We start from the raw sequence: 72,089 nt of genomic DNA, 5'->3' as shown, positions 1-72,089 counted from the left end.
ATAGAAGGGGTAGAAATTTGAAAGAAAACTTGATATACTAGACGAATAAACAACCTATCATAAAAATATTGAAAAGTATATTATAAAAAGTTGTGACTATACAAATTTAATCAATTCTAAGCTTCATAAGTAGACTATTTTATATTGTATTAAGTATGTTTAAAATGAAACAATTAAATTGATAAATTTACAAAATATAATATGTAGACGATTTAATATTTTAAAATTTCTTTGATAGGGCATAGTAGCATGCATTTGAATAGTTTACTATGATAATATTTATTGATATTTCAAATCTATTTCAAGACCACTCCTCAAGAATATTTTTTTTATGAGGCATCCATGTGACCACTACAACATTTGGGGTCAAATTGCGATGGCAATTTGTGACGAGAGTGTAATTTGTGGTCATTTTCATGTTCTTTTTTTGCAATTGTCCCCAACGACATTGTAATACCAACATTGGCATCATAACTGCAACGGCCTCACGAGGATAAAACAAAAAAAAAGAAACATGGCAATCATTTTCTATTTGTTTTGATTTTGGAGAGAGTTGCACGTGAAAGAGGTGGAGAGGTATGAAGGTTATCGTAGCATCCTTGTGATTAGTGCATTTGGTTGATGTGCCCTCTCAATCTTTGTATTTCATTGTCATTCCCTTGCTCTATTATTTCATTATTGTGTTGTGCCCTTGCTTTGTGATTTCATTGTTGTGTCATGCCCTTGCTTTGCAATTTCATTTCTATGCCGTGCCTTTGTTATCTACATGCCCTAGCTTTGTGAATTTTTTCAAGGTTGAGAAGGGGTATGTATGTAAATGTTTTTTTCTTTTCCTTGTAAACATGCATGTCTTTATATTTCCTTCTAAACATGTATCTCTTTATATATTCAGACAGATCTTTTTCAAGGTTCTTATTACGTATATGATCTAGCTACATACATATTCTAGAATCCAAATAATAAAACAAGATATTTCACAAAATACTATCATAGCAGATATTTTAGAAAGAAATAATCCATAACCAATTAAATGGGTCTAGTTGCTGATTAGTTAGGTTGATATATACATATATTTAACTGGGTTAGGGCATTTGCAAGGGAATGAGCCTCGTGATTATGCATATGTGTTTGGTGCATTTCTTTCCTATGATATATCTTTGCATTTCATTGTTGTGCCCTTGCTCTACAATTTGGTTGACATGCCCTTGTGATCTTTGTGTTTTGTTATCATGCCCTTTTTCTACGATTTTAATTCCATGTCCTTGCTCTGTGATTTTGTTGCCATGCCATGCCCTTGCTCTACGATTTTGTTACCATGTTGTGCCCTTTCTCTATGGTTTTGTTTCCATGCCCTAGCTCTATGGTTTTCTTCAAGGGTATGTAAATGTTGGTTTCTTTTCCTTCTAAATAGGTATCTGTTTATATCTCCTTTTGAACATGTATATCTAGATATCTTATTTAAGGTGCTTATTACATATTAGTCGCACAACAAAAAAATTGTTCTAGCTGCAAACACGTTCCAAAATCCAAATAATAAAAAAGTAAAACTCACTCAACCAGTGCTAAGTGACTTATGTCAAGATCCTCCACAATAATAATGCAAACTAGGAAAAATGGGCAGAGTTCGCAAGAAATTTTACAAAAACATATCATAGCAAATATTTTTAGAAAGAAACTAGCCATAATCATGAGGCTTATTCCCTTGCAGAAGCCTCTGCCACAATGAGATTACCTATAAACCTTGCAAAGGATATTGAAGTGGTTCCCAACCTTGAAACACTCTTATAAGCATTTGATACTTGGGATCATCGCAAGGAGGTTGTGCTAATACTTGAAACACTCTTATAAGCATTTTATATTTGGACTACAAATTCTCAAAGACACTTACAAGTGATTTCAATGTCATAGTACCTATCATAACACTTTTATGGATTCTATCTAGTGGCTCCTATAATATACTCTATGTTTTCTAGTTGTTGTTTCTATCATCGAGTCTCTTTGTAAAGTTGCTCCTTCTCATTCTATTTCTAAACTTGCTCCTTCTCCTTTCCTCTTGTGCCTTAAATTTTGATTATCAAACTTCTAAATATCTTCCTCTACCTTATCTAAAATCAACTTTACAATGTGTTGTAACTCTGGCATAGGTGTTTGATCATCGATAGCTTTCATTTCAACAAATTCAAGTTTTCAACACTGATCAACACCCTCACTTGCAGACCTCTCATGTCAAGCACTTTTTGTACTATTTCAAACCCATGTTCTTGCTTATGAGCTAACAGTTCTTTAGATGCATTTTCTTGTAAAACATTAATTTTGTTGAACAATTGTAAACTCTTAGAAAGTGCATTGTTATTTTCATGTGTGTGTGTGTGTGTATGTATATATGTATGTATGTGTGCATCTATATATATGTATGTATGTATGTATGTATGTATGTATGTATGTATGTATATATAGAGAGAGATCTTGTGGATTGTGGATTAGGGATTATAAACAAAAAAGAAAAGAAAACACTACATTAATCATTCCCCATTTTTTTTATTGACTCTAGAGAGCTGCATGGGAAAGAGGGTGGAAAGCTCTGAACGAGGGTGGAGAGCTCTGAACATTGGTGGAGATCAGTGGAGATCTAGGATTTTGTTGTAGTTCCCTTGTGATCTTTGTATCGTTACTCTGCAATTTTATTCAAGGGGAGAAGAGATACCTATGTAAATGTTCTTTTCTTTTCCTTCTAAACATGTATCTCTTGCTCATATATAATAGCTTTGGTTAGATTCAAGGATAACTGATTATGATGATTGTATACATATGTGCATGCATGTATGTAAATCAATTCACTATGTGAACTGCTTTACATGTATACACACACTTGCATAGTACTTATGCTAAATTAAATTAATAATTCATGTCTTCAATTCACACAAACCATTATCCTTGCATTTAATTGAATTTATTCATACCAAATTAAGTAGGTAGAAACATGTACTTACAAATTATATTATCTCTTAGTGATTGAGTAAAAATCTCATGCATAATATCATCTAGGTAATGATTGGATGCATTCACATTAAGTCATAATATGGTTGAGAAGATGCTTTATATATGTTACTTCATACTTATTTTATTGAACATTTTGTTTAACATACTTAGTAATACTAGAATTATACAGCTACAACTAATACTCTTATTTATTTTATTTTATTATATACATTTAAGACTACTATTTTTATTAAAATTAGACTATATATTTGTTATCACTAAAACAAAAATATAGATCTCTAATAGTTATCTTTTTTAATTCCAAGATCTTCATATTTAACATGAAGAGTTTCCACTACTAGATAGTGGAATAGCCACAATGAAGAGCCACATAACTGATGCCTTTTTCCACCAAATCATATTTTTATTCTATTTTTGTCCTTCAAAAATATTATAGGTGAATGTTCTTCTGATTTTCCATATGTTTAATAGTTTGTTGCTTGTTATTTGAGGTAAGTTTCTATTATGAGACAGAGACATCTATCATAAGGATGGACACACCAATTTTGATCATCCTACTTTCAAAGTTGATTCCCTTATCAAATTAATGAAACTAATTGGAACTGACACCCTGATTTTTTGCAACTTGCCCGATCAGCCATTTACACAACCATCTTCCTCCTACCCCACCATCTAATCTTCTGTAAGTCTCTCTCCTCTAAAGAACCAATACATGGAGTCATTATCATCATGAGTAGACTTACTCTCCTTTGCTAAATTCAATTGAAACTATTCATACCAAACTAAGTACGTAGAAATTCGTACATATAAATTATATTATCTCTTGATGATTGAATAAAGATCAAATATAGTTTTCCAAGGTGATAAAATTGCATATGTATGCATGCATGCATGCATGCATGTATGTGTATATGTATGTCTATACGTATGTATCTCTGCATCATGTTGCCATGCCCTTGTGATCATCTGGTGGGAGAAATATAAAGAGATACATGTTTAGAAGGAAAAACAACAACATTTACATAGGCACCTCTTCTCCCCTTGAAGAAAATCATAGAGCAACAACTACTACATGTGGGCCTAAACACCACAAATTACATTGCCATCAGAAATTGCTATCACAATTTGACCCCAAATGTTGTAGTGAGTTGCAAAGGGCACAAAGATCACAAGGGCACAACATGAAAAAAAAATCATAGAGCAAGGGCAAGGAGATCACAAGGGCATGATAATGAAATCTTAGATCTCCACTACTCTCCACCAAGGGTACGACAAAAAAATGCAAAGATCATAAGGGCACAAAAACCAAATGCAGTGATCACAAGGGCACAACAATGAAATATCCACCAACATTTAGAGCTCTCCATCCTCTTTTGTATGAAGCTCTATTATATTGTGGTGACTAATTAGGGAAGTACTATACATACTCCATAATTCCTTGGCAATTTTTAGGGCGGGGGTTTGAGGGCATTAGCCCCCAATACAACTGAGGCTGCTAGGCCATGGCTATCAAGGGTTCGGGAGTGGAGCCCCTAAGATTTGCTTTTGGGGCTACTATATCAACATTTTATGGCTGACATGTTGTAACTAATTTAACCCTAAAGCAAAAAAAAGTACTTGTATAAAAGGGCTTAGGGTTAGAGATTGTTTCATTGTGGGTGATACAAAAATTGTTTCTTATGGCAATATTGAGTTGTAAGGGATTACAAATTGTAATCAACCTGTAATCATTGGATTATAATAATATTGGACTTCTTGTTTGGTGGACATAGCCCAGGGTTTGGATGAACCATGTTAAATCTTGGTGTCTTGTGCTCTCTTTTATGCAATTCAAAAAAATTTGATACTGTTTATATTTGCATGTAATTGATATTTCTATCTGAGGTTTATTCTTTTCAAGCTCTCCACAATCAAAACAAATAGGGAATTATTTATGTCATGTTTTTTTGTTTATATCTAAAATCAACTTTACATTGTGTTGTAACTCTACCATAGGTGTCTGAATCTTGATAGCTTTCATTTCAACATTCAAGTTTTCAAGTTTCCTCTTCATTATATAGTCTTTTCCACCCTGAAAACCACTTTGTTACTTCCTTAAAATTAGGACTTGAACAAAGCCAATGACAAAACAAAGCCCATATCCCAAAATTCAAATAATAAAACAATAAAACTCACTCAACCTGTGCTAAGTGACTTAGCTCAAGATCCTGCACAAAAATAATGCAAACCATGAAAAATGAGTAGAGTTCACAAGAAATTTTAGAAAAAAATATCACAACAGATATTTTTAGAAAGAAATAAGCCATAACCTAGTTAAATTGGTCTAGTTTCTTATTAGCTAGGTTGATTACAAATTCCTGTAGAACTGTCATCAAATTAGGTACAATAAAATGAACAATTAGTTATTTCCAGCTAGCAGGATCAAATACAGTATTCCAAGGTGATAAAATTGCATATGCAGATGTATGTATGTGTATATATATGCATGTATATATATATATATATATGTATATACGTATATATGTATGTATGTATATATATGTATGTATATTTATAGAGAGATTTTGTAGATTGTGGTGATTAATGGAGATCTAAGATTTCAATGACGTGCCTTTGTGATTGCTTCATTTTGTTTTCATGCCCTTTATGATCTTTGCATCTCGTTGTTGTGCCATTGTGATCTATGTATATGTATGTATGTAAGTATATATATATATATATATATATATATATATATATATATATATATATATATATATATACATACATACATATACATATATACATATACATACATACATATATATATATATACATATATATATACATATATATATATATATATACGTGTATATGTATGTATGCATGTGTATATATATATGTATGTATATATATATATGTACATATATATATACATACATACATACATACATATATATATGTATGTATGTATGTATGTATATATATATGGACATATATATATACATACATATATATACACATGCATACATACATATACACGTATATATATATATATATATGTATATATATATGTATATATATATGTGTATATATATATGTGTGTGTATACATACATACATACATACATACATACATATATATATATATGTATGTATGTATGTATGTATGTATGTATGTATATGTATGTATGTATGTATATAAACAAAGAGATCTTGGCACAATAAAAATAATAATAAAACTCACTCAATAGGTAGCATGGCCATGGGTATTGTCACCAGTGGTTTGAGTAAAGTCCTTTGGCTCCTAGGAATTTTTAGCATAGGTTCAGGGTAGTAACTCCTTACACTCAACTCTTCACTAAAGTTATTGTCACTGCCACAATGACATTACGCTCTAAACCATGCAAATTACCTCTAAACCAAAATGGCATTACCTTTAAACATGACATTACCTAGCGTACCTAGCTATAGAAGATAGAAGGCTAAACTCTATGTTTCACCATTAACTTGACTAGTCTAATTAGACCCATTGACTATTGTCACAAGCTATTAAACATAACTATATAAGGAGTGAGTTAAGACATATATAGGTCAACCTTACATTAACTGTAAACTACAACACAAAGGTTGCACTAGGGTATTATGGTATTGTAATTATAGAAAATTGCACAATTTTCTTGAGTGGGTGTATGATGGTGAAGAGTTGTATTAGGTGAGTAAAGATCACTAGTGGTTATAGGAATACAACTACATCAAAACAGTTAGAAACAAGAACTATATATTCATTAGAGTGAGTAGTTTAAGGGTCTTGATCTCATGGCTATATATATGTAGGTAGCCTAGTAGGTAGAGTATGCCTCTAGTGTGCAAATGCCTTAGACATAGTTAGGTAGTTGAACTTGCATCTTCTACAATACTTCATTCAACATGTACAACTAATCTTGATAATAGACCAAATTCTTAGATTTACCACTTTGAAAAAGATATATATGAAAGAGATTAATAGGATATTCTTTGACATTTGAGGATATTATTTCTGATTTTGTTGTTATACATATATGATTATTCATGAATCATGTGTGACTTTGATTATATATTTTTTTAATTAATAATATCTATTTTTATTCAATACTCTTTTTATTCCTTTTTTTCACTAATGTTTGTATATCCTCACTCATTGGCTAAGTAGATATAGTTTTACTGACATGAACTCATTATTTGGTGACTACATTCTCTTTGAATCAAATTGGCTATAAAAATCATGTTCACTATATATAAAATTCTAATGGTTGTCTGTTGCAATCCCTAAGAGTCTTTTCCCTATTTTCTCTTATGAATAAATTTTGATATGTCTTCAATACTCTATGCTCTTATTTTTATTGTTTTCAACTCTTCTAATATCTTCACTTAAAATGTCGCATTTGAGTTGATATTTAACCTTCACTTATTGATTCTTACAAACTCTTTAACTAGAGGCTTTGTGTGCAGTGAGTTGGAATTGAATATGTCTTTTATTTGATATTTGAATTTGATTATAATACTTATTTATTATTATTGTTATTTATTAAATTTAGTCTTAGAAACACATATTATTTTTTCTTTAACTTTATCGAATGCAATTAGTATTAAATCAAAATATATTTATTTATTCCTTATAGTAACTCTATTATTAAAATCAAGCTTGGAAATGGGGACATTACAGTCTGCCCTTCCCAAAATTGCTTGTTCTCAAGTAATTCAATAATATCTCCTTATGAATTGGTCAAAAATCTTGCAGCAACAATTTAAGTTTTGGATTAGATAGTTGAAAAATATAAATTTTAATATCACAAGAGTAGATTTTAAATTACTAAGATAAATTTTAAAAGAGGAATTTATCTTTATATACTTTTTGATCCATCCTTTTCCTCTCTTTGATCCATGACAAGTATTGATTAGTAATCCTCATAAGTATTGGTAGAGACTTTATCTCGAATCACCTTCGATCTTTTGACAATTTATAGATCTAGCATATTTTTTGAGAGGGTAATAGGTCTGCTGACTTCCTGGAAAATGTGGGGATTGAATGAAATGATGACATGGATTTGATGAGTGGAGATCGCATTCCATAGAGTTTACTAGATATTTTGTAAGAAGATATGTGGGCATTTGTCAATAAAGGCATTGGTTAGAATCTAAAAGAATCCCCTTGTATATGGTCAATGGTGTTCTCATGAATTTTTGGTGTTGTTTCTATCATCCTTAGATTTGAATAATCTTTCTCTCAGATCTTATATAGTATTCTAGTAGTACTACTTGGACTAATAGGAGATTGTGATGGTTTTTTCTATTTATTTGGGCCTCTATTTTTTTTTAAATCTCAAATCAAATGGAATTCTTGGGAATTAAATGTAGGTGTGTGCAAGTTGTGGTGGTGGGGGAGTTGCCAGAAGCTCAAGCGGCCAAGATCTTCAAGTAGGTCAATGAGTAGGAGAAGGATACAATAGTCATGCTACTAGGAGTAAATTATTGGACCGATAGTCATGTTCAAGATGATAGGGTGGTCTTCGACCTATTCTAGCCTATAATACAAATTTTGGGCCATCCCATTTCTACATATGGTGTGGCTAGGATGATGATTGTTGAAAATATCTATTTGGAGGTGATGAATGCTCTAGATCTAATAGATAGAAACTTGGATGGATGGGGTCTTTTGAGTGTTTTCTTTCTTTAAGTTGAGGGAAAGAAGAAAAAAATGCAGAAAGCTTGGTCACTTTTCAAATCTGGGGTTGCAAAAGAATATGATTTGAGTAAGTTTGAAATATGTTGCCAAGAAAATGATGATCATTTCCCTGCTGAAGTCTCTGCTAGGTTGATTTTAGTCAGCAATGGGATTGGATACCTAGTTCATTAATTTAGTAGGTTTGGCATATTAGGATGATATGTAGTGGAGTGTTAGCTCCTTGATATTATGCATTTTCTTTCTTTAGTAATTGTACAAGTGATTAATGTGGATAGAAATGATGGCATTCAGGTTTTAAAAAACTACAGCTTCAAACTAGATCCTACAAGTTCAAATACATTATTAAGTAGGCATTTGTGAGCACTAGGTGTGTGAAGGCTCCATGGAAAAATATGTAGAAGCAAAAAAGGTCACGATGAATATTTTTGATGACATGTCTTCCAAGAACATACACAAGTTCCTCAAGGTGACTTGGCATTACTAAATTTTCATGTTTTCCAACACCACTGCTCTTCCTCCATATCCTACACAAATAAAAAATGTTGCCTCCAACATTGGAAGCATATGATAAATGGGAATAACACATGCTTGAACCATAATCTAGTTAAATTGGTCTATTGTTGATTACTGGGTTGATTACAAATTCTTGTAGAACTCTCATTAGATTAGGTAAAATAAATGAATAATCAGATGTTCCCGACTAGAGGATCAAATATAGTTTTCCAAGGTGATAAAATTGCATATGCAGATGCATCAATTGAATGTTAGGAATGAAGTGCATTCCCCAATTTATAATGAATGGTTGGATATAAAGGCTACATACACTGGCCCAACAATGGAAGCCAAGGACGTAACCATGCATGTATTGGCAAAGTTAATGCCATTGTTAATGGGCATTACATTTTCCCTACATACATTATATGTATGTATGTATGTATGTATATACATAAATACATACATATTGCCCATTAACTTTGCATTATTTTTGTGCAGTATCTTGAGCTAAGTCACTTATCATGGGTTGTGTGAGTTTAATTGTTTAATTATTTAAATTCTGGAATATGTATGCAGTTGGATCAATTTTTCTATTGTGCTAAGATATAATAAGCACCTTCGAAAATATCTCTATATATACATACATACATATATACATGTATATGTATGCATGTATATATGTATGTATGTATGTATGTATGTATATGTATGTATGTATATGCATGTATATATATATGTATGTATGTATGTATGTATGTATGCATTTATCATATGGAGATCTAAGATTTAGTTGATGTACTCTTGTGATTGCTACATTTTGTTGTCCTACCCTTGTGATTTGTGCACCTTGTTGTCATGTCCTTTTGATCTCTGCATCTTGTTCATTTTATTGTACCTAATATGATGACAGTTCTATATGAGTTTTTTGTCATGCCCTTGATTTCTACATTCCAAATATCTATTGATGTTGTTAATTTGGGCATCACTATATGATATATAATGTTATGAAGTACTAAAGGCTGTAGTAACTTCTCCCATGTCTCCAAAAAACATAGCATAGGATCAGGGTCTAGCAGCTATTCTTATTGCTGGAATGGCTTGTTTCTTTCTAAAAAAATTTGGTATGATATGTTTTTGTAAAATTTCTCACGAACTCTGCCCATTTTTCCTATTTACATTATTTTTGTGAAGGATCTTGAGGTAAGTCATCACTTAGCACCTTAAAAATGATCTCTCTCTATATATGTTTACATGCATGTATGTATGTATGTATCATGTGGAGATCTAGTTTTTTGTTCCCATGCCCTTGTGATCACTACATTTCATTGTCATGCCCTTGTGATCTCTGCATCTTGTTCATTGTCGTGCCCTTGTGATCTATGTATATGTATATGTATGTGTGTGTGTGTGTGTGTGTGTGTGTGTGTGTGTGTGTGTGTGTGTGTAAATAGAGAGATATTGGCACAAGAGGAAAACAATAAAACTCACTCAACAAGTAGCATGGCCTTAGATGCAATGGAAACGCCTATTGGTAAGTAGATTCCTCTTTCTCTCTCTCATTTTTCATGTATTTATTTCACTTGAACTATTATTTCTTAGGGGGAATTTTCTAATATTGGATTGATTTTATGTAGGAGGCAATGAGGACATTCCTAGATGTACCCATGTGATGAATTACTCGTGAGCAATGAAGATGTTCAAATGCATGGACAACAAGTGGAGCTGAAAAACATAATAGGTTTGCATTTTTGTTTGAGATCTTTAATTGGGTATTAAATAAATGTAATTGTGTTGTGTTTTATCAGCTCTAGCTATTGTCCATGTATTTGAATGTAGCATGCACTCTCAATTCAGAGTGGCAAAATCTTATTTTGGATGCGATTGAAAAATGACATGCAGTAAAAGATGGGAAAATGATATCACTTTTGTAGATATGGAACCATTTTTGTACTTTGAACATTGATCCTTTCTTTAAAAAATTAGATTTTAATAGGGAATTTAGATGTTAGGGGGTGGGGGGGGGGGGGGGGGGGGAAGGTGTTGGTGGGGCCAAATGAGCTTCCACCTTCACGTGGTTGGTCATAATTAGTAGAGAATAATAAACTATTCTCAAAACCAAGTGAAGCTCAATATTAACCTTGGAGAGAGTTCTTTTCTAACAAATCTATTTCTAAAATTCAACTTTGGTTATTGTAAGAAATGAATAATGTTGAGCAAGGAACGAGAAACAATCCAAGTAAGTTAAGTGTGAAACAATGTTACCATGAGATAAGCAACTCCAAGAGCATACACCAAGATGGTTCAACAATGGAGACAAGGATTTATAAGGGGAAAGCAAAGAAAACCCCTTGTGAGTTATTATGAATGAAGGCAAATGCCTAAAGAAGAGAGAGAGAGAGTGTTGGAGCAAAGGTAGCTCAATACAATAACATCAAGTGCTTAGAGTGGTGTGTAGTTGTGAAGAAAGAAGGAGGAGCATCTCTTATATAGAGATGAGAGAGGAGTTGCATTTGTAACTCCCATTTCTATGAATGCCACATTCATAATAGGTGTGTGCAAAGTGTCACAATCCTCTTAAGGAGGATAAACTAAATAAAGAAATAAACAAGAGTTGTCCTTACATGTGGAATAATGGACAAATAATGACATGTCCTCCACATGTGTACAAGTGGACAAATTACATGTAGGGACCCTTGGAATATCCTAATTAAAATATATCCAAGGAAAGATTAACCTTTCTAACACCCCCCCTTAAGCTTTACTTGGGGAGTGTACTTTAACGGGTTGCAAACCCAAATTTTTACAATGGAACTGAAATCTCTCTTTAGAAAGTGGTTTGGTTAAGATATCAGCCACTTGATCTTCTCCTTTACAATAAAGAAGAATAATTTGATTGTCTTCAACTTGTTGTCGAATGAAGTGATGTTGAAGTGAAATATGTTTAGTGCGAGCATGATATACTGGATTCTTTGCCAAGGCAATAGCACTTTGATTGTCACAATGTATAGGTGTAGGTGATTGTTGAAGTAGACCAAAATCATCAAGAAGTCTTCGAATCCACAAAGCTTCTTTAGCTGCATTGGTACAACCTTTGTATTCAGCTTCCGTTGAGCATAGTGAAATAGAGTGTTCCTTTTTGCTTTTCCAAGAAATTGGACCTGAACCAACAAAGAAAACATAACCACAAGTGGATTTCCCATCATTGGGATCTCCACCTAGATCGGAATCAGTATAGCCATGTAAAATGAATTCAGAGGTTGGATCATAAAATAAGCCTATATTAATAGTTCCTTTAATATATCTTAAGATGCGTTTAGCAACTTTAAAATTAGTTTGTTGAGGTTTAGACATAAAATGAGACACTAAACCAACACTATAAGCAATATCAGGTCTAGTAAGAGTTAAATAATTTAAACTTCCTACTAATTGTCTATACAAAGTTTCATCAACAAAAGGAGTATTCATATCATTTATTAATTTAGTTCCTAATTCACATGGAATTGAAACATGGTTAGAGTCATTCATCTTAAATTTTTCTAAAAGATCATAAGCATACTTGCTTTGAGAAACAAAGATACCATTAGGAGTTTGAAAAATTTGCATACCTAAGAAGTAATGTAAGATACCTAAGTCGGTCATTTGAAATTTTTGTTTAAGTTGGAATTTAATATCAGAAATCAAAATGTCTAAACTAGAAGTGAGAATTAAATCATCTACATAAACAATAACAATGATAATATCATCGGTAGTATGTTTAATAAACAAATTAGGATCATTTTTGCTTCTAGTAAAACCTTGAGAAATGAAGAAAGAATTAATTTGAGAATACCATTCTCTAGGTGATTGTTTAAGACCATAAATAGATTTGTTCAATTTGCAAACTAGATTTTCACTACCTTTCTTAAAAAATCCAGGAGGTTGAGCCATATAGATTTCTTCATGTAACTCACCATTTAAAAAAGCACTTTTAACATCCATTTGATGAATGGGCCAATTCAGTTTAGATGCTAAAGCAAGAACTAATTGGATAGTAGGCATTTTAGCAACAGGTGCAAAGGTTTCATTATAGTCTAAGCCTTCAATTTGGGAAAAGCCTCTAGCAACTAGTCTAGCTTTAAATTTACTAATTTCATTATTAGTATTCAATTTTGTTTTATATAACCATTTACATGAAACTAGGTTTTTGCCAGGAGGTAATGTGACTAAATCCCAAGTGTGATTAGCAAGTAACGAATCATATTCCTCTTGCATGGCTTTCTGCCAATGAGGTTGAGAGTTAGCTTGATCAAAAGACTTAGGATCATTAGAATTCATAATAGTAGTCATCAAAGCATAATTACAATAATTAATCCTTCTATGTTTAATTCCACCAGATTTAGAAATATAATCATCAGCTTCATTGATGAGATTTTGAGCCCATTTAGGTTTACGTTTTGTTGTAATGGAATTATCACTAGAGGAAGAATCATGAGTAAGAATGGTATCATTAGTATCTATTTGAGTATCATGAGATGGAGGAGTAGAAATAACCTGTGGTACTTGATTAAAAGAAAGAGTAGGGTTAAGAGAGGGAGGTTGGTCCTCCACTAGCACAATTTTAGTGCCACTGAATTCTTCATCCGTTGTAGTAGAGCACTCATGAACTCCAGTTTCTGCAATACAGACATCTCTAGCAACTTGAACTTTGTTAGTAGTGGAATCATAAACTCGATAACCCTTAGTGTGTTCATCATAGCCAACAAACATATAAGGAGATGACTTAGCATCTAATTTATGCCTTTTCTATTTAGGCGTATGGACATAAGCAGTAGAACCAAATATCCGTAAATGATGTAAATTTGGTTTCCTACTAGACCAAGCCTCTTCTGGAGTGATAGCTTTGAGAGCTTTGGTAGGAGTCCGATTAAGAATATAAGTTGCACAAAACATGGCTTCAGCCCAAAATTTATAATGCAAATTCTTAGCATGTAACATGCTTCGAGCCATTTCAACAATGGTTCGATGCTTTATTTCCGCTACACCATTTTGTTGTGGTGTATAAGGAATAGTAAGCTCGTGCTTAATTCCACATGATTTCAAATAAGAATGAAAAGCATTATTCACATATTCTTTCCTATTATCAGTTCTAAGAATTTTAAGTTTATACCCAGATTGTCTTTCCACATATAACTGAAATTCAATAAATATATCAAGAACTTGATCCTTGCTATGCAAAAAATAGATCCAAGTTCGTCTAGAAAAATCATCAACAAAGGTAAGTGCATACCGAGAACCTTGGATGGAGGTATTCTCCATGGGACCCAAAAGATCACTATGGACAAGATGCAACTTATGAGTTGCTCGCCATGATTTTCCACTTGGAAAGGGCTCCCTATGCATCTTACCACTCATACAACCTGTACAGGTAATCTTGGAAGGAATAATGTTAGGCAAGCCATCAACCATATTATGCTTTTGCATGAAAGTAATATAATCAGAATTTAAATGACCAAGTCTTTCATGCCATATATTGAAATCAATAGAAGTATGTAAAGAATATCGTGAACTAGCAAATTCATGGAATTTAAACAAATTGTCATTATCCATTTTAGCATAAGCAATTACTTTGAGAGTTTGAGGATCTATAATATAACATGTATCTTTGTAGAATTCAACTTTATAGTTCTGACATAGCTGTGAAACAGAAATTAGATTAGTTTTCAAGTCAGGGACATATAGAACATTATGCAATTTACCATTAGGAATAGTAACATCACCTAGTCCTTCAACTTTACAAGTCTGATTATTAGCTAACTGAATAGGAATGTTAGCAATATCAGGTTGTAAGGAATCAAAAATTTCTTTATGAGAGGTGACATGTTGGGATGCACCACTATCAACAATCCACTCTAGAGGTTTACAAAGATTAAAGCTACAAGTAAAAGCTTGAGGAGAATTAGAATAAGTTGAATTACCTTTTCTATGGTATGAGGTTTGATGATTGGTACTATGATTCATAGGTTTTTTATCATTTTGTTTTTTAAAACAATTATTAACAAGGTGACCATCTTTGCCACAATAAGAACAATGAGGTTTGGGATTGGAATGGTTCCTCTGATTAGGATTACGAGTATTATTAGGGTGATGGGTATTATTATATTTGGGATGAAATTTATTGTTAGTGTTATTTGAATTAGATGGCTTGTAATTATGATTATTAGAACGAGAATTATTAGTTGAATTTCTAGAGACAAATGCATGTTCAGTTGATTTGAGAGTACCAAACTGGATTAGCTTAGCTTCTTCTTGTCTCAATAAAGTTTGGAAAATAACATAAGTTAACTAAGAAGATAAAGTAGGAATAGCAAGTTGTGCATGAATATTGGTTATAAACTATTGAAACTGTCTTGGAAGACATTTTTTAAGAATAAGATGGATTAAACGAATATCCTCTAATTGAATGCCTAAAGCCATAATTTGACTTTTAAGAGAATCAAATTTTAAGAGGAATTCATCCATACCTTTAAAATCTGTATACCTAAGATCTTCGAGTTGATCTTGCAATTGTATTTTGCGATATTCATCGCTACTGTCATACTTGGTCTTCAAGATGGACCACACATCATGAGCTTTAGAACAGTGAGCAATTAAGACACATAAATCTGGAATAATAGAAATAGCAATTAACCCTAAAGCTTCTTCATTTTTAGCTTTCCAGGTATCTTTCTCATCTTGAGTAGCTGCTGAACCAGGCTCAAGAGAAGGGTCAGTGGCTATTTCAAAGAGATGTTTAAAACGAAAAATAAATGAGATATGGGTTTTCCAAGAATGATAATTTGAATAATTAAGTTTGATTTCTGGAATTAATGTTGACATGATTAAAAAAAATTCTTTCCTTCTTTTTTTGAAAAAAAAATGCCCTTAATTTGAGAATCAAATGATTTGGAAGAAAAAAAATTAAAATTAAAATTTTTATGAATTGAACAAAATTGTTTGTTTTTTTAATTTTATATTTTATGTTACTATTATTATTTTTTTTTTTAAGAATATTTGATTTTTTTTAAATTATTTTAATTATAATTAATAGTGATAGTGGAATTTAAAAATAATTAAAGTTTAATTAAAATGAAAAAAGAAGGAGGGGGAAACGGATTTAAATCAAAAATTGAGGGAAGCGAGCGGTGGCTGCCACGTGGCAAGAGAAAGCGGCGGTCGGTGGTCGCCGCGTGTGTGGAGCGGCGAGCCGCGGGCGGTGGTTGCCACGTGGCGGGAGCGGCCAACGTCGGTGGTCACCGCGTGTGTGGAGCAGCGAGCCACGGGCGGTGGTGGGGGGTTTTAAAAATGCAGAGTGCGCGGTAAAGGTGTAGAGGTGGCGGCGGCGGAATGTAACCGTCGGCGAGGATGTTGGCACAGCGGCGCAAATGTTTGCGCGGCGGCGAGATTTTTGGTGCGGCGGCGGGATTGTTGGCGCGGCGGCATGATTTGTTTGCGCGGCGGCGTGATTTGCGCGGCCGAAAATGCTGCAGCGAGCTCGGGCCGAAATATGTAACAGTGCCTTCGGCGGGTGGCTGAGGCACGAGGTGGTGCGCGGGTGGCGCGGCCGCCTTAAAAAATAAAAGAAGTTTTTTTTTTTATTTGTTTTTATATATATAAAAACTTTATAATATATTTTTTGTTGTTTTTTTTGTTTAAAAAACAAAAAGAAGTAAAATATATATTTTTTTAAAATAGTAAAATATATTATTTTTCCTAAAAAAATTTTGATAAATAAAGTGAGAGGAAAAATAAAGAGATAAAAAGCTTCACTATTGTAATATGTTTTGTTTTGGCGGCATGCCGTCCAAAACAAACCAAAAAAAAAACTACTAAGAAAACTCTTTGGCGGCAAGCCGTCCAAAGAGGGTTAGAAAAGAATAAGAAGCTTTATAAGAAAACCCTTTGGCGGCAAGCCTTCCAAAGAGGGTTAGTAAAAAAAACTTGCATGCACAACATTAGTTAAAACGAGCTAAGATCACAACACAATCTTCTTCTCTCAATAACGTCTCCAAATAAGGTGTGCTCCAATGAATGGCAACCTTCACCACAAAACTTAAAACAAGGATTAGATAACCAAGCTCTGATACCATGTAAGAAATGAATAATGTTGAGCAAGGAACGAGAAACAATCCAAGTAAGTTAAGTGTGAAACAATGTTACCATGAGATAAGCAACTCCAAGAGCATACACCAAGATGGTTCAACAATGGAGACAAGGATTTATAAGGGGAAAGCAAAGAAAATCCCTTGTGAGTTATTATGAATGAAGGCAAATGCCTAAAGAAGAGAGAGAGAGAGTGTTGGAGCAAAGGTAGCTCAATACAATAACATCAAGTGCTTAGAGTGGTGTGTAGTTGTGAAGAAAGAAGGAGGAGCATCTCTTATATAGAGATGAGAGAGGAGTTGCATTTGTAACTCCCATTTCTATGAATGCCACATTCATAATAGGTGTGTGCAAAGTGTCACAATCCTCTTAAGGAGGATAAACTAAATAAAGAAATAAACAAGAGTTGTCCTTACATGTGGAATAATGGACAAATAATGACATGTCCTCCACATGTGTACAAGTGGAAAAATTACATGTAGGGACCCTTGGAATATCCTAATTAAAATATATCCAAGGAAAGATTAACCTTTCTAACAGTTATGAACATTATCAGGAGACTGCAATGCTCTTACCCCTATAACTGGTTTTTTCCTGTTATTTTTATCTTTTGAGAGAGATTGGATGATTCTTGTAACTGTATAGTCATAAGAATCATCTAGTTACAGTCACAAGAATCATCCAGTCTCTCCCAAAAGATAAAAATAATAGGAAAACTGATTATAAGGGTAAGGGCATTGTAGTCTCTTGATAATGTTCATAACCAAAGTTGAATTTTAGAAATTTGACAGTCACAAGAATCATCCAGTGTCTCCCAAAAGATAAAAATAATAGAAAAACTAGTTATAGGAGTAAGAGCATTGTAGTCTCCTCATAATTTTCATAACAAAAGTTGAATTTTAGAAATAGATTTGTTAGGAATATTCACTCTCCAATGTCGCACATTCTATATTTTTTTCCTGCCATGTAGTCATCGCAACTTTGACCACTGGTCATTAGGTCCACAGCATTGCTGCCACATATACGTCACTATTATGATAGACAAGTACAATGGCTAGTCATTAGATCTACAACATTTCTACCACCTGAACATCGCACATGAGACAAGGCCTCCAAAAATGTATTTCCCCCTATGGATTCAATTTACAAAAGCTTGGGGTGTTTTAATTGTGACGAGAGACCTTTCTGTCATAACTTTTGACAAAAAAAATCTAACACCTATCCAACAGGAGACAATTCCTATCAGAGTCACTTGGGCAATGGGTGGTCATCACCATTGTGATGTCTTGCTATTGCAATTCAAGCCCAAATGTAGTAGTGGACCTTTTCTAGCGGCCTGCAACATGTGCAAGAAAGGATGAGATTAGTCCCCTCCAAGTGAGATCCTTCATGTGTTAGTCATCCCACCTCTTTAACTTGAAATTAGTTTCAAACCCAAGCCCATGGGAAACTACCCACAACCTCAAGCCGATTGTGCTACTTGTGCGGGCTCCCTCCTCAAGAATCTTACTAGACCAATAATAAGTAGACAATTTGATCTAAAACCAAAGTGATATTAAAATGAAAGAATCATAGAAACATGATACATCTTATAAAAAAAATAATGTTGCAAACTCAAAGCATCCTAGTATGTGATTTAGTGATAAATCATTACTTAAAATGAAAATAACCAAACAAGAGATGAAAACCCATATAATCTTTTAATGGAGTTACATCATTACAACTTTTCTTTAAGAACCTTTCTAGCAATTCATTACTTCTACAACTTGGAAAAATATTGCTTTCTTCCTACTTCAAGCTCTAATATATAGTGAAATGTAATACAAGAAACCATAAATTTTCTAAATCTATGGACTAAAATGATGATCTAAGTATTTTTAGCATTGTAAACTACATCCCTATATAAATTCTTGTTCAATTAGGCACTATTTTAGTGTCTCGAGCCTTCTATGGCCCTATTTTTGTGTGAAACTTAAAATTAATATATAAAAGGGAGCATTATCTTTTGAGGAAAAGTGACTTCCTTTGAAGAGTTGTGGTGAAGTTGAAGTCCAACAAGATTTCATTTTCAAGATTTAAGAAGAAATCAAAAAAATTATTTCATGTTTAATTGAATCCAATGATGAACTTAGAAGATTATATATTTGGATTTTGGACATTGAAACATATGCAATTAAAATTTGAAAAACAACATTTAATGAAATACATTATTTTAAAACAAATTACATGAACCTATAATTTGGTATAGAAGTCATATTAGATATGTTTCTTTAGCTTCTTTCAACACTACACTTATTTGACAAAGAATTGATTGTTTTTTAATTAAAAATTTGCATCTAGCATGTTTAAGCTCTTAATATGTTATGCATTTCATCTTATTATTGGTGAAAATGCATGGACTTGCTAAAGTAACCTCTCAACTTGGATTTTATTCCAAGTTCTCAAAGAGTTTCAATGCATTTATCAACACAAATCCACTACATCAACCTAGAGTAACTTGATATATATAGTAAATAGAGCTTTTCCCCTTCTTTGATAATAGATTTGGAAAACATCTACTCTTCCTTTCTACTATTTTTTTTTCCAATTGCATTTGGAAGATTTTTTTGGTATACAATATATCTAGATAAAGGATAATAACAAATAACATTTATAGATTAAGTAACCATTGTAGCTGACATAATAAACTAAAGGGCCCCAAATCAATTGAATAATAAAAGAATAGAGTTTTAATAATGTCCACACAACTAGGAATCTTAAGGGATCAAGGAATCAAAAAATCAACACATATTCATGTTCCTCTTGATGTAAACTCTTCTATTAAGAATCTTTATTAGGAAATTTTCTATTTAATGAATCATTGCCTTCTAAAAAAATTCATTTAAACAAATCAATATCAAAATACCTGTTAGTAAACACATTGTCCTTTGAGAAAACATGTGCAAATCTGACCCTGAGTGCCCAAGTGAAAGGAAAAATCAACAACAACAGTTGGATAGGTTATCATGAGATTGATAACCTTCCTCTAAATTTTATCAAGTATAGCTCCTCGTGTGATATATTCAATGAATTAATTGTGAATGCTTTTAACCAGAAAGCACAAAAGGATTTCAAACACCTATCCATAAATATAACATAGATGCATAAACTTTAATGATTGAAAAGAAAGAAAACAAAATACAACAGATTACTCAAAGTTCATTTGTTGTATACTACGTCACAAAAGACACAGATTAAAGGAACCATTTCCATTCTCCTGAGAAAGAAGAATCAAAGCTTCAAAGAGATCTTGATATCAAAACATGTTCAAAAAATGGCAACATTAGATGCACTTAAATAAAACTAAAAGTCATGGAAAGTTTACCATCAGTGGAAAGTAAACTACCTAAATACAAAGTTTTAGTTGCAGTCATCTTTCAAATCTCCCTTCTTTAAGATGTTAAAGATAGCATAGTTCTTATTACACACTGCATCATATTTACTATTTAGAAGAAAATGAAAACCCTCTCCCATACATTATATTTTGAAATCAAATTTCCCTCTAATAACCAACACAAAGTTTAGCCAAATAAAGCTCTATTCTGCTACAAGTCAAAGTCTGCCTTCTTCTCCTAGAGAACTGGAAAATCTCCCCCCTATAGTATCATAAAATCTCCTACTTGGAAAGGAAATATGGAACCCCTTTTTGGTTTGAAAATGCCTTCATAAATAGCCAGTTGATGTGTATTTTCAGTTTACATAATTGATTCTTGGAATCACATAACGCTTATTTGACTATCCACCTTCCTCTTCTTATGTTCTTTCATTCATATTTTGATAACCTTATAAAGAATTGATGTCAATGGTTTATAAGATTAATTTGACATATTAAATGAGACTTGGACAAGTGGCACATTATTACATTATTCCAATATAAAAATATTCTTGATGCTGGGCAGATTTAAAATAACTCTTTCAGCAAAAATATGTCTCAATACGGGAGGCATAACTAATTATCACAATGTAGAATCTTACTGAATTTTGGATATGTTGTCAAAATTCTAATTCTCCACATTCTCACCAAAGCGATTTTGTAAATAATGTCTGAGCCAAAAGTTACAGGTCACTGTTTGAGGGTCTATATGACTGTGCTAAAATTAGAATTATAAAGTTGACAGCAAGAGTCTTATATTTTTCATTCTTTGTTTGTATCAATTTGGTAGATTTATAATGCATTCCAGCCATCTTCAAATCAATAGGCTCTTCATTATTATTTTATATGGCATATTCAAGACTTGCACTTTTGAAACAATGAATGTGGCATATATCCTTTGGCATAGAACCCATAGACTTATGTGATTAGTTGGATGCTTGCTGATATAATTAAGTCCCACCATGAATTGGTTGAACCCAATGATTATATGGTCATTACTATTCCATTTCTTTTCCTTCTCGGTATCTATATGCATGTGTCGATGATTACAATCATCAAGATATTTGGAACTTTCCTGTTGTACGAAGAATCTCATTCAATCGAATAATTTGCATATATTCCATGAATACTCCATTTGCCTTCCTCTTTTTATCACAAAATCCCCCTATCAAATGTTCTCAAGTTGAGGAAGAATATCTAAAACACATAGTCATCAAGCTCATACCAATGCTTGGCCTGAACTATGAAAGTTAAACTCATAATCATCCAACTAGTGCACACCACATATGTATTAGAACATATATACATTTTCCTTAATGAGTTTGACTTTTCTATGGGATATATGCATATCAAAGGTAAAAATAGTGACCAATAAGTTTCTTAATCTGACATATAGACGGCTTTTACATGCTCCATGATGTATTGGGTTTGACAAGATGTCTTGAACTGGGCTAGCATCTTCTAGACATACCCATGATGTTACATAGAACCACTAAATTTAATTGAAATGCAGAATGAACCTTTGAAATTGCTAAACTAATAGAATATGAGCATGAATTATGAACCTTTCTGAGTCCACTAGTCTATATTTTGGAACATAAATTTAAACTTTTCTTGAACCAACCAATCTGCATTTCGAACCCATTTGAACCATTTCGAACTCGAATTTTGAACTTTGAACTGTTGAACTACTTTGAACTATTTTGAAACAAGTTTGAAGTAGTTTGAAGAGGTTCAAGACCTAAAATTGAAAATTAAAAATTCATGCCCATATCAGGTACTAACAGGGGCTCTAACTGAGGGACTATATTTATGCAAAAATAGAGAACTCCAACAATCTCTAGATAAAGACGAGTGTCTTGTCCATTGGGAAAATAGAGTCCGCCATGAAAATTGGGAGTTGCTTGTAGAGAGGGTGGAGGGCAGCAGGGAAAAACGAACAAACACAAACAAAAGCAAACACCTAAACTACTAGCAAGCATGAGGCTTGCACATTATTCAAACTACCACTACACACAACAAAAACTTATTTACAAAAGATAGGCTAGTAGCCTATACCTCTTAGAATGCATTCATTTTCTCATGGAAACCCATTGATTGGTTCCGAGAAGTACATTTTTGTGCAAAAGAGAGACTAATATGTAGAACACACCAGCATTAGCAAACATCTTGTGGCAACTGTAAGGATGAATTTAACAACCACATGCTGCAGGAACTCTTACTCTTTGGGAATACCAACTTCATCATAAAAATAGCATGACCCCAATTCCATTTGTGTTTGTTGCGACATAATAGAAATGAAAAGCTTTACCATAGTTTGCAATTCCACTCCATCAAGATTCATGGATATTCTAACTTGTGAAGTTTCTTTACCATTATATCCTCTGATAGCTCTCCTTGCTCCATCACTACCTCAGATTGCAAGCCTCCCTCTAGCTATGATATATATTCAAATGAGAAAGATTTAGAGAGAGGAATGCCATACCTTTCTTCACTATCTATCAATTTTTGTTCTTGCTAATACACCATATCATGCTGATCTGAATCAATAATAGAGAGGGTATTAGCAACTTAAGAAGAAAAGCTTTCATGCCCTAGAGAAAGGATAGCCATTGATGACTCTTTATTTGAATCATATGCAGCAAATTCTTCCTTCACAACTGGTACATTCAAGCTGGTCATTAGCTCATCTAATCAAGAAACACACTCCTCATCATTTTCAATATGTGGGTAGCAGAATCCTGTCAACTTTACAACATTATCTTCAGGGAATAAGGGTTCTTGAAAATCTTCATCATTAAAAATAGTTATATTCTGACAAGGAAAAACATTGGGAGTAGATTTGGCTTCTTCTAGAACATGCTTCTTCTTTGTAGCTTCTTCATCAATGTAGTATTGTTGTCCACATAGGTGTTCTTTCATTGGTGTTGTCTTTATAGATTTCATACCATTAAGAATTAAGGCATCATCTAACCTGATTGCTTCCTTTCACACATCCACCAAATTTTGCACTTCAAGGAATTGTAACCAAAACTTGACTTCAAAATCCATAGCAGCAATAAAGAAGCATACCTAATTTCTTTCTTTTGGTTGGTGGGCTAGAGAGATTTTACCAACATTCCAATTAAATCTATCAATGAAATCCCTTATAGATTCCTCTTCTTTCATCTGAATTTGAATAAGACTTACCAACAATTGATAGGGGTAAATTGTGGGTTGAAATCTCTCTAGGAATCTCTTCTTAAGAACATCCCAATTTGTGATACATCCATCATGTAGATGTTGAAACCATTCCATGAAATTTCCCACAAGGCTTTGAACAAACAACCTAATGAACACATCTTCTTCCAGCACACCAAGAATCCCACATGCAATAGTAACTGCTTTGATGTGATCAGTCTGATCTTATGTTTTGTCTCCATGAAACTTGGGAAGATATTCCCATGATCTCTTTGGTAAGGCTGAATACCAGGCCAAGGAAAATGGTCTGATCTAAGCCCCCCATGGCTGAGTTGCAACCACAACCATAACACACACTGGAACTCCAAAAACAAAGATTCAACAATTTTGTAATGTAGAGTTGCCAATCTCCTACATACAAAGACAACTATAAAACTGAGGAAACAAATGTTAGGCAATGATCTTTGTTTTGATTCCCCAGTAGAGTCGCCAAAAATTTGTTAGTGAATAGATTTTCGTTTGAGAAAATGTGTGCAAATTTGACCCTGAGTGCCCAAATGAAAGGACAAATCAACACCAATAGTTTGATAGGTTATCATGAGATTGATAACCTTCCTTTGAATTTTATCGGGTACAACTCCCCGTGTAAGATATTCAATGAATTAATTACGAATGCTTTGAACTAAAAAGCACAAAAGGATTTCAAACACCTATCCATAAATACAACATAGATGTGCAAACTTTAATGATTGAAAAGAAAGAAAACAGAATACAATAGATTACACAAAGTTCATTTGTTGTATGCTGCATTACAAAAGACAAAGATCAAAGGAACCATTTCCATTCTCCTGAGAACAGAAGAACGAAAGCTTCAAAGACTTCTTGATATCAAAAGATGGAACCCCTTTTTGGTTTGAAAATGCCTTCATAAATAGCCAATTGATGTGTATTTTCAGTTTACATAACTGATTCTTGGAATCACGTAACTCTTATTTGACTATCCACCTTCCTCTTCTTATGTTCTCTCATTCATATTCTGATAACCTTATAAAACATTGATGTAAAAAATTTATAAGAATAATTTGACATATTAAATGAGACTTGGACAAGTGGCACATTATTACATTATTCCAATATAAAAATATTCTTGATGCTGGGTGGATTTAAAATACTCTGTCAGCAAAAATGGGTCTCGGTACTGGAGGCATAACTAATTATCCCACCATTGGCTCTTGCTGAATTTTGGATATGTTGTCACAATCCCAATTCTCCACATTCTCATTGAAGTGATTTTAATAATGTCTGAGTCAAAAGTTACAGGTCACTGTTTGAGGGTCTATATGACTGTCCGAAAATTAGAATTATAAAGTTGACAACAAGAGTCTTATATTTTTCATTCTTTGCTTGTATCAATTTGGTGGATTTATAATGCATTCCAGCTATCTTCAAATCACTAGGCTCTTCATCATTATTTTGTATGGCATTTTCAAGACCTACACTTTTGAAACAATGAATGTGGCTTATATCCTTTGGCATACAACCCATAGACTTATATGATTAGTTGGATGCTTGCTGATATAATTAAGTCCCACCATGAATTGGTTGAACCCAATGATTATATGGTCATTACTATTCTAGATCTTTTCCTTCTTGGTATCTATATGCATGTGTCGATGATTACAATCATCAAGATATTTGAAACTTTCCTACTATACCAAGAATCTCATTTAATTGAACAGTTTGCATGTATTCCATGAATACTCCATTTGCCTTCTTTTTTTAATCACAAAATCTGCCTATCAAATGTTCTCAAGTTGAGGAAGAATATCTCAAACACATAGTCATCAAGCTCATACTAATGCTTGGCCCAAACTATGTTAAACTCGTAATCATCCAACTAGTGTAGATCGCATATGTATTAGAACATATATACATTTTCCTTAATGAGTTTGACTTTGCTGTGATATATGCATATCAAAGGTAAAAATAGTTGCCAATAAGTTTCTCAATCTAACATATAGATGGATTCTACATGCTCCATGATGTATTGGGTTTGACAAGATGTCTTGAACTAGGCTAGCATCTTCTAGACATACCCATGGTGTTACATAGAACCACTAACTTTAACTGAAATGCAAAATGAACCTTTGAAACTCCTGAATTGATAGAATCTAAACATGAATTATGAACCTCTCTGAGTCCACTAATCTACATTTTGGAACATAAATTTGAACTTTTCGTAAACTAACCAATCTGCATTTTGAACCCATTTGAACCATCGAACTATTTTGAACCATTTCGAACCTAAATTATAAACTCTGAATCGTTGAACTTCTTTGAACCAATTTGAACCAAGTTCGAAGTAGTTCAAAGAGGTTCAATACCTAAAATTGAAAATTGAAAATTCATGCCCATATTAGGTACTAACAATACCTTTGGATGAACTTCTTCATATGTAGAGCATGAAGGATTTGAGCAAATATGCAAATCAAATCCACAAAGCCCTCAACTACCTACATGTAGAAAACCTGTCACAGAGAAGAAAAAGACAAAAAAGAGGCAAGGGTTTGCTTTGAAACATGCAAATTGTATATTCAGATGAAGAAGAGATAATAAAATACAAAGAGATCAATCCTTATAAAAGGAGATTGAAATCCGAAAAGTGTAACCTAATAAGTTACAAAGGGTAACCTAAAGGTGAAAGCTTTTTAATAATTACTAATTAATTATAAATATTGAAAGCTAAAAAATGCATAAAGTGAAATCTGAAGAAGGGAGAAAAGGTATTTTAATAAATGAAATTAAATTAACCTTTTTCTCTAACACCCCCCTTAAGATGAGTGAAATTTTGTTACAAACAATGCACAAAGTGCGAGGAAACTACAATGCAATGCTAAAACAAAATCTGGCTCCCAGCAACAAGGTCTGCTGAGTTGCCCAATCACAAAAAAATACATCCGTATTCTCAACTTACAGTGAAATAACTGACAGGGCCGTTGGAAATGCATAAAAATTTATTTTTTTAAATAAATAATAATAATAATAATTTAAACAACCACCCCCACAACAGTAGCTGGGTGGTAGGAGGCAGGAGGGAGGTGGTCTTCTATGGCAGAGCTGCTAAGCGGACCACTAGCGGTGACCGCTACGGTAACCACAAAAGAGCCACTAGTGTTAGCTAACTGTGATGGCCTAAAACCATCGAAAACTAATTTTTTTGCAATTTTTTTAGCCAATTTTCCATCTCAAACTATGTGTAGAGGCTGTATGGCACTGTCAAACATAATATTTTTGTCTCTCAAATCAACATTTTCCAAAACGGACAAACTTTATATGGAAATAGGGGTTTTGATGCCTTCTAGATCCATCCATGAGGTCTATTTAGCCTCAAGTAGCTCCAAAAATAAGTAACCCCCTTGTTTTCTTAGGAAATACCCAGAAAACTCTAGGTCTCATTCATCAAACCCTTGTTCTTTCTTTTTCTTCAAATACTGAACAAGCTACAATAGATCTGGCTCTAATACCATGAAATATTTCAGAAAATATGCAAATCAAATCCATGAAGCCCTCGAATACCTGCATGTGGAAAACTTGTCACAAAGAAGAAAAAGACAAGAAGAGGCAAGGGTTTGCACTAAAATAGGAAAATTGTATATTTAGATGAAAAAGAGATAATAAAATTCAAAGTGATCAATCCTTATAAAAGGAGATTGAAACCCAAAAAAGGGTAACCTAATAAGTTACAAAGGGTAACCTAAAGGTGAAAGCTATTTAATAATTACTAATTAATTATTAAATAGAAAAAGCTAAAAAATATATAAAGTGAAATCTTAAGAAGGGAGAAAAGGTAATTTAATAAATGAAATGAAATTAACCTTTTTCTCTAATAGAGCATTCAAATATGAATTAGTGTTCCATTTCAACAACCCTTTTACTGTAGAAAGTGCAAGTTCTTTATCCCACTCTTCATTAGGGATTATCCACCCACTTATCTCACATGTATTTAAGATGATGAGATTCAATCCTCAAGTATATAACTAAGATTTTAACCTTTCTCAAAATTGCAACTCTAAGATAAGTTTTTTTATTGTGCTATAACATAAGGTTGAACTCTTTGATACAATCATGTATTTTTTTATAACATTTTATTTAGTCCTCACAATAGTCATGGCTTTTTTTTCTAACATTGACTTTTTCCCCTCGTCATTAGTGCTAAGGAAATCACGAAAAGTAATGTCCCACTTGTTCATTCACTTGTTGTTTTATTTCATCCAAGTCATTTTCCCATGGCATAATTCTTCTTCAACAACCATTTTGGGCAAGGGATTCTCATCCATGTTTTCCACTTTCTTTAAGTATCTTAGGAAATGAATTACTGATAATACTACCATTGGAAGTATTTGCACCTTAGAAAAAAGGATCCTGTATGGGACCATTCGTTTAACTTCAAGATAACTAGTGATTACATGTTATTGGATTATTTCTACTTGCCTCCACTCATGGTATTCCATTCTCTTACCCCAAATATCATAACCATATAGGACAACTGACGCAAACATCAAACAAAAAATATTTTTCTTGTTTTTCTAAATTCATAACTCCACTTTCATACATCTTTACTAAAACAAGAATGGATCTCTTCATCTATCTGGTATTCTCCTAGTTCTACAAGTCTCCCAACTAAGTTTGTACTATTGGAAATCAATTCATGGGTATTTGTATCTCAAATGAGCTTCCATAAAGATAAATTCTTGAACTATTACATTTCTTCCTTTTTAAAGAGAAAATCATAACGTATGTGTTATCAATGTTTAGTTTCATTATTACCACTCGGGAAAAAGAGCTCTAAAGACTTTATATAATTTCCATAGAAAAATAGCTCATAAAATAATTGATGGAAATGACTTAGAGGAAAATCTAGGAGAGGAGGATATATAGGGAGAGAAACATGGAATGCGTATATATGTGTATGATAGAGAAAAAATAAATATAGGGATGTAGAAGATCAAAAGATATAAATATACAGAAATCCATAGAGATAGAGAGATGTAAATATTCAAATCAAAGAATAAGAGATGTAGAGATAGAGTGATAGAGACATGTAAGTATACAAAGGAACAAAGATAAAGGAAGAGGGATTAAAAGATAGTGAAATAAACAAAGATAATTAGATAAGATAAATATAGAGTGTGAGATAGAGAGAGTGAGGTAAAATGAGGAAGACACAAATATATGAAGATAACTTGACAAAGTAAAATATATATGTGAAGAGAATGGGATAATGAGTTTAATATGTAGAGATGGGTAGGGTCATAAAGCAATATGGGATATGCAGATGAAGGATGAAAAAGGGAGAGATATAGGTAGAGGTGCAAAAGAATGTGGACAGATAAACCTAAATCAAATTAAACCCTAATTATATAAGTACACAAATTTTATCCCTTGACCCTTTCAATAATGGATGGTAAACCATAAATCATATATATATAGATGGATGTATGTATATGTAGAGAGAGAGAGAAGGGGGGGGCAGAAGGAGTTGATGGAGACCAACTAATAGATAAATAGAAAGGAGGATATATATATATATATAGGGGGGGGCAGAAGGAGTTGATGGAGACCAACTAATAGATAAATAGAAAGGAGGATATATATATATATATATATATATATATATATATATAGAGAGAGAGAGAGAGAGAGAGAGAAGCATATAGAATGTGTATATATATGATACAAAGGAATAAATAGAGAGATGGAGAAAATAAAAAATGATAAATATAGGAAGAGGGATAGAGAAATATAAAGATTGAAATAGATAGAAATTAGACATATCCATTTAGATAATAACATAAGTGGTAGGGACATATAAGTACATGTAGAGAGAGGGACAAGGAGAAAAATATAGTGAAACAAAATAATATAATTATATATTAATACATATAGAGGGGAGATAGAGATAGTGGCCTTGAATAAGGGAGAGACAAAGATACATGACATGAGTGAACTCGAGAGAGATATATAAATTTATGGGAAGATAATGAGATGATGAGGTTAATGTAGAGAAATTGATAGGGGGGTAAAGAGGGAAATCAAGATATGAGATATTGAAATGGGGGACATGAAAGGGAGAGAGATAGGTAGAGGGGAAGAGGAGAGTTTATATATAAGCCTAAATAAAATTAAGTCTTGATTATATATCTATACCAAATTGAACCCTTGGACTTTTACATAATAAATAGTAAACCCTAAATCATATAAAAAGTAACCCTGAACATATCTTAACCTTGTTACTAAACCTACTTCAACATTAAATTAAATTAAATGTCATCTTAAACAATATTGGAATTGTTTAGACTAAACAAAATTGAATACTAAATGTAAATTCATGGAGTCTAACTTAATCCATAAAAGAAAGAAAGAAAAAACCAAACGCTAATAACAAATTTAATTTAATCTTAATCTACACCAAATAGTTACCTAACACTAACACTAAACTCAAATGAACCTTGTCCCAAACAACACTTAAGTAAACTTTAAGCTTAAGGCTAATTGAACATTATATATCAAATTAAAACCTAATCATCAACTATTACCTTTCTAATTAGGCATTGAAGCATATATACTTGAAAACTCTAGCAAAGAACCTAAGCATAAAATCAAACCATTTCAACTCAAATCATAAGCCTTATAAAATCATTGTATCCCTCCCCTTAGCCACTAGTTATATATACATTATATAATATATATAGATAAATTCTAATATATCAAGACTCTATTATTTTACAAAAGAATTCACATTTTAAAATTAAAACATAGATATCTAATGTATATATAGTATATATTGTATATATCTAATATATTTGAAAGACATCTATTAATCATATATAATATATTATAGTCTTTAAAATCTAACCTTAATATACATTTTCAATTATTCTCCTAAAAATGTTGTAAATAATTTCTATCTATAAATTATCTACACAAATTAGAGGAATCTATCTTTAAATCAAATTGTAAATTAACATGTCATAATTGGTCTACTAACCAACCAGAAAATGGTATTAATGAAATATCTAACTATTAATTTAGATTAGAACATTCTTACCATTCCACATTAACGATTAATTATCTTTTTGTTCGATTTCATTCGAGTGCATTCATTCTCGCATTGGAATTTAATTTGGGTTTTATAATGGTGGGGAATGCGAATGGTGTTTTATTCCAACGGAATGTGGACTGGAATGGAATGGAATGTGATGTGAAAAAGTTTTTCATCGTTTATTTATTGCTGTATCGTGGATACAGTTTCTTTATTTCATGCTGTGGAAAAAATCTATGAGAATGGACTGAAGGAATCTAAAGAAATCTCCCTCACTTGCAGATGATCTTGAAGAGGAATATGATCATATTATATTCCTTCTCGAGAATCATCTTCCCCTTCAAGATCATCTGCAGGTGAAGGAGATTGGAAGTGGTCTTTCATGCTTCTGTGGGAGATTTGTTATACAATGATTTTCTAACAAAACAGTGTTATTGACAAATTGTTTTATTGGTAAGAGGGTAAAGTCAAGATTAATTTTTATTAGGTGTTTAAATTATTTTCACTTTTATTTATTAATCTTAAGTATATTCTAATTCAAGACTTTTCATAGAAGAAATTCACAATTTACCATTGTATTGTAGGCTCTTGCCTAAATCTAAAAGCACTCTTATTCACTACCAGTGAAAATATTATTTATTTCTCTTATGTACCCATTCATATGTTTAGGAATCTAACCATAAACTAAAATCAAAAGGGTTTTGCTAAGCATTATATGCAGCAATTTGTATTGTATGTTCATTTTTGTGCGAAGGCCAAGGGAAAAGCCAAAATGCCAAAGAAAAAGCATGAACCTACCACCATAAATAGGACCTGACAATATCAGGAAAATCCACAGCTCACGGTTCATGTATTTGTGGGAAAATGTAGAAATTGTAACTATCATAGGAGTCCTAGGTCCCCAGGCCAAGCCTGGGTAGCACCAATGTGTAAATTGTGAGTCTCTTATCGAAAAGGTCTTGGGTTCGAAAACTATCATAAGAGTCCAGATATGAGAGAGAATATTGACTTCTTTGTAAATGCTAGCACTAATTAGTACTATGGACAAGATTGTTGCACTTAAGCAGATAATACATAGGTCATATTATATGTGATTATTTTTCACTTTTTTGCAATAGTAATAATAATATGAGGCACAGTTACACATTCAACAAAATAGAACTATAACTCATTCTTCTATAGTTTGGGCTACAACCTATCCATCTATACATTATAAGAGGAAGATCACTCTTTTATCAACATCACAAAAAAGCAATATACAACAGCAATATCCTTCCAATTGTGATGTGAATCTGAAACAACTTCTGTTTGTGAGAACTATATTTACTGTACGAATCGGACCAACATTTAGACTTCAAACCCTTTGAAGAGTTGTTTTAGACTTCAAACCCAGCAAAATTTATTTCCAAGATTTGAGAAGGTGTGAATGAAGTCATTTCACGAGTAACTGAATTCAAAGAAGAGCATAAAAGACCATGCATTTGATTTTTGGAAATCCAGCAATAAAAGTTCTATAAAATTACATTTAATGAAATTTTTAATTTTTGTGAGTTTTCAATATTTCAAGAATTGCAGTTTGATATGAAAGACAAATTTGGATCTGTTTCCAAGCTATGTTCAACACTACATTTTTTTTAGATAGAGAACTAACTCTTTTAAAAGTGCATCTTGCATGTTTTGGCTTTCATTGTGTTGTGCATTTCATCTTATTGTTGATTAAAAAAAAGAGTGAACTTGCTATAACAATCTCTCAATGCTCAACTTCACTACATCAAGCCAGAGCTGATTACTTGGCATTCATAGTAAATAGAGTTGTTTCCTTGCTTTGATAATGGATTTGGTGAATGCATTTGGCAGCTTTGTTGGTAGACAATATCTCAACAATGGAGAAGAATAAACAACATTTAAAAAACAGCCATTCCAGCTGCCATAAGCAATGAAATAATCAAACATCCAGTGAAGAACAAATGAATTGAAGAAGTTTAATGAAATCACCAAGTAATATAGAAATTGACACATTTTCAATTTCCATTTGATGTCAACTCTTGTATCGTGAATCACCAAGTAATACAGAAATTGACACATTTTCAATTTCCTTTTGATGTCAACTCTTGCATTCAAGTAACTCATTTAAATTGTTCACCTTCACAATGTTTTCTCCATTGAATCAAATATCTGCATACGCTGAGTATTTAGATGAAGTAGCATTCTATTTCAAGCGCCCCTTTCCCGCAGTAAAAGTAGTTCCCACTCTTCTTTGGGGGATTATCTTCATTTTTGGCTAATTTATTTAGTAAATATGGTAGTCCAAAAGTTTTGAAACTTCCAACTTATTTTTTCCCTCTTAGTAGTTTTGTTTCTTCCAAGCCTTTTTCCCGTGGTTTAATTCCTCTTCACCAACCAGTTTGGACCAGCTATGTTCATATATTCTATTAACTTTCTTTTAAGTAGCTTTAGCAAAAAAATTACTGACAATGCTTTCATCAGGAACATTCCCACCTTAGCCAAAAGGATCCCATATGGTATCATTGATTTGACTTCAAGGCAGCTAGTAATTAAATTCTTTTAGATACTTTCTTCTTGCCTTAACTTACGGTTTGACATTCTACTCTTCATAACCTCACAATTATATAGGATAATCGAAACAACCAACAAATCAAAAAGAGTTTACTTTCCCATTCCATGATTCCACTTTCTTGTGTCTATTATAAAGTAAGAACAAATCTCTTTAGTCAATTTGTATTCTTTTAGCTCTATTAGTACCCCAATTGCATTGTTTGTGGAAATAAATTCCTAGGTATTTGTATTCCTCTACTGTCTCCAATGATATTTTCTCAAAAATAAAATTAAACTATGAAAAAATCATGACTTTTGTCTTTTTTATATTCACTTGGATTTTGACCTTTTAGTAAAAGAGCTCTAAAGCCTTCAAATCATTTGCATATAAAATAAACTTTACCACGTAACATGTCAGTCAAAGCCCTTCCCCAATAGCTTTGTTTAACCAATCTTCATGTTTAACAAGACCAGCCTTGTTTGATTCCAACATTGCTATTAAAGCATTCAAACATGGCCTCTTTCTTTAATTTTGAATTTAGCCTTAACCTTCTCATAAAATTTGTGAATCATTTCTCTATACTCATTGGATATCCAAAGCTTGTCCATTTTACTTGACTATTGGAATGATATCAAAGGATGTTTTGAAATCAACAAAGGAACAAAAGGTTTCTTCACCTTGTGTGTACCAAACCTTCTCAATGAAGTCTCTAAGTCAATGGTTAGTGGTAGTGTGCCTTAGTCTGAGGTCATTCTTCTCTTTTGCTTCTTTCCCTCCTTTTTCTATACATTTATGTTTTCTATATCTAGTGTGTTTCTAGTATTGAACTATGACCAATTGGAAATAGTACTTCGAGAATATATCATATAGTTATCATGCCAATACTTTTCTCGTTGTAGGTTTTACAAGAAATACCTTTGGGGATTTTGATCAAGTTGGCATGACAGTACAAATAACCATGCCACACAAACTATATAAATATAGTAGTTACCCTACATAGTTTGACACATTTTGATTCCCATAATGTGAACTCACTTCTCAAAGCCTTCACTTTTCTCTAGCTATATAGGATTGTTATCCCTCCTTTGTTGCCCAATTAAATAGATTGGTTGTTTGTTGTTCTAGCATTAAAATAACCAATCAAAACTATTTCTCTTTTGTTTATAAAATAAAATATTGACTTTCTTTAAAGTAGTTTAAGGATCTTTTCTATATCTAGATTTCTTTTCTTGTAGAACTTTGAGCATTTTAGAGAAAAGTAACAAGCATCCACCCTAATTTTGCCTCCTTTAATGTTATTTTTGACCATATAAACTACTTGTTTGGATTTTCTTTTGCTATTTTTACTATTCCACTCCATTCTTTTCTCATTAGGGTTATGATCCCTCCACATTCTTTACCTTTTCAATATCTTCATTCTATATTGAGACTATCATGTCCTTTAAAATTTTGTTCTCTGCATTTGTCACACTATGTTTGATAACAATAGTTATGTCTTTGCACTCTACTAAGTACCTAATTGATAACGTCTAAAATTCCAACTTATCATGTAACTGAATTGAAATTTCCTATGTTCAACCACACCCCCTTTCTTGCATCTCTTGGTGATTTCAATATCTCTTACTCCCCTTTCTCTTCTTGTTGGGGAAATATCAAGTCTTCATCTAACTATATATGAGTACATTTGATGGACTTCCTAATATTTAGGATTGCAATCTTGTTTTACATGTTTCTTAGCACAAATCTTACATTCCTATTATTTCCTCATATTTTCTTTCCTTCCGACTCTTGCTATTTCTCCTATGGTCTCGATATCTATGGTCATCACGCCTTCTCCTAGAAAGCCACGGGTTGCAACCTCCTTGAGATAGGAGGCTCTGCAGTTAACCCTCCTTTATGAATTACTTATGCATTTGTATGTTTGATGCAGAGCATCCATGTTCCATGTTGTTTCAATCTGTATATCATCAACCATCTTTCTCATTCTCTGACATAAAATTACTGATTAGAACCCACTATAACTTCTAGATATTTCTTGGTCCATGATACAAACATTGTAAAAAAAAAAACTATTTTGGTTTTCATTCACACATTGAACCCATAAATCTCATTCTTAAACTTGCTTTACTTGACATAATTCACTGGCTTATATTTAGCATCTGTAATTTACTTTGTGGCCTTGGCTATCCATATACAATAAAAACTTTGTTGTATTTTATCTATTGCAATTCATTACATAAATAAAGTAGCCATATAATAGTTCTAACTGCTATAAAATAACTACTAAAAAGTGAAATATAAACCTTACTCTTTAACCCTAATTAATACGTTAACAATTTCCTATATGAATGCCACAAGTAGCAGGTGAGATAATATAATGACAATAGCATGGGTGCTAACAATGTGGAGAAGAATCAAAGAAAACATTAGTATGATTATGATCACAATAGCATTGATAAGAATGTGCAGATGTTTAACTGCGATTTTAGACTCATTAAGAGACTAAGGAAGTAATTTCCTTATTTCAAAACATTTTTGTCCCAAGAAAGAGGGATCTGTATCATATTTGTGGAAATTCAGAGATCTATCAATTGTTTTAGCTACATTAACAATTAAACACCTAATCAGATAGATCGATCTCTTGATATTCCAAGCAGATACATTCCACTGATTCAACTTCTATAGTTGTTCAATATTTATCCTTTCTAGCCTGTACTAACATCATTTGTAGTCTCAGAAGGATCTATTGGAATTTCTCTGTGTCCTTCATTTTTCATTGACTTTTTATCTGGTATAGCAGGGGATTGATGGAATTCTAGCATTGGGGTCGAAGATATAGTTTTAATGATATATTGATGGAATATGCACTTCTAAATTTTGTCAAATTATGATTTCACATGAAAATTTAAAGCCAAAGCCTTTTCCAATAGTGTCTTGAATAAAATGCAGCGGAGTAAAGGAGATAAATTAGGAGCTTCTCTATGAAATCCAACAACTTGTTATTCTGGGTAGCTCTCTATCTAATGTGAAACTTAACAGCTATATCTGTGAATAGTTAGATCTATATATTTACAGGTACAACTGCAAAATTTACATGGTAGAATAAAGAAGCACAAACAAGTTCTTTCCAAGTATTGCAGAGTAAAACTATTCTAGAAGATTTTTTTCTGAATTTTAATCAGTTTCTCCTTTTCTATCAGTTAGATCACATATATTTGTAAGTATAGCTGCAAAATTTTATATGATATCAGAGTGAAGAAAATGATTGAATGATTCTAACAAGGTAGAAAGAGTCTTAAGTCATAGTACTCCTTGGTTAACTTAAAGCTAAGAGAGCATGTGATTTGTAAATTATACTAAAGTTGCATGACCGTTTCAATCCTATTACATCCTTTACTCCAACATCTTAGAGAAAGTGAAAATGATAACTACGGTGTAAATATTAAACAAAATGGTAAATAAAGAAGACGAATATGCAAGACACAATATATATCATGATTCAAAAGATCTTGCTTATGTCTACACTCTAGCAGAGAATTACTATTAATGAACAATCAATACAATTACATGGACTGCACACAACAATTATAAAGAGCTTTATGAATATAAAGAATCGAACAAGAATGAATAATCAGTAACCGTTTAACTCCATATCCCAACATATGGTCCATTGTGCCTCCACAAACAAGAAAAAGAATGCCAATACATAATGTACTATACTGTGGTAGGTACCTCTATAACAAATAATCCGTCTTCCTTTTCGAAGATAGAATCTTAAAGTTGTCAAATTGTTGAATTTCTTCTCAAGTGAAATGTTTGAAGGAATCAACATAAATGATTCTGAAAAGTACTAATATTTCTCCAATCTGATGATGGACTATGACTCTGTCATAGAAGACTCAAGAACAGTGATCACTGAAGTGTGAGGTTTGTTCAAATGAGAATCAAAATATGTTGAGATAGTAGCATGGAGTGGCTGAAGGATAACAAGAGAATTCAAACCAAGAGAAGATACAACTCGACGTGGGTTGACATTAGAGGACATAAAGTAAAAATAGATTTCTACAATTCATAAGATATTTGAAGTTTATTCTAAATTCGATAATGTAAATGTTTTTGTGTCAACATTTTAGATCATAATATATGATCTAAGATAAGATGATCATTAAAGAGACAAAAATGATTGAGGAAAGGAAAATATGTCCTCAATATTGTTTTTGTCAAAGAGAGATTCAACAAACAAATGATAAATATCAGACAGGATGATATAATGCTCATCAAAAGGACAAGAATGGACCTATTGAGAGGACCTAAAGTAGTATTTAGAGAAGCCAAAATCTCTATCTTACTTGTAGGTATTGCATATTTAAGCTATTTTTGAAGAAATTTTTATTCTCAGTTAGATCATAATATATCTAAATGTACCAATGCAAAATTTGACATGGTATCAAATTTTGGTGTTAAGGAAAGAAAGCAAAAAAAAATTATTTGGAACCTATATTAAAAGGAGAAAAACATTCTGAAAAGGCCTTTATTTTTCTGCCAGTTTTCATATGTTATCAGAATGGAGAAATTGACTAACAAATACTTGAGTAATACTACTCTTTGGTTAACATAAAGCTGAGGTTCCAGGCCAACAAAACTAAGCCAAACCAGAGGCCACATGAATTACAAAGAATACTCCCACACGAATTACAAAATAATAAGTTTCTTCAGAGGCCCAGATGTGAGGCTTGATAGCAGTCCTGCTATAAGACCCACAAAAGCTGCACATTCCCGAAAAAATCTCTTCTTTGATGGGATCATATTCCAAATTCCTATTCGAGATCATCTACAGGTGAAGGAGATTCGTTCAGATTTCTTCCAGCCATTTTCTGTAGAACTTTCCATTGCATGAAATATAGAAATTGTATCCATAATAGAGTAAGTAAAAAAGTGTATCAGTCACAGGTTAAATAGGTAGAAAATGAAAAACCTTTCACATTCCATTTCATTCCGCCCCCAAAAAGAAAAATTTGAAATGAAAAGTCTCTTCAGTTCACAATCTGTTCGAATTGAAAACCATTTACATTCCCTCCTCCCATACGAAAACAAAAAGTTCCAAATTTTATTTCAAAATGCAAGCTGAAATATTGAGAAGAAAAGGCAGTTGATTGTTAATGCAGAATAGTATGAATGTGTTAATGAAAATTAATTATGTGCTATAAGGGTTGGGCCTTCTAAACTTTATTCATTTAGTGTATTATAATACTTGCAAAATCTTGACTAGGGTTGTTTTTATATAGACTTTTGTTAACTCGCTTGTTGATTTTTAGTAAGCCAAATTTTGTTAATGGGTTATTCAAATTAATTTGAACACAAATTCTAGCATAAGAAATAACCTTTTTTATCGAGGGATTGATGTGCAATCACAGTCGGCTTTCTCAACAAAGCAACAATTTGCCGAAGGATGTCTTCACACCAAAATTCCAGGGGAAGGCAAGGCAAGCAAACACAAACTGACACTGTTGAAGGGAGATCCTCAGCAGAAGTAAATCCTGAATGCTAGGGTTTGACAAATAACCCCACATGGCTGTAGAAATAAGGGCCTCCTTCAAAAATAGATCACGATCAGACATGCAAGAGAATACAACAAAAAATAAGCTATTCTCAACCAACATAATCTCCATATTGCCTTCCACCTACCATGAGTGGAAGATCCATGCCTCAAGAATAGATAGAAAAATTCAGATTCCAAGAAATTTTCATATCAAAGCATACTTGGTCCAATATTCAATGTCCTTTATTACAACCGCTGGAGGAATAACCAGAATAGGGCAATCATGGCTACGCGAGAAACAACCATTAACTTTTTTTCAACTTGGAGGTCTCCCTTGAATAAAACAATTCAGATCTCATTGAATGCACAATTGGAGAAGAACCATCTGTTCTCACCAATGCAGAAGAAATCCTAGGCCCTGCCATGCAAACAATTAAAACCCCAATCCAAAATAGATTGCAAAAGATTTGCAAAAACCAAAACCCATGGAAACTTTGTCCAGCAGTCAGAAATCCAAATAGAATAGGGAAGAATATCCATAAAAACCAAACAACAATCACGGGCTAGGGATAGGCTAGGGATAGAGCCCTAGCCCAACCGGCAGCTAGCGCTTCTCATCACTCTCCAATTCTTTTTCACCAAATTTCCAAATGTCTATTTTAATTAGAATGCAATCATTTCATATTTAATTCTGATTTATTTTTATATTTAGCAAATTAGGTAAGTGAAGTCTTAATATTTTAGTATTTGCGGCATATGCTATTGTAATCAGTTTTAATTAACTAGTTATTAGTAAAAGCTATTTCAACCAAGTTAGTTTTTTCTTAAAGATAGTCTTTGTAGAAAATTAGTTTAAACATCCTAAATTTTTAAGTTATTAATTATTCAATATTATTTTTCTACTCTTCTATTTGCTAATTAGTTTGGGTCTTATACACGAATTTCACAAATTCATAATATCACTCACAATTTCTTAGGCAATTCTCTCAAATACATTATAACAAATATGTAAACATAACTAAAAATTGGACTATAGGATTAATGGTTAAAAAATTGCAAATATATAAATTAGCACACTTTAAAATATCATTAATAGTTTTTAAAAATTTAGATTATAAGATTAATGGTTTAAGAAGAATAAATTGTCATGTCTTTTTCAATCTAAAATATTACATTTTATAATTTGTTTTATTGCAATTAATTTGATATATTATATACAATAAAATATATTTATTATACATTATAGTATTTAATAAGGTAGATTTTAAAATTATATATTAATGGATTGAATATTGTTGGTAAACAGATTTGTCACAATAGAATTTGTCCAACGAAGTGTGTGGCAAATTGTTCACAACAATTGGATAGGCCCTTGATATGCGGCCTTCCTCTACATTTAGAGGGGCAACTCCCTCATATGATATAATTTTTAAAGGGTTTTCAAATAAAGAGTCTAAAACTTCAAAGATCAAGAGAAAGCCATTCAGGACGAATGCGCCACATGCCCTCACAACCTTCTTGGGTAAACAAGAACGATAACAAAGGTGATCAAGAAATACGCTTGAAAGTAACCTGTATTACCAAACACATTCATTATCATTCATAGACACTCGCATAGTACCATGCGAATGTGTACTACAACGCATAGCAGTTTTGGTTTCAGTATAAGAAACCCAAAGCACATCTCATTTCGTTTCCTTGCACCATGAAGACAAAAGAGATTTTCAATTTCTATCAGTTAGATCACATATATTTGTAAGTATAGTTGCAAAATTTTATATGATATCAGAGTGAAGAAAATGATTGAATGATTCTAACAAGGCAGAAAGAGTCTTAAGTCATAGTACTCCTTGGTTAACTTAAAGGTAAGAGAGCATGTGATTTGTAAATTATACTAAAGTTGCATGACCGTTTCAATCCTATTACATCCTTTACTCCAACATCTTAGAGAAAGTGAAAATGATAACTACGGTGTAAATATTAAACAAGCCGAGAAATGAAACAAAATGGTAAATAAAGAAGACTAATATGCAAGACACAATATATATCATGATTCAAAAGATCTTGCTTATGTCTATAGTCTAGCAGAGAATTACTATTAATGAACAATCAATACAATTACATGGACTGCACACAGCAATTATAAAGAGCTTTATGAATATAAAGAATCGAACAACAATGAATAATCAGTAACTGTTTAACTCCATATCCCACCATATGGTCCATTGTGCCTCCACAAAGAAGAGAAAGAATGTCAATACATAATGTACTATACTGTGGTAGGTACCTCTGCAACAAATAATCCATCTTCCTTTTGGAAGATAGAGTCTTAAAGTTGTCAAATTGTTGAATTTCTTCTCAAGTGAAATGTTTGAAGGAATCAACATAAATGATTCTGAAAAGTACTCATATTTCTCTGATCTGATGATGGACTATGACTATGGTATTAGAATAGTATGAATGTGTTAATAAAAATTAATTATGTGCTATAAGGGTTGGGCCTTCTAAAGTTTATTCATTTAGTGTATTATAAAACTTGCAAAATCTTGACTAGGGTTGTTTTTATATAGACTTTTGTTAACTCGCTTGTTGATTTTTAGTAAGCCAAATTTTGTTAATGGGTTATTCAAATTAATTTCAACACAAATTTTAGCATAAGAAATAACCTTTTTATCGAGGAATTGATGTGCAATCACAGTTGGCTTTCCCAACAAAGCAACAATTTGCCGAAGGATGTCTTCATGCCAAAATTCCAAGGGAAGGCAAGGCAAGCGAACCCAAACTGGCACTGTTGAAGGGAGATCCTCAACAGAAGTAAATCCTGAATGCCAGGGTTTGACAAATAACCCCACATGGTTGTAGAAATAAGGGCCTCCTTCAAAAATAGATCACGATCAGACATGCAAGAGAATACAACTAAAAATAAGCTATTCTCTGCCAACATAATCTCCATATCGCTTTCCACCTACCATGAGTGGTAGATCCATGCCTCAAGAACGGATAGGAAAATTTAGATTCCAAGAAATTTGCATATCAAAGCATACTTGGTCCAATATTCAATGTCCTCCATTACAACTGCTGGAGGAATAACCAGAATAGGGCAATCATGGCTATGCGAAAGACAACCATTAACTTTTTTTCAACTTGGAGGTCTCCTTTGAATAAAACAATTTAGATCTCATTGAATGCACAATTGGAGAAGAACCATCTGTTCTCACCAATGCAGAAGAAATCCTAGGCCCTGCCATGCAAACAATTAAAACCCCAATCCAAAATAGATTGCAAAAGATTTCCAAAAACCAAAACCCATGCATACTTTGTCCAACAACCAGAAATCCAAATAGAATAGGGAAGAATATCAGTAAAAACCAAACATAAATCACGGGCTAGGGATAGGCTAGGGATAGAGCCCTAGCCCAACCGGCAGCTAGCGCTTCTCATCACTCTCCAATTCTTTTTCACCAAATTTCCAAATGTCTATTTTAATTAGAATGCAATCATTTCATATTTAATTCTGATTTATTTTTATATTTAGCAAATTAGGTAAGTGAGGTCTTAATATTTTAGTATTTGCGGCATATGCTATTGTAATCAGTTTTAATTAACTAGTTATTAGTAAAAGCTATTTCAACCAAGTTAGTTTTTTCTTAAAGATAGTTTCTATAGAAAATTAGTTTAAACATCCTAAATTTTTAAGTTATTAATTATTCAATATTATTTATCTACTCTTCTATTTGCTAATTAGTTTGGGTCTTATACACGAATTTCACAAATTCATAATATCACTCACAATTTCTTAGGCAATTCTCTCAGATACATTATAACAAATATGTAAACATAACTAAAAATTGGACTATAGGATTAATGGTTAAAAAATTGCAAATATATAAATTAGCACACTTTAAAATATCATTAATAGTTTTTAAAAATTTAGATTATAAGATTAATGGTTTAAGAAGAATAAATTGTCATGTCTTTTTCAATCTAAAATATTACATTTTATAATTTTTTTTATTGCAATTAATTTGATATATTATATACAATAAAATATATTTATTATACATTATAGTATTTAATAAGGTAGATTTTAAAATTATATATTAATGGATTGAATATTGTTGTTAAACAGATTTGTCACAGTAGAATTTTTCCAACGAAGTGTGTGGCAAATTGTTCACAACAATTGGATAGGCCCTTGATATGCGGCCTTCCTCTACATTTAGAGGGGCAAATCCCTCATATGATATAATTTTTAAAGGGTTTTCAAATAAAGAGTCTAAAACTTCAAAGATCAAGAGAAAGCCATTCAGGACGAATGTGCCACATGCCATCATAACCTTCTTGGGTAAACAAGAACGATAACAAAGGTGATCAAGAACTACACTTGAAAGTAACCAGTATTACCAAACACATTCATTATCATTCATAGACAATCACATAGTACCATGAGAATGTCTACTACAACGCATAGCAATTTTGATTTTAGTATAAGAAACTCAAAGCACATCTCATTTTGTTTCCTTGCACCAAGAAGACAAAAGAGATTTTCAATTTCAGAGATGAAAAGTGTACATACTTTTCAAAATTTATCTCTCATTCAAAATTTCAGCATAGTGTTCCCTTTTTTTTAAAACCAAAAAGTCCCTTTACAAAGCCCAAAAGAGGCCTTATATAGACATAGAGGTTAATAACCACCTTTTTGTGGTTAGTAACTACCCCCAAATCTGTGATTTGGGTGAGGTTAATTAACTTCCGTAAAATTAACCTTTATGACTTGAAACTTAACTTTACATACTTTGATAATAAGATTGAATAATTAATCCTTATCGATCACCTAATCATTTCATCTCCTAATATTGTATCTGCACATATATCCAAACCAAGAATCTTTAGAGCATAATCTATTCGAAGGCTACTCTTGACATTTTCCATAGATGTTGCTTTCATGAAAAGATCTACTTCAACATCTGGTACAATTCCAGCTTCTTTCTCTCTTTTATCCATCTCGTATAACATTTCATATTTGCTACCAACTCCTTGACAATTTGCAAAGAAATTCAATGTATCTCTAACAGTCGTCACCCTTACATGCAGATCATTTTGACTTATGTAAGTAGATGTCTTTTGAGGGACAAACTCATCCAGTGAATGGCCATTGTAAGTGATGGAACCACTTGCCTTTAGCTCCTTGTTTTGGTACTGTAAGTATAATCATCGGGTATGTGCCCATTGCTAGTTAAATAATGGCAGTTGCTCAATGGCTGCCATTTTCAATGCAGCTCCATCATCCTCCACATGTCGCATCTCCATTAGACTTGATTCTTGTAGAAATATTTGAAGTTGACATTGCCCACTTTCTGTTATTGGGCAGTGACAAATTAACAGCATTTTTGAAGTTCCATTCTCGATAACTTGTCCATTCCTACTTGGCTATCGGGGAAATGATGAAATGAATATCAACTCCTCGTGGGAATAACACTTAGCAAACAATAGTCAACGGTCCTTCAATTAACCTCAGTGATAGGATTGTGATATGTGACAAAAGTTCTAAGTTTTTAATTTAAAAAAAATGTCATCATCTAAACACGTGAGCTGTATTCATATTTCTAGTTGTAGCTATGCCTTCTCCTTTTCCTGAGTCACTAGGATTAATGTCAACATATGCAAAACCCTATTCCGGTGATCTCATTTTGGCACAAGTTGGTAGGACACCAACAAAGGTTGAAAAAACTAGATTAACACTCGCCAATTGCATCTGCTTATAAGTTTCTAAGGCTCATTTTGTGAGACCACATTTCTTTCAGGCATTTTGTCAAACACTAGGCATGCATCCTCCATTTTTCCACATTTAGCATATAAAAAGATCAATTTGGAATTAAGACACACGTCTCGATTAAAGTCCTCTCTGTGAAATCACCTGGGTATAATTTATGAACTCCTAGGTCATACCAGCTCAAAGCTGTGCATTTGGTTTGAGCATTTTGTTGAACGCTTGGACTGTGTCATCCATTCTGCTGCATTTTGAATGCAAATATATCAATTTGGATGCGATCATGTTGAATGCCTATCTGCCTATGAATTGTCTTGGCCTCCCCTATCGTGTTCATGTTATGTGAGATCCAATCACCAATGCGAATGTTATTTCCATGCTGACAAATGAGTTTCATGATTCACCGCTTTGGGTACTTGAATTTATTTTCAAGGATGATAATAAGCATAAATCTTTCATGCGTCAAATGAACTTTCATATTTTTAGTAATTGATGAATGCTTAACTCTATTTGTTTGTGAAGCTTCTCTGTTTGCTTCAGTAGGCGGTGATCTTTCGAATGAATTTTAACCCATGTCTGGTGGAGTGGGCAATATCTATAGCGCAGTCTTGGGCTGTACTATTTTCTTCAACAGTTTTTCTATCTTTTCCACCAATGTTATCATCATTTGTATAATCTGCATTTTCATTCTCTAATACACCCAACTGTCCTCTCAAAAACTTGCTTGATTCCCCATGGCTAGGATTAGGAAGGATTCTGCATGCCTACTTTGCAAAACTTTCATCTTCTCATCAGACAGATCTTTCTCTTGTTTTATTTCAAGCCATTCACATATCTAATTTCTCATGGAGTTATTTTTAAACAGGCTAATAACTGTCACATAGAGGTTAAGAAAAACGTGTTTTTGGGAGCCATCATTAACCTTTTGAGAGGTTAAGAAAAACGTGTTTTTGGAAGTTATCATTAACCTTTTGAGAGGTTAAGAAAAACATGTTTTTGGAAGCTATCATTAACCTTTTGAGAGGTTAATGGTTAATGATAGACTTGAAAACACGTATTTTGGATCTCTCCATTAACTTGCCATAACTTGAAGCTCAAAAGTCAAATTTTAAAAATTTCAAGTGCTGTGTGGAGCTGAGAACAAGCCAGAGACATGAAAGTTTTAGAAACTCAAAAATTTAAAGATAAAATGGCCAATTTAAAGCTCAAAACCAGACAAGTTTCAAAGATTAACCATGGCTTATAACATTGAAACAATTTTATAATCGGGCAACAAATATTTATAGTTTTAATTATATTTCTAATTATTTGGCAAATACTAGCCACTACGTGGCACTTGATTCATTTTTGAAAAGGTTTATAAAAAATCTAAATGTTAATATTATTAAGTTTTAGATAGTTTATTGCTTTATCAAGCATTATTAAAATAAAAATTGTTGTATAATCATAATAATTTTTGTTTGATTATTGATATTTCTTAGTCATTAAAAATATTTATGTAAATTTGACAAACAAGAATATTTACAATATTTAATGTTATATATAGGTTTTATGTGTGTCGTAAAAACATTTTAACTCATTTTTCAATTTAATTTTATTCATATTATAATATAAGATAAATGAATTTGTTTTAATATTAAGATGATGTGCAAGTATATTTCCAATAAGTTTATATTGTAGTTGTTGGTAATTTATTTTGTTCTACTATTTTGTTGCAATATGCATAACTTTGTGTGGTATTGAAATATTGTAGCAAATATGTGTCAAATAAATATATATATATATATATAGAACACTAAATGTATTTGTAATTGGAATCCTAAAGTATAATCCTAAGCATGACATAAATCCTAATTCTAACTTGTTAATCCTAACATCGAATTCTAACTCCATTATAAATATCCAAAATTGACCTATTTCCTTCTATCTAGTAAGACTTTGGATGCTATCAAAACCACAACATTTAGTAACTATAGACTGTAGTAGAAGAAATGAAAAGCATGAGGCCTCGTTTCATAGAAATCCCAAATAAATCGATGGTCGAGATTGAATCAACTAAGGTAAGACTAGTTAACAACTTTTTTTTGGATTTATTTCCTTTTGCAAACTCAACTTGATTTTATCAAATTTTAGAGGATATTTGAAGATAATTGAATATTAATTAATTTCTTCAATTAATGAATATTTAAATTCAATAATTGAAATGTTGAAAGATTAAATTCAAATTAATCAATTTAATTCATTTTATGCATATTTGGCAAGTACGTTTAATTTAATTGAAGTACGAGGACTTTAGGTTAAATTAATTGAATTGAGAGGGTTTAGTTGCCAACTTAATATTTCAAAAATTGATGTTTGATGATTAATGCAAATTGCTGATTTCATCAACTTAATACTAAGATCACATAGAGACATATGAATAGGTCTCTGATTAAGAATTTTAGTGATTGTCCATTCATGTTTAAGATTAGGGACAGATTAGTTTAGAAGACCACTAAATGTTTACCTTAATTCTAATTCTAATTCTTTACTTAACCAAATCCTACATAATAAGTTTCTTGATAGTAGTCCTGCTATAAGACGCACAAAAGCTGCACATTCCAGAAGGAGATTCGTTCAAATTCCTTTGGGCAATTTTGTGTAGAATTTTCCATTGCATGAAATATAGAAATTGTAGAAAATAGGTAGAAAATGAAAAACCTTTCACATTCCACCCCCAAAAAGAAAAAGTTGGAATGAAAAGTCTCTCCAGTTCACAATCTGTTTGAATTGAAAACCATTTATTTTATTTCAAAATGCGAGCTGAAATATGGAGAAGAAAATGCAGTTGATTGTTAATGCGGAATAGTGTGTTAATTATGTGCTATAAGGGTTGGGCCTTCTAAAGTTTATTCACTTAGTGTATTATAATACTTTTAAGATCTTGACTAGGGTTGTCTTTATATAGACTTTGTTAATTCACTAATTGATTTTTAGTAATTCAAATTTTGTTAAATAAAATCATTTACATTATAAATACAAATTAAATTAAAGAAAGCAAGGATAATGTCTATTTTAATTAGAACGCAACCATTTCATATTTAATTCTGATTTACATTTATATTTAGCAAATTAGGTAAGTGAAGTCTTAATAGTTTAGTATTTCTCGCATATGCTATTGTAATCAGTTTTAATTAACTAGTTATTAGTAAAACCTATTTCAACCAAGTTATTTTTTTTCTTAAAGATAGTTTCTATAGAAAATCAGTCTAAACATCCTAAATTTTTAAGTTATTAATTGTTCAATATTATTTTTCTACTCTTCCATGTGCTAATTAGTTTGGGGTCTTATACACAATTTCACAGAATCATGATGCCACTCACAATTTCTTCCATTATAACAAATATGTAAACATAACTAAAAATTGGACTATAGGATTAATGGTAAAAAAAATGCAAATATATAAAGATAAAAAATTAGCACACTTTAAAATATAATTAAAAGTTTAAAAATTAGATTATAAGATTAATGGTTTAAAAAGAATAAATTGTTACGTCTTTTTTCTAATCTAAAATATTATATTTTCTAATTTATCTATATTTTAAAATGTTATTGCAATTAATTTGATATATTTTATACAATAAAATAAAAATATTTAAACTCATTTATCAATTAAATTTTATTCATATTATAATAGACGATAAATGAATTTGTTTTAAAATTACGGTGATGTGTAAGTATATTTCCCATAAGTTTATATTGCAGTTGTTGGTAATTTATTTTGTTCTACTATTTTGTTATAATATGCATAACTTTGTGTGGTATTGAAATATTGTAGCAAATATGTGTCAAAAATTTATATATATGGAACACTAAATGTATTTGTAATTGGAATCCTAAAGCATAACCCTAAACATGGCATAAATCCTAATTCTAACTTGTTAATCCTAACATTGAATTCTAACTCTATGATAACCAAAATTGACTTATTTTATTCTATCTAGTAAGAGTTTGGATGCTATCAAAACCACAACATTCAGTGACTATAGACTATAGTAGAAGAAATGAGAGGCATGAGGCCTCCTTTCACAGAAATTCCAAATAAATTGATGGTCGAGATTGAATTAACTACTTAGGTAAGACTAGTAAACAACTTTGTTTCTTTTTTCTGATTTATTTCCTTTTACAAACTCGACTTGATTTTGTCAAATTTTAGAGGATATTTGAAGACAATTGAATATTAATTAATTTTCTCAATTAATGAATATTTAAATTAAATAATTGAAATGTTGAAAGATTAAATTCAAATTAATCAATTTAATTCATTTTATGCATATTTGGCAAGTAGGTTTAATTTAATTAAAGTACTAGGACTTTAGGTTAAGTTAATTGAATTGAGAGGGTTTATTTGCCAACTTAATATGCAGAATATTGACATTTGATGATTATTGCAAATTGCTGATTTCATCAACTTGATACTAAGATCACATAGAGAAATATGAATAGGTCTTTGATTAGGAGTTTTAGTGAATGTCCATTGATGTTTAGGCTTAGAGGCAGATTGGTTTAGAAGACCACTAAATGTTTACCTTAATTCTAACCTTAATTCTAACCCTAATTATTTACTTAACCAAATCCTACATAATACTAACATTAACCTTAGTCCTAACCTTAAATCTAATCGAAAAAATAACCTTGACAAAATTTAAATACTTACCTTTTAATCTAATTATAATATGAATTCCAACCCTAATAGTAATTCCAGCATGCCTAAATACAATTTATAATTATAATCCAAAGCCTTAGTTAACCCTAACACTAACCATAATTTTTTTTTTGTTGCCTCAGTTACCACTACCGAATTCCAAAATGTCATATTTTCAAGTCTAGACAAGTTGCATCCCAAATTCAAGCTTTAAAAGAGTCCACCATTTCCAATTTTCAAAATCTAACTTCTGAATCAAAGTTATTTGTGTTAGAATCTGAAAAGACTAACAACCCAGAAAACTAGTGCAAAGAGTAAATATCTAAACTATGAATGCAAATGATACAAAATCAAAATAGCAACACAGAGTTAGTCTCCAAGAGAGTAATGCAAATTCTACAAGCAAAATAGCATTACGAGGATGCAAAAACAAGAGATGCAAATACAAGCCAGGTAGCATGCTTATATAGGCTAGGAAGAGGGAGGAGGTGGCAACACCAACCAATGAGGAGCAACCATCTATTGGACTAAAGATAGCAAAGTATCTTCCCAAGATAGCTAATGGATGCTCACATGTAGGAAGGTGACACCTCACAACCATTCACCTAATAAGACATGCTTTATTAACCTAAGTGAGATTATTAAAAGTGTAAGAAAAACATAGCAAAATAGGAAAAATAAAAAAATACACTAACACCCCACCATAAGCGAAGCTTAGGTGGATGTAGTAATGGGTCCCGAAAAGTCAAGCCTAATGAGGTACCCATGTACATAATATTTCCCAAAAGAGAGAGAAAGAGACCCCCCCACACAAAAAAAGTCAGGACTCCGAGTGAGAGGAAGAGGCCCCCCCAAAAGATGAAGCATCCCGCACCCCCAGCAAAGCTCACAAATGAAGGAACTTGCTCTGAGTGAAGGGTTTGGTGAAGATATCAACAACTTTCTCGAAAGTCGGACAATAGTGAAGGTCAATGACATGACCATGGATGAGCTCCCGGATGTAGTGCATGTGGACCTCTATGTGTTTGGTCCTCTGATGATGAACTTGATTCTGTGAGATCTGAATGGCACTCTGGTTGTGACAAAATATGACTGATGGCCGTCTAATCTGGATACCAAACTCAGTGAGAAGATGTTGAAGCCAAATGGCCTTAGTGGTAGCATTTACAGCCCCCCGATACTCAACCTCAGTAAAAGACAGAGTAATAGCAAACTACTTTTTGCTCGACCAACAAACAGGACCTGACCCAAGTGAGAAGCTATACCCTAAAGTAGACTTGCAATCCTTAGAATCACCTACCCAATCTGAATCTGTGTAGCCCACCAAATCAAGCTCAATACCTTCTACGTATTGAATCCCACAACTATGAGAACCCTGAATGTAGTGAAGGATCCGCTTGGCTGCTTTCCAGTGTAACTCATGGGGCTCCTACATGAATCGAGAGACCATTCCTACAACATAGGAGATGTCATGTCTCGTATGAGTCAGATAAATGAGACTCCCAACAAGTTGGCGGTACAAAGTGCCATCAACAAGTGGAGAAGAACATTGAGCCTCAAGTTTGACTCTAGAAAGGAAGGGAGTCAGAGCAAGCTTATAGTCAGCCATATGAAACCTCGAGAGTAAATCTAGAGCATACTTGGATTGTGTGATGGTGATCCTAGAAGGAGACTAAAGGATCTCAATCCCAAGAAAGTAATGCAACAAGCCCAAGTCAGTCATCAAAAAACTATCCTAAAGGGCCACTTTGACAGCCTTAAATGTGGGTGAAGAACTTCCTGTGATCAGCAAGTCATCAACATAAAAAACAAAAAATAGAAGTGAATTACCCTGTTGCAAAATGTAGACATTAGGATTAGAATGGCACCGAGTGAACCCAATTGATAGAAGGAAGGAGTCCATCTTGGCATACTAGGCCGGAGGAGCCTGTTTGAGGCCATAAAGAGACTTTTGAAGATGACACAAAAGTGAAGAATCCTGAAGGAAGCCCTGTGGCTGCTCCATGTAGATCTCCTCATGAAGGTCACCATGATGAAAAGCACTCTTCACATCCATCTGATGTACTTCCCAATGATTAGCTGCAGCAATGGAAAGAATAATTTGAATGGAATTCATTCGGGCAACTGGCACAAAAGTCTCAGAGTAGTCAATCCCAAGAACTTGGGAGAATCCTTTGGCAACCAAGCGAGCCTTGTGTTTGTCAACTGACCCATCTGCTACAAATTTTGTCTGATAGATCCACTTACATCAAACAATTTTTCTTCCTTTAGGAAGAGGGACAAGATCCCAAGTGTGGTTCCTCATCAAGGAACTATACTCTTCCTACATAGCTATATCCCACTTAGAAGTACCAGAAGCCTCATGAAAGGACTGTGGATCTGAGGCAGTAGCAATGCAGACATGTGGAGCATGCTGGAATTGTGAACGAGTTCACTTGGTGTCTGATGGATCCCCAACCCAATAACCTGCAGACTGCAAGGTTTTTCTAGCCCAAAGTGGGCAAGAAGATGGAGAATCTAGAGGGGAATCATTAACTTCTGAATGATGACTAGGAGAGGAAGGAGGTGAGTTCTCTTAATCATTTTCTGCATCAGAAGTAGAGGTAGAAGATTGTTCAGGTGAATCTGACTCATCAGAAGATTTTTCATGTATTCCAAGTGACTCTAATGTCAAGGTAGAAGTAGTTGAATAAGTGATAGAAAGTGAGCTTGAAGGTCCCTCCTCAAACTGAACACTCCCCTCAATGAATAACTCATTTTTAGTAGGGTGGAGCAACCGATAACCCTTCACACCATTAGGATAACCTACAAATATGCAAGGTTTGCTTTGCGGATCCAAGGCCTTACATTTCTCTGTAGGAATGTGGGCCCATGTAGGGGAGGCAAAAACTCGAAAGTGCTTAACTGATGGTTTTTGACCGTTCTAAGCTTCAAAAGGAGTAACTCCCTTCAAGGCTCGGTGAGGAACACAGTTTTGGAAATAACAAGGATAGTTAATGGCTTCTACCCAATAATGTGGTGCAAGAGATCTAGAGTGAATCATATAGTTTGCCATTTCCTTCAAGGATCTATTCTTCCATTTTGCAACACCATTTTGTTGAGGATTGTATGGAACTGAATGTTGTAAATCAATCCCCTCTGAAGTGCAAAATCTTTCAAATCGATGGTTGACATACTCACCACCATTGTTTGTGCGCAAAACCTTGATGGCTTTCCCAGATTGCTTTTCTAATAAAATTTTTGAAGTCTTGAAAATGATCAAATACCTCTGAATTCTATTTGAGAAAGTACACCCATGTATATCGAGAAAGGTCATCAGTGAATGTGAGGACATATCGAGCCCTGCTGAAAGAAGGATGTTGAAATGGACCAGCCAAATCACTGTGAACTAACTTTAGTATCTATGAAGCTCTACATGCCTTACTTTTGTCAAAATTTTCCTTAGGATGCTTACCAAGAATACAACCTTCCCAAACACCTCCTGAGAATTGAACCGAAGGTAACCCTGTGACCATGCTTTGCTGGTTGAGCTGATGCAAATAGGGAAAGTTAAGATGGCCAAACCACTCATGCCATAATTTACTCACATCATTAGAGTGAGTGAGAAAAATAGATGAAGGAGGGTCAGGAACAAAGTGAGAAAACAAATAAAGCCGTGACTGATGATCTACTCTCCCAACTGCAACTACAGAATCGCTATGCAACTCACGTATCTCCACTGAATTAGGAGTGAACTCAACCCGCTTGCCTAAACCTATGTGAGTGATTTGGTATATTGATAGGAGATTAGTTGATAATGAGGGTACACAAAGAACATCATGGAATGTGCCATCCCCCACATAAATAGACCCTCTCCCACACACCTCAATAGGAGTGTCATCACCCATCAAAATAGAAGGCATAGTACATGGTTCCAAGGATGCAAGTTCTTCCTTAGATGAAGCCATGTGGTGCGAAGCACCCGAATCAAGAACCCAAGTGGATGGTGAGGAAGCAATTGCAATAAGAGCTTTGCCCTTTCCTTTCCCCTTGTTGTTTTCTTTTGCCTTGTTAGACTCTTCATTAGAACTTTGTTTGATAGACTCAGGAACACTAATATTATTCATCTCAAGAATGTATGTCAAGTGATCAATTTGTTTCTTCAAACATTTATGTTCATCATGACCGGGTCTTTTACAATAGGCACATTTAACCTTTTCTTTCTTAGGCTTATCACCCTTAGAGGATGAGGTATCAATAGTTTCTTTTGAAGTAATTGGTATCTGATCCTTCTTTTCCTCACTATTATTTTGTTTCTCATCCTTACTATTGTTGTTACTACTTTGTCCTTTCTATTCTTTTGTGCCTTGGTTGGTTGCTAAGGCATGTGACTTAGAGGACTTAAGAGTGCCCATCTAGATTAGCTTGTCCTGTTCTCGAGTGAGATTGACAGTAAAATCATCTAGAGATGGTATGGTGAATTGAGTACCAAGTGCACCCTTAGTAGCATAGAAGGTAGAGACAAACACAGAATATTCTGAACTTAGCTTAGAGAGAATACTAAGAATCAGTTGTTCATCTTTCTTTTCAATTCCACATTGTTTTAACTGCAGCCTTAGTGATTTCAATTTGGTGAAGAAATCTTGGATTGTGTTGAAATTGCCTGGACTCAAACTAATTAATTGATTTTCCAACATATGACCCCTCATTGAATCTTGTGTGCCAAATAATATTTCTAGCTTTGTCCATACTTCATTTGGTGTATCCAAAGACTCAATGTGAAATAGCAAGTTAAGAGAAACAGACAAACATAATGTTTCATATGCCTCATCACATTTGTTAAACCACTTAGGCTTGTCTTCATCTTTAGCAGGTTCAGTTTCAAGTCCCATAGTTATCCTATTTAATCTAGCTTTCCTTAAGTGAATTATCATGCGTGTTTTCCACTCAAAGTAATTGTATGGAGTTAGGATGGGCATATTTGTTTGATCCATGATGAAGAAATGCAAAGAAATGCTAAAAAGAAGAGAACCCAGCCATGACAATGCCCCCCCCTTTTTACTCAATCAAAGAACCCCCCACCCCAAAGAAATATGATTTGGCACTTTATTTTAGTGCATTTACAACTACCACTAGAAAGAAATACTTAGTGGTCTTGATTTCAATGCATTACAAACCCTCATGAAGAGCATATGCTAAAAGTGAAACTTGGGCACAATAATAAAAGAAAAAAATAGCACCCCTGCGATCTACTCAAAAAATCATGCACTTTCAAAACAAGAATCGCCTCGATACGAGGTCGTATGAGAAAGTTATGATCCTTTGAAGTTTTCAAAATGAGAACTGTGCACAGTCATGACTGAGAATCTACAATTTATGAAGAATTCATGCATGAAAATAAAAAAGCAACTACACTAGTGGATAGAGAACAAAAAAATAGCCAAGTTCATAATAAGAATCATCAAAATCAAAGTTCGTATGAGCAAGAATGAGACATTTGAAAACTACATTCAAATCTGCGACTGCCAATGGAGAGGGGTATGGCTGTAGCCTTTCATGCTTGATTTTACAAAATATACAGCTTGCATGCAAAATCTAAAAGATACCCAAATGGTTTTTCAGGGCTGTGAACAAAACCTAGAAAGCATTTTCCTTGTTGATGTAGAGAAGATGTTTCTGTAGTGTAAATCAGATGCCTTTAACAGTAAAAAATGGCTCCAAAAATCAAGAAACGACCCCAGCAACCAAAATATGACATGTAAATGTTGGATCAGCTTCCTAAGTCCATTAATGGCATGCTGGAACCTGCAATAGTGATTGAAAACTCCAAACATGCAAGTTGGGTGTCAGATTTGAGATTGAAACTCTAGAGAAAAATTGTTTTTGTCAAAACTTTTCTGATTCTCAAGATCATACAAAGATGCAAGAGAAGAGCATACTTCATTTTTCAAAAACTACAATAAAATTTATTAGCCCCCCCCCCCCCCCCCCCGAATCTCTCAAAAAAGGAAACTAAAATCTACTCTTGCACATAGAAATGCTCTGATACCATGTTAGAATCTGAAAAGATTAACAACCTAGAAAACTAGTGCAAAGAGTAAATATCTAAATTATGAATTCAAATGATACAAAATCAAAATAGCAACACAGATTAGTCTCCAAGAGAGTAATGCAAATGCTAGAAGCAAAATAGCATTACGAGGATGCCAAAACAAGAGATGCAAATACAAGCCAGGTAGCATGCTTATATAGGCTAGGAAGAGGGAGGAGGTGGCAACACCAACCAATGAGAAGCAACTATCTATCGGACTAAAGATAGCAAAGTATCTTCCCAAGATAGCTAATGGATGCTCGCATGTAGGAAGGTGACACCTCACAACCATTCACCTAATAAGACATGCTTTATTAACCTAAGCGATATTATTAAAAGTGTAGGAAAACCCTAGCAAAATAGGAAAATAAAAAAATTACACTAACAATTTGAGGTTAATGGTGCCTTCCATCCCAATTCCCTTGAAGCACAAAAAGAGCTGATATTTCTCATAGTGCAATAGGACATGTTAATGGAAGTGAAAGAAAGAGAAATGTTTTCATGAAATTATCTGTAGTGAAGTGACAGAATTAATAATAAATACACAACTAAATGGATGAATAAATACTTTGGTCAATCCCCTTGAATAAAATGAGGAGCAACTTACATAAGACAAAAAAAGATGAATAATGGTGACTTGGAGAAACATCTTTCCAAGTAAGTGATGAAACCTCACTAATGATCACAATGAAGAAATCAATTAAACAATCAATGGCTCTAAATTTAGGAGTTTGGCCAAGTATTGAATCAAGCATCTCTTTCCTATTGCATACATAAGGGTGGAAATATTGTTTCATACTATGCTTATTGCACATGATGCTTCTGTGAGTTACATCTATCAATCTGTAATGGATAGAAGAATGGATAATAAAAACAAACCAGAGGCATAATATTATGTGAAGGTGATAATGGTTTTCTATAGAATAGAAAGGATGAATGGATCATATGTGTTGAATATTTGATCCCATGTGAACATAACAGTTTTGAATGCAAATGGTTATAATTTATTCAAGGGATATGTGACAATTGTTTGACATAATATCCCTACACTTTATGAAGGAAATACATTTTGCCAAATGAGTGGATAGTGAAGATGCATTCGATATAAAAGCTATGAAGAAAGTCATATCTGAACCACTAACAGTGGTGGCAACCGAACGTGTGTAATAAGTAATGAGAGTGCTAATGAAAAAGTGATGACGAGTTTCTCAAGAAATATTGTTCGCATCATGGAGAAGGAACTCAAGAAGTTGCCAGAATCCTTCATGAAGATGTGGCATGGGCCATGATAAGAGCCTTCAAACATCACAATAGAATATTCATACAATGGTGTATTAATTGTAGCAGTTGTAGTTGTTTAGAATAATAAATAACCAACTGCACGTGTGGCAACTCAAGTATGAGTTGTTGGAAACAAGACTTTAGTTTAGTTGTGTCAAAGAGTTCTAGTTTGAACAAATGAGTAATTGTAGATCTTTATCTTAAATCTAGTTAGCTTTCTAGAGTAGTTATTTTGTCCATTACTCTTGTTGTGGTGTCAAATCCTCTTAGTGTGTTGTAACACTCTTAAGATTTTGTTGTCAATATCCTTTCCAATATTTTAGGTATGTAGGTTGTTCATTCAGTTGTATAAGTAGGCTTCCATTATTCAATAATATCAAGTTGCTAGTTCTTCTTCTCTTGTATATTTTCTTCTTGAGTATTGCTTCTTTATTTTTCAATAGTAGCTTCCATAGTGGTAATTGGCACAATAGTAGTTGTAACTGTCGTAACCTAGATAGACAACAATATTTGATGCAATTGAAATGGGTGGAGTGGTAGCGGATGTGCACACCACCATGGATGTTGGAATGATACCAAACATTGTTCTATGGCTAGTTATGAAATCATATATAATACTACAAATTATTGGATGAAATTCCTTCAAGAAAATGAGGACTTGTAATATGAAAATGTCAATTCATAGTTACCTTGTCTAATCTATTTGGAGAAATGTCTTCAAATATTGATTATGAGCTATGAGTTTTATGTTATAATTTTGTGTGGAATATATTCTTGTCTTCAATCATTCAAGGTTTATTAAGGAGATCAACTCGATTTTTGAGGCTTCAATGACATGCAACTTAATGTTAGAGTGAAAGAGTGCATATGAATGACCATTAAATTATAGACAAAAGATTCAATCAGATTTCTTGTATGGAAAATAAAACTTTGAAAGGAAAGAATTCTCACCAAATCCAAATGGAGATATACTTCAACATAGCTTTGAATTTAATCTTCTATCAAAGTCACAAGTCTTGTGCAGTTTCAAGCTTTTAAATGACCTCTTTATGATCAGTGACTAAAAATGACACTTTTGGTCAAAGGTCAAAGAGTTGACCATTTTTGTGCAACATTTTGAGGTCAATTAACCTTTCTCAAAACATGTAAAAGGGAGTTAATTATTAACCTGAAGAGAAGGTAGTTATCTCATTAAGCCTTTAAATACTATGCTATTTGTAATGTAGAGTGGTAACTTGATAAAGGGGAAATGTTGGAGAATTTTGTAAAGAGACTTTAAGATTTTCATTATGCATTGGGTGTTCTTGAACTTGTATATTTTCAAGTAAATAACAAAGAAATCTTTTAGTCATATGTCTTGAATGTGTGTGCTTTGCTTATTGAATCACTTTCTTGTTGTATGTTGAGTTACTGATGTCTTCCATACTGATAGTTCTCCTATTTGGAAAACGTATTCATTCCATGGTATCTTGTTATGAATGTATCAAAATAACATTTTTTTTGTATGTCAAGGTCTTTTTTTCATGCTTTGTCATTACTACATTTATCTTCTTGGAATCTCCTTATAAATGGTTATCCATTGTGGAATCCCATTCGATGTTCATATGTATGCCTTTTAGATTTCTATTCTTAATCTTATTTAGTTTCATGTTCTATCCTTTCATACTTTTAGGTGAAAAGTACACAAAAATCACAAATATGCCCATCTTATAACAAAGTTGCCCCCTCAAACACATAAGAAGATTGCAAGCTGATAGTGACCAATTGCAATTTCTTTAGCTGTTGGCACAATTGTCACTATTTACATAATGAACAGGGTCAGCGTTAGAGAAAACTTCATAGTGATAAATCTATTTACCAACATGCTTGTAAACATGATCGCTAAATTTAGACATGCTGCCTAATACTAACGAATATATACTCTATATTTAAAATATGTTGATGTGTATGGAGATGTTGATTTTTTTTATCATTCACCTTTAATATAAAAATATAGAATATATATTAGATAATATATATTACATACATACACACATAGATACAAATAAATTTAAATAAGTATTTATAAATATAATATTGTCATCTTATATTATAAAATATTTAAAATAATATAATTATTACTATACTTTTTATACCTAATAAAATGAGTGATATCATTTTTCATTTTTTCAATCTTTTTAAAATTAATGTATTTAATAAGGAGACATTTAGATGTCCACCAAAATCACAATTTAAAATAAAAATAAACAATGTGCTTAAAATAGTTTATCACAAAATAAATTAGTTCAAGAATTGAATAAATATTTTTTATTTAATATTTTTTGATGTTTGGTAGCTTTAGTTGGGTAAACTTTGAAACTAAAGTGAAGTCACATATATGTGACACACGCGTGCGCATGCACTCATGCGCGCACACACACACACACACACACACACACACACACACACACACACACACACACACACACACACACACACACACACATGTGTGTGTGTGTGTGTGTGTGTGTGTGTGTGTATTTGTGCATGTAGTTAACTAAATAATAAATTGAATCTGAGAGATTTTATATATTTATATATATATATATATATATATATATATATATATATATATATATATATATATATATATATATATATATATATATATATATATATATATATATATATATATATATAATGTCATTATCATTTTAATGAATAAGCATATCTCATGAAGGAACATGTATCATCTTAATTTATTATCAACATAGATAAGAGATTTTTGCAAATTGAAAAGCACATAACAAAATAATATGGCAGTTCTATTACATTTGTAGCGGTCATTAGAAAACTACCATGGTATTAGAGCCAATTGCAAATGTACAAAATACCTGCCTAATATACAAGAAGATTCATGACTGTGACAAAATTAATCTTTTACAAATAGCGAATAATTAATTGGGATGAGAGAAGCATGGAAAAGAGAGAGTGTATCAACAAGACCTTGAAGTAGGAAAATGAGGATATTGCTATCTACATCGTCATCTTTACCACAAATGATACTCCATCATTGTGGAATTCTGAATTGCCAATCAAATTAGCTTATGTTTGTAGTTAGTGCTACCTTCTTTTTGGTGATCTTTTTCCACAACAAGGCGATGGATGAGTAGAGAACAAGTGTGTATAGTGTTGCAAAAGCACAAAGGTAGGAAAAAATATAGCGATAGAGGATGTTGGCATGCTTACTATATAATTGTTATCAAGATTATGGGCCCACACCATTGCTAGATATTGGTGAAATACAAATACAAGATCCCATGTGATCGATATTTAATTTATAATCAACATATTAACACAAGTGACATGTTCAAAGTGTTAGAGTGTGGTTGTCGTTACACCAAAAGACTAATCTATTAGTGACCAATGCAACAACTCAACTTGTATTATATAGGAGGCAATTAAGGCCTTGTCATGAATCCTGAGGGGAGCATTGAGTATTTTTCCAACAATCTCCCCCTCAACGTTGCCCAAGGATTTGAGGATTTGAACCTGTGACTATGCCCTGGTACCACTAGTTAGAGTGGGATTGTTGTTGCACCAAAAGACTAATCTATTAGTGCCCAATACAACCACTCAACTTATAGTACACAAGAGGCAATTAAGCCCTTGTCACAAATCTTGAGGGGAGTACTAAACAATTTGCTAATACAAAGTTAAAATTTCAAGGCTTCTAAACTACACAACGTCTGTTCAAAATCTAACAAACATTGGTCATAATTTGATAGAGACAAAAATCTATGGGATTCCTATAAAATTGATCTTTTCAAAAGAAAAATACCATGAATCTCCCTCATTATATAAGTTGTTTATAATTTCTTCTCTCAATTTCAAGATCAATCTGAGGCAAGCTTGTCGAATATAATCAAACAAGACTAGATAAAATGGATTTTTGTGAGAGGTAAAGGTGGCATGGAAAATACCACTTATAGTTTAATGCTTGGAATTCAACTTTCCTATGTGTGCACTTCATTCTTAATTATTTCAAGAGATCCTACTCATAATTTGAGTGATTAGTTCGAACAAAAATTTACCAAAATGCCTACTTTAGTGAATGGACTCTCAAACTTATTTTCCATGGAAGTAGATCCTACTGTGGATAGTGATGAACCAGCAAATTTTGAAGGAAAAGGGAATAAAATTGATCAAGTTTTTGAAATCGATCACTATTCATATTCTTGATCAACATATTTCTAAGACAAGAAAATAAGGTTTGTAGATTATACAAGATATGTTTTCTTTATGGTTCTTTCCCAGTTGAGCTCTTGAACCAATTTTTACTCAATATATTAAATATATCTAGTGGCTCGTTCGCTTTTTCCCTAAAAAAAAAATATATATATATGTATTAGGGTATGTGTAGGATCATGGTGTACCAAACTATGGCCTTAAGTGGCAATGAAAAATCAGCAAATTAGGGTTATGTCAACTTGACACATAATTTTAAAGTGGTTATGAACTTTATATCAAAAAGTTGTAAGAAAATAATCTATAGGAAATTGAATGTAGTTTCTAAACTACTATGCTTTATCTGGAGAAAAAAAATAATTGATTGGTCAAAAGTTTAGATTTAAATGTAGTACTTTTAAAGTTATAGGGCGAAAATAAAAAGTAGGTGTATGTATGACCACCTTCATCAAAATCAAATGATAATATTTTTTTAATATAATTATAGATATAAAAAGTAGACTCATGCTCGAATGTGACACATATTTTTGGGTTTTCTTATTCCAAATAAATAATTAAATATGAATTTTCTACCAAAACATTTTTCGAAAAAAACTCTCATGTCTAACCACCTTAACTAACAGAAAATTTTACCAAATTGAAAAAAAAAAGAAAAAAATTCTTATACTAGGCGAAGCATACAATGTGACGAAACTTTTAGATTTAAAAAATGTTATACCATTTGAAAGTTATAGCTATTTCTCAATCAGTATGTTAATCAGCACTTTACAAAAATCTTCATTCAAAATTAACTAATAAATACTTATCGAACTCAAAATTTGATAGCAATTATGTTGATGGAATCTTGAGAGTGATATTAAAAACCCCTTTTCATTTCATTCAATTTCGATCAAAATAACATTCTCAGATGGCTACCCGAAGTCTAAGTGTCACTGAAACCCTTCTCAAACACATTTTTTGGGTTGATCGAATAGGCTTGGTAAATACAAGACCTAATCAGATATCTGATTCAAAATCAGATATCCGATTTGAAATCGGATATCCGATTAGACCTGACAACTTTACACCCATATTTGGAAGGAAATTTCAAAAGGGAGATTTTTTTGAATTTTAAATTTGGAGGGAGACAAATTTAAAAGCAAATAAACTTAAGAGGGTAACTTTAGACAGTTTTAGAGGAAATTTATTTTGTGAAAGTGTGGACATTAATATTATAATTATTATAATTATTATTACATTATAGTGATATGTATGATTATTATTATTAAATATAATATAGTTCTAAATATAATATAGTGATATATGGTATATATTATTATTAAATATATATAGTAGTACTATATACAAAAATTATTCTATATAATAATATATATGGTTATTATTATTAATAATTCTATAATCTAGTAACATATATGATTATTATTGTTATATAATCTAATAATATATTATTATTATATTAAAATATACAATATAATATAATTATTAAATATAACATTGTCCCTTCAACCCATATGAAGGATTCTAATGTCCCTAGGGGTCCTAGGACCCTTAGGGACATATGTCATCATGTAATGGGTCGAAGTGACCTATGACCCCCTTCGACCCATATGAATGATACTAATATGTCCCTAGGGGTCCTAGGACCCCTAGTGACATATGTTGTCATGTAATGTGTCGAAGGGGGTCATAGGTCACCCTATGACCCTCTTCGACCCATATGAAGGATTCTAATATGTCCCTAGGGGTCCTAGGACCCCTAGGGACATATGTCATCATGTAATCGGTTGAAGGGGATCATAGGCCACCGTATGACCCCCTTCAAGCCATATGAAAGATTCTAATATGTCCCTAGGGGTCCTAGAACCCCTATGGACATATGTCGTCATGTAATGGGTCACCTTATGACCCCCTTCAACCCATATGAACAATTCTAATATGTCCCTAGGGGTCCTAGGACCCCTAGGGACATATGCCATTATGTTATTAGTCGAAGGGGGTCATAGGGGGGTCATAGGGTGACCTATGACCCCCTTCGACCCATTACATGATGACATATGTCCCTAGGGGTCCTAGGACCCCTAGGGACATATGTCATCATGTAATGGGTCGAAGGGGGTCATAGGTCACCCTATGACCCCCTTCGACCCATATGAATGACTATAATATGTCCTTAGGGGTCGTAGGACCCCTAGGGACATGTCATCATGTAATGGGTTAAAAAGGGTCATAGGTCACCCTATGACTCCCTTCGACCCATATGAAGGATTCTAATATGTCCCTAGGGGTCCTAGGAACCCTAAGGACATATTTCATCATGTAATGTGTTGAAGGGGGTCATAGGGCACCCTATGACCCCCTTCGACCCATATGAACAATTTTGATATGTCCCTAGGGGTATCCCTAGGGACATATGTCATCATGTAATGTATTGAAGGGGGTCATAGGGCGTTCGACCGATATGAAGGATTGTGATATGTCCCTAGGTGTCCTAGGACCCTTAGGGACATATGTCATCATGTAATGTGTTTAAGGAGGTCATAGGTCACCCTATGACCCCCTTTGACCCATATGAAAGATTGTGATATGTCCCTAGGGGTCCTAGGAGCCCTAGGGACATATGTCGTCATGTAATGGGTTGAACCTATGACCCCCTTCGATCCATATGAAGGATTGTGATATGTCCCTAGGGGTCTTAGGACCCTTAGGGACATATGTTGTCATGTAATGGGTCGAAGAGGGTCATAGGGTGACCTATGACCCCCTTCGACCCTTATGAAGGATTGTGATATGTCCCTAAGGGTCCTAAGACCCCTAGGGACATATGTTGTGATGTAATGGGTCGAAAAGGGTCATAGGTCACCCTATGACCCCCTTCGACCCATATGAAGGATTGTGATATGTCTCCCCCAGGAACATATGTTGTCATGTAATGGGTCAAAGGGAGTCATAGGTTGCCATACGAACGATATCTGATATTTGCTACATATATTATATAATATACTACTTTTTTATTATATATTATCTTATAATATATTACATTTTTATTATTATATTATATTATATATATATATATATTATATTATATTTTATATTATATTATATTATATTATATTATATTTTATATTTTTGTATATTATATTTTATATATATTATATTACATTACTATATATTATAATATAAAATATTATATTATATTATTATATTATATGATAATATTATTATTATATTATATTATTATAATGTATTATATTATATTATTATAATTTATAATATATTATACTTTTTAATTATATATTATATTATAATATATTACATTTTTCTTGAAAAAAGGGGGGTAAAATCTTTATTGAAGATCAGAGAACAACATTAAAAAAATATCAAGGGACATAGGTCCCAAGTAAAAGAAAAAGACCAACAACATCAATTGTTTCCATTCTCAACATTATCTTCATCAAGAATATTCACTAAATAATCAATTCCCACTCCTCAACTCTCCACCCCTCAGCATGCTTTGAAGCCCATTTTGCCAAACAATCAGCTACCCTATTCCATTCTCTGGGGATATGGACAAATGTCACAATTTCCATCAAAGAACTAACCCATAAAATTTGTTGCACCACACTGGCCAACTAACAACTCACATCAGCAACTTTCTGCTTAATAAGAAAATTGATCAAAACCTATGAATTAGATTTACAAACAACTCTCCGCCACCCCAAAGCATGAGCTCTCTCAAGAGTGACCAAGATAGCCAACCCTTCCACCAGGTTCTTCATATATCGAAAAGAGGAAGATCACCGAGCCTAGGGAATCCCTACCTATCCCACTAGTACCAACCGGACCTGGATTTCCCTTAAGAGAACCATCAGTATTTATCTTCAAAATTCCATAGGGAGGGAGTTGTCATTTACCATTCCTATCAATTTTTTGTTTCTCTCAACCCCTTCGCTTAGCACTAAACAAGGCCAAGGAAGAACACATAATCGCCAATCTCTCCACCAACTCTATGTCCCTTTTCCCCAAAGGGAGTTCCACTTCACATCTGGCTCCCACAGTCTCTTGAACCATACCTAATAACCTCTGCCAAATTTGCTGCACTAGTCTTTGTTCTCCTTGAAAAATCCTTCGATTACGTTCTAGCCAAATCTGCCACAATAGGAAAATAGGATGCACAAACCAAACTTCTTTGTAAAAAAGTTGCCACAGCAGGAGGTCGGCCCATCCCCTGCCAAAACTTGATCAATGAAGAAGCATGAAAACAAGGCACTATCCATACTTCCCACCAAAAATTCCAAAGTTGTAGGGCAAAGGAGCATCGAAAGAACAAATGGGAGGAATCCTCCTCACTAGCACCATACACGACACAAATAGAAGGCCCAAAAAATCCTCTCTTCTGAATATTATCACAAGTCAAGCACTTATTCCAGGTCAACATCCAAGCAAAACAATTACATTTTGGCGAAGAAAGCTTGGTCTATACCTTCTTCCACCACTAAATTTTAGGCCCTAACAACTTTTGAGATAATAGCCTATCATAGCCTGATGTTAGAGTATAGATCCCCTTGGGATTGGGTGACCAGGCAAGCACATCATCATCTGTGAGAGAGCAACATCTTCTACTGGAAAGGATGTTCTGCAACATAGCACATTCATCCTGCAAACCTGCAACTGGCCACTCATCGCAAGACTTCCAACTAGCCAACATCAACTGATCATAGAGGAAAAAATATTTAAAGTCACTCACCCATGACCAACCAGACTCCAGGAATCTCTGACAGAGAATCACTAAGTTGGGAAACTAAGAAATGATTGGAGGAAAACCATCCCAAGAATCAAACCAGAATTGGGCCTCTGATCCCCTCTTACAGATCCAGAATAATCCAACCTTAATAAGCATAGCCCCTTTCTTAAGGGTATCTCATATCATAGATCCCTTACCTACAAGGGGGTACCTAGAAATTTCAAGTTGAGGGATCCCTGGGAGATACTTCTAGGAGAGAATCTTGGACCAGCTCTTATCTCACTCAGTACACCACCTCCAGTATAGTTTAGCAGCCAAGGCCTCCCCAGTCACAGCTGATTGCCTCAGACCTAATCCACCATATTGTTTCGAACTACAGACCACTTCCCATCTTACCAAGCTCCATTTGGAAGACTCCAAGCAACCTGTCCATAAAAATTATCTCACCATAGAATCAAGATCTTTTAGGAATCCTAAAGGGGAAACTTGAAGCATGCATCTATAAATGGACAAAGCATGCACAACTAATTTAATCAATTGGACCCGACTAGCAAAGGATAGCCAATGATGAGTCCAATGATTAACTTTAGCCTAAAACTTATCCAAAATTATCTGCCAAGACTTCTTGGGAGGTCTCTGCACCGAGATGGGAATACCAAGGTAAGTCAAAGGGACATTGCTGATTTGAAATCTTAGAGTACGAGCAATCCTTTGCTAAATGTGGCCCAAAGTATTAAAATAAAAGATGGAAGATTTTTCTTCATTAACCTGCTACCTAGAAGCAACCAAGTAAACATCCAAGACCCTTCACAGATTAAAGGCCTCCCGCATAGTAACCATCCCCATCAAAGTAGTATCATCTACAAATTGTAGATGAGTTTGGGCAGGTAAGGTGCCACCCCATCTCCAACCTTGAATGAAACCATCCTCCACATTCTGCTTAATCCATCTCCCCAAGACTTCTTCCAAAAGAATGAAAAAATAAGGAGAAAAAGGATCTCCCTGACGAAGCACTCTAGAAGTTCAAAATGGCTTCCATTAATAAGCACTAAGAAGGACACTGAAGTTACACAGCTCCAAACCCACTGAACCCATTGCTCTGTAAAGCCAAAAGTGCTCAGAATCTGCCAAAGGAAGGACCACCTCACCTTGTCATAGGCCTTAGCCATGTCAAGCTTGATAAACATCACTTTTTCATTTGAATTAGCCATAGAATGGATAACCTCAATTGCAATAACAATTCCACACAGAATTTGCCTACCCGCAACAAAACCACCTTGCTCTTCAGAGATCAATTCCACAAGCCCCTTCTTCAACCTCTCTGCAATAAATTTACCAATAATTTTATAGATGACATTGCATAAAGAGATGGGTCAAAATTGGCTTAACTTGTCTACCCCCTCATTCTTGGGAATAAGGGAAAGAAATGTAACATTCAGAGCCCTTAGCATCTGCCTATTATGTTGAGACTCCTGAACCACTGCCAGAAGATCAAGTTTGATTATATCCCAGAATTCTTGAAAAAACTCTATTGGGAAACCATCTAGCCCTGGCACTTTCCCTTTCTTTGTATTAAACACTAGCCCTTCAAGCTCTTCCAACGAGATTTCTCTCATGAGCTGCTGATTCAAATCTCCAGACACAAGAGATGGAATACAAGAAGGAATTTGCACTTCCTCAGGAGACCCCCCTTGTGAATCCTCTCAAAAGAGGGATTCAAAGTACTACACCACCTCCCTAGACATATCCAAAAAGGAAGAAAGATGATCTCCCCTATCATTCACCAATCCAGAGATAGAGTTACTATGGTGCCTAGCTTTCATAGAGTTGAATAAGAAAGTTGTGTTCTTGTCCCCCTCCTAAAGCCATTCAATATGCACCTTCTATTTCCAATACAATTCCTCTCATAGCTCCCACTCTTCCAACAATTTGTTAGCATTAGCCTCATCTCAAAGAAAATCAAATTTTACCCCTTCCTCCCTTATCCTTCTCATGACACCATCCAGCTTAGCCTAAGCTGATGCCTTTTCACAGAAGATATTCCCAAAATGAAAATGATTCCACTGTTTGAGCTCAAATTTAACATACTGAAGTAGCTTAGCAAAGATGTTCATTGAGGTGTCGTAGGCTGGTCTACCTTCCTTCCACCACTCAGAGACCAAGTCATACAAAGGTGAGTCCCATAACTACATAATTTGGAACTAAAAAGAAGGTTTTTGAAGCATCTAAGTTGAATCCGTAACAAATTTAATAGGCCAATGGTCTAAACCTCTCCAATCCAAGATTTTAGAGTTAGAAGTCCATATTCCTCCAACCCAGTAACAAGAGACTAAAAAGAGATCTAACCTTTTTGCAACACAAAACTCTCCAACTTGACAATTGTTCCAAGTAAAATGACCATTGTTGGGTTTCACATCCACAAGATTCAGGGCATTGATATTATCTTAGAATAGTAGTGTAGAAGGATCCAACCTCCTAGTTCCACCATGCTTCTCAGCTAACTCACAAATACCATTGAAATCTTTAGCCAAAATCCAAGGATGAAAAGGCAACATGCTACGGATCAACCTGATGTGAAACCACAAAACTTGTTTACCTTGAAGATTAGTAGTAGCATAAATATTGGAAAATAATATGACGTGCCCTAACTCTAGGAAAGTAGCAATCATAGACATGGATACTTTAGAGGAAATCCACCAAAGAGGCTAGATTTTCCAAGGATTCCATAAGCATGCCATCCCCCTTGAAGCTCCTAGAGCTCCAATTTATTGACACTCCCCACTTCTCCACAACCTAGGCATCACACCTTGCATACTTTCAATAGATAACTTAGTTTCCTATAATAATACAACATCAAGACCTTACCTTCTAATTAACTCATGAACACCTTTTTGTCTAGGGTTTTTGTTCAAGACCCGTACATTCCATGATATAAAAATCATTTCAAGGGGGCTAAAAAAATAGAATCTAGAGGTTTGACTACCCCTAACTCCAAATTTTCACTAGCCAATTTGATATTTTCCATATCCTTTTTCCGGCCAAGTTTAACAAATTTCTCTGCCCCACCCTTCTTGATATGTTTTTGCAAAATGCCCAATTTGGGAGGAGGCTTAGGCTTTGCTGCCAAATTTGATCCACTATTCTGCCCAATAGCCAAGAAAAAGACTCCAACTGTAGAAACAATGGCTAAGGGTTCCTGCACCTCAGAAATCCCCTTTTGCTGATCTGTTACCAATTGCTGACAATCCTTCTGCAGGGGTTCCATAGAGGAATCAAGAACAAGATCCTCTTGGGTTAAGACCACCAGCCCTTGATCCAAATTAACCAAACCTGGATTAACTTCCTGTTGGTTGAGCTCATCAAAAATCTCAAATCTTTTGAAGGTATTGTCCTCTTTCCTTTCTTTAAATGGCCTCTTTTGACCCTTATTCCTGTTGTGAGCCCTAACCGAAGAAAATCCATCAAAAGTTCCTACCTAATCCTGAGAAATATGCTTCCCTTTATCTGTCTTAGGAGGGTTGCTCACAGGCTGTGAAGGCTAGGATTCCTGAGGAAAATTTCTCGGGCATCGTCTTTGCAAATGACCATATTCTCGACACAACCAGCAATGAAAAGGAAGAGATTCATAGTCTAAATGCTGCACCTAAGAATAAGAACCCGCACACATCTCTATTGCATCTGGTAAAGGCCTACTTAGGTCAATTTCAACACAAATGCATGCAAAAGTCATTACCTTTTTACCTAAGGTTTGGGATGAAGTCCCGACAAGTTTTCCAAGCACTGAGGCCAAAAGGTGTAGCACATCCTCTTGACAACACTCCACCAAAAATCTTGGCAAGCGAACCCAAACTGGGACACAATTTGGAAGCTCCTCTGCGAGATTGAAAACAACATGCCATGGCTTAATGAACAACCTGACCTTATTATGAAAATAAGGGCCTCCCTCAAATACCCAGTTGTGATCTATTGCGCAATTAAAAATAACCATGAAATAGCTATTAGCCAACAAAATTATCTCCATTTCCTGTTGTAGCTCCTAAGTCCTTTGTGCCCAAACCTCCAAAAATTGCAGAGAGACTCTCATCCCCAAAAACTTACAATATAAGGAGTGTTGTGAGTAATATTCCACATCTTCAGCAATCATTTCAGCTAGAATAACCAGCTTCAACCTCTCTTCACATCTCTCGAGGCATCCATTAGTCTTTGTAATCCTTGAAGCATTCAATACCCCAAAATAAGCAGTACCAAATTTTGAGACAAAAAGATTGCTGTCAAAGGTCTTCATCCCTTGATTTGAAGCCTTAGGGCCTACAACCACCCAAAAATCCAATTGAGACCTTCTCCCAGCCATCTCAGCCTTAGCATCCACCATTCTTACAAACAAAGACTAGGGAAAGGGCCTCCACCCACCTTAAATCCACCCACACCAGCAAAATCTTCGCAAAAGGAAGTAGACTAGAGCCTCAGCCTAGTAGATCACCACACCACAGGCCGCCCTTTCTACACACATCATGGAATAAGAAAAATATGCATCATGAAACTCCACCTGCATCAAACTGAATGCTCGACCACCAAAAATTAGACCCAATCCGCCTCCTAGCAGTAGAGCCACCCACTTTGCACCCTACAACCACCAATTGTCCACCACTGCAGCATGAGAAAAGAACAAACAGAGCTAGGGCATGAGTGCCCTAGCTCGAGAAGCATCTTAGATGCTCGTCACAAGCCATCGAAAATAATATATTACATTATTATTATTATATTATATGATTATAATATAATAATAATATTATTATATAATATTATATGATTATAATATAATAATAATATTATTATATTATATAATATTACATAATATATTATACTATTATAATATACAATTTTTATATTATTATAATATAATAATATTATTACAATATATATTAATAATATTATTATGGTATAGTATAATAATTATAATAATTATATTATGATAATATTATTATGTTAATTATCGGATATCCAATATGAGATTGGATATCTAATATCAAATTGGATATACAATAAGGCTCGGCCTTACTTTCCAAGTTTGGTACTTGGATAGGTGAAAAAAGTTAGAGTGGATTTTGAAGCGCTTTTAGACAGATTCAAACTCTATTTTTTTCACATCTCCACTTTTTGGCACACCATGATCCTGCACATACCCATTACTATTATTTCATATTGAGAGTAAATAACTTGTTATTTAACATTTGATTATAATGTTATGAAAAATGTATTTTTTTGATATAAAAGCAACCATAACTAGGGGGTTGGCCCATTACAACAGTGGTGACACAACTAGCAAAAAGCTAGCCAACAACTAGCAGACAACCACACACAACACACTTAATGATTCACATAAAAAGCAAAAGTAGCATAATAATGGTAATTAAAAGTACTAGGGATCCAACCTTTAGGACCAATAGAGTTTAACAATTTAAGAAAAAGCATATAGGTGGTCATCGCATCATACCATCTATAGCCCAGAACTAAGTTTAACAAAAAAAAAAAACCATCACCAAAGGATGGAGAGTGGAAACTAGCAGAGTACCAAACACAATAGAAAATAAAAGGCCACTAAGTGGCATCTTTTTCTTTCCTTTTCAAGCTAGTAGAACCTTGCCCCAATCTCTAGCAAGAAAGTCATAAGGAAGCTTCAAGTCCTCCTTCCCTAGGTCATTCTCCTCCAATGCATTAGCCATTAGTTGAAAAATAGTGGCAGCCACATGAGTCACCTTAAGGGTGAAATTTGAGAATAGGGAGAAGCCCTCCTCCATAGAATTACACCTGTCTTTGAGCTCCTAGAGATCGTTGTGGGTAATCTCCCCATTTTCCTCCATTCCCAACTTTAAAGCCTTGTTGTTCACCAGAGTTTTGCTACTATCCTGCAACACAAGATTGTCAATGGGGGCCTTTAGGCTTACCAGACCATCTTTTTTGACCAAGGAGGAGATGGTGTTAGGGAGTAAATCATGGTTTTGGAGTTCTCTGTGTTGTCAGTTGGAGGTTGGATGATGGTAGTAGAGACATGGGTGGGGTCAAGGGAGGGGTCCTTGATAGGATTGTACATCTCAAAATCCCAAGTACCATCTAGGGTATTATCCCATTTCTCAACCTCCTTATCCATTTCACCTTTCTCCTTCTCCTAGTCATCCCCCAAGTTCTTTTCACTCTCCTCAAAGTTAGTG

The sequence above is a fragment of the Cupressus sempervirens genome, chromosome 11, assembly GCF_028749045.1.
Source record: "Cupressus sempervirens isolate cs-2001-9-10 chromosome 11, ASM2874904v1, whole genome shotgun sequence".
In the NCBI taxonomy this organism is placed as follows: Eukaryota; Viridiplantae; Streptophyta; class Pinopsida; order Cupressales; family Cupressaceae; genus Cupressus; species Cupressus sempervirens.
Note: the sequence above shows the minus strand (reverse complement) of the source record.